Source organism: Aquarana catesbeiana, linkage group LG01, assembly GCF_042186555.1.
Source record: "Aquarana catesbeiana isolate 2022-GZ linkage group LG01, ASM4218655v1, whole genome shotgun sequence".
Lineage (NCBI taxonomy): Eukaryota > Metazoa > Chordata > Amphibia > Anura > Ranidae > Aquarana > Aquarana catesbeiana.
In genome coordinates, this window is record NC_133324.1 from 390540571 (window position 1) to 390612659 (window position 72089).

Consider the following 72089-nt stretch of genomic DNA (forward strand, 5'->3'; position numbering starts at 1 on the left):
TAAATTCCATACCAGGCCCTTCAGGTCTGGTATGGATATTAAGGGGAACCCCGGCCAAAATTAAAAAAAAAAAATGACGTGGGGTTCCCCCTAAATTCCATACCAGACCCTTCAGGTCTGGTATGGATTTTAAGGGGAACCCCGCGCCAAAAAAAAAAAAAAAACGGCGTGGGGTCCCCCCAAAAATCCATACCAGACCCTTATCCGAGCACGCAACCTGGCAGGCCGCAGGAAAAGAGGGGGGGACGAGAGTGCGGCCCCCCCTCCCTCCTGAACCGTACCAGGCCACATGCCCTCAACATTGGGAGGGTGCTTTGGGGTAGCCCCCCAAAACACCTTGTCCCCATGTTGATGAGGACAAGGGCCTCATCCCCACAACCCTGGCCGGTGGTTGTGGGGGTCTGCGGGCGGGGGGCTTATCGGAATCTGGAAGCCCCCTTTAACAAGGTGACCCCCAGATCCCGGCCCCCCCCTGTGTGAAATGGTAAGGGGGTACATAAGTACCCCTACCATTTCACGAAAAAAGTGTCAAAAATGTTAAAAATGACAAGAGACAGTTTTTGACAATTCCTTTATTTAAATGCTTCTTCTTTCTTCTATCTTCCTTCATCTTCTGGTTCTTCTGGCTCTTCTGGTTCTTCTGGTTCTTCCTCCGGCGTTCTCGTCCAGCATCTCCTCTGCGGCGTCTTCTGTCTTCTTCTCCTCGGGCCGCTCCGCACCCATGGCATGGGGGGGAGGCTCCCGCTCTTCTCTTCTTCTTTTCTTCTTTTCTTCTCTTCTTCTCTTCTTCATTTTCTTCTCCGGGCCGCTCCGCAATCCATGCTGGCATGGAGGGAGGCTCCCGCTGTGTGACGGCGCTCCTCGTCTGACAGTTCTTAAATAACGGGGGGCGGGGCCACCCGGTGACCCCGCCCCCCTCTGACGCACGGTGACTTGACGGGACTTCCCTGTGGCATTCCCCGTGACGTCACAGGGAAGTCCCGTCAAGTCACCGTGCGTCAGAGGGGGGCGGGGTCACCGGGTGGCCCCGCCCCCCGTTATTTAAGAACTGTCAGACGAGGAGCGCCGTCACACAGCGGGAGCCTCCCTCCATGCCAGCATGGATTGCGGAGCGGCCCGGAGAAGAAAATGAAGAAGAGAAGAAGAGAAGAAAAGAAGAAGAGAAGAGCGGGAGCCTCCCCCCCATGCCATGGGTGCGGAGCGGCCCGAGGAGAAGAAGATAGAAGACGCCGCGGAGGAGATGCTGGACGAGAACGCCGGAGGAAGAACCAGAAGAGCCAGAAGAGCCAGAAGAGCCAGAAGAACCAGAAGATGAAGGAAGATAGAAGAAGCATTTAAATAAAGGAATTGTCAAAAACTGTCTCTTGTCATTTTTAACATTTTTGACACTTTTTTCGTGAAATGGTAGGGGTACTTATGTACCCCTTTACCATTTCACACAGGGGGGGGCCGGGATCTGGGGGTCACCTTGTTAAAGGGGGCTTCCAGATTCCGATAAGCCCCCCGCCCGCAGACCCCCACAACCACCGGCCAGGGTTGTGGGGATGAGGCCCTTGTCCTCATCAACATGGGGACAAGGTGTTTTGGGGGGCTACCCCAAAGCACCCTCCCAATGTTGAGGGCATGTGGCCTGGTACGGTTCAGGAGGGAGGGGGGGCCGCACTCTAGTCCCCCCCTCTTTTCCTGCGGCCTGCCAGGTTGCCTGCTCAGATAAGGGTCTGGTATGGATCTTTGGGGGGACCCCACGCCGTTTTTTTTTTTTTTTTTTGGCGCGGGGTTCCCCTTAAAATCCATACCAGACCTGAAGGGTCTGGTATGGAATTTAGGGGGAACCCCACGTCATTTTTTTTTTAAATTTTGGCCGGGGTTCCCCTTAATATCCATACCAGACCTGAAGGGCCTGGTATGGAATTTAGGGGGACCCCCACGTCATTTTTTTTTTTTTATTTTGGTTCGGGGTTCCCCTTTGGGGAATTCCCATGCCGTTTTTATCAATGAACTTCTATGTGTATTGTCGGCAATGCAATAGCCGCGGGTAGTTTTAAATGAGTTTTTTCCTTCAAAATGTCATTTTGCTGTCAGACTGTTCTAAACACAGGAAACATGCGCCCCTTTACAGGCACACTATAGACACCCCCCAGGTACGAAATTTAAAGGGATATTACACTTTTATTGATTGACTTTAAGCATTATTAAAATCACTGCTCCTGAAAAAACGGCCGTTTTTAAAACTTTTTTTTGCATTGATCCATGTCCCCTGGGGCAGGACCCAGGTCCCCAAACACTTTTTATGACAATAACTTGCATATTAGCCTTTAAAATTAGCACTTTTGATTTCTCCCATAGACTTTTAAAGGGTGTTCCGCGGCATTCGAATTTGCCGCGAACACCCCAAATTGTTCGCTGTTCGGTGAACTTGCGAACAGCCAATGTTCGAGTCGAACATGAGTTCGACTCGAACTCGAAGCTCATCCCTACATATAACCTATCATCCCAGGACAAAAAACACCAAGCCCGACGCGCTGTCACAAATGTACAGTGGATCTGAAGCATCTTCTCCTCCAGACACCATCTTGTCCTCAGGAAACTTTCTGTTGCTCCAAGGGGATCTACTTTCACAAATCAAGCAAGTCTCCAGGGACATTTCTGCTCCACCTGATACAGCTCTACAGGCCAGAGATGACCTTCTGTGGCTTAAGGATAAAATCTTCGTACCTCAGGAGATGCGAGCAGCGGTTCTTAGTTCCTGTCATGATCACATGCTGACCGGCCATTTCGGCATGCATAAGGCATCTGAACGTCTTCAGCGCACGTTCTGGTGGCCGCAGTTAAGAAAGGATTGCAAGGACTATGTGGAAGTATGTGCCACATGCATTCAAAACAAGGGCAGCAAGTCTAAAGCTTGGGGTTTGTTGAAACCACTACCTGTCCCGGAGAAGCCATGGAGTATGATCTCCATGGATTTTATTGTCGAGCTGCCACCCTCTGAAGGTTACACTACAATCTTTGTAATAGTGGATAGATTACCCAAGATGGCTTATTTCTTACCAAAGAAGGGCACACCTACTGCTGCTGAAACTGCTAGGACATTTATCAAGGAAGTGGTGAGGCTTCATGGCATCCCTGCAAATATCACTTCAGATTGGGGGGTGCAATTTACTTCCAAGTTTTGGAGAGCTCTTTGTGGGTCTCTGAAAATTGACCTCTCCTTCTCCTCTGCCTATCACCCTCAAACAAATGGCCAGACGGAGAGAACAAATCAGACGCTGGAGCAGTATCTGCGCTGCTTTTCTTCTTTCTTCCAAGATGATTGGGCTCCGCTTCTACCCCTTGCCGAAGTTGCCTACAACAATTCTGTTCATTCTGCCACAAAGCAATCACCGTTCTTTGCAAATTATGATTTCCATCCTCTGTTCCTGTCTAATAGTATCCCGGAGTGCCCAGTACCAGCTGTCCAAGAGAACATAAATTTCTTTGAGTCAAATAACAAATTTCTGCAGGAGACTATGGCAAGGACCCAGAACTACAATAAAGAGGTGTTCGACAAGAAGAGAAGGGGGGAGCTTGACCTTAAGCCAAAAGATCAGGTCTGGCTGTCTACGTTGAATTTAAGACTGGCCTGTCCTTCCAAGAAATTGGGCCCTATGTTCGTGGGTTCCTTCCCAGTCCTAAGGAAAATTAATAATGTGGACTATGAACTAAAGTTATGCAGAGTCATTCCGGATCCCCCCGGTCTTTCATGTGGCCCTACTCAAAATCACAGTTACTGATCCTTTTGTCAACCGGAAGGTCGGTCCCCCTGAACCTGTGATCATTGATGGAGAAGCTGAATATGAGGTTGAGTCCATTCTGGATTGTAGGAAAAGACGTAACCAAGTCCAGTTTCTGGTTAAGTGGAAGGAGTACGGGCCCGAGGAGAACTCTTGGGAGCCGGAGTCTAACATTCATGTGAAGAGGATGATTCTTGCCTTTAAGAGGTCTCATCCAAGTAAGATGGCACAGTTGGGCATCCGGAGGCTGCCCCTTGGGGGGGGCAATGTCATGAAAGACGTCCTGTTAGCACAGCTGAGGGTGGAGGATCGGTGCACAGAACTCCTGTTGTTAGAGCCGGTGGACGTGTGCGGGTGCGCGCTAGCGTGAATGGACGCATGCGGGTGCATGCTAGCACGAACGAGTGTGTGCGGGTGCGCGATGGTGCGAGCGGTACTCGGGCGCGCGCGGGTGCGCGCAGACGTGCAGTGTGACAGTGTTTGGCGCCAGTGGACTTATTTAAAGGAGCCTGTCAGCATGCTTTCTTGCTGTCCGGTCTACAGCATTCCCTGTGACCCTAAGCTACCAGTATACCTGTCTACCTGATTCCTGTTACTCGGCCTGTTCCTGACTACTCCTGTTTGCTGCCAGTCTCTGATCCCGGCTTGTTTGACCATTCTCCTGCCTTCTCCTACGGTTGTCCGCTGCCTGTCTGTTGCCGACCCGGTCCGTGCCCTGACTATTCTTCTACCTCTGTTTGGTACCTGCTCTGCCCGCCAGTGTTGACCCGGCCTGTCTGACCTCGCTAGTGTTCCTGTTGAACTACAGAACACCTCCCTGCCGCCTGCTGTTCCTGAATTCCTGCCAGCTTCGGTACTTCTCTGCTCAGCCAGCTGTTCCAGTGTTCCTGTCAGAGCTCCAGTGCATCTTACTACAGTCAGCTGTTCCAGTGTTCCAGTTGAACTACAGAACACCTCCCTGCTGTCTGCTGTTCCTGAGTTCCTGCCAGCTACGGTACTTCTCTGCAGTCAGCTGTTCCAGTGTTCCTGCTTGCCCTCCTTCTGCTGCACCAGAGGTCCGGATCAGCTCTACATCTGCCACTTGCCAAGCACTTGTGGCCCCCTGTGCTCTTGAGTCCCTGTTTACTCTATCAGGGGTTCTCGAGCCAGAGTCATACGAAAGGCTACTCCCTGCATTCTGGGCTCCGCCATCAGGTACGTGACAGGACCCCATGCCATTTTTTACATTTTGACACAGGGTTCCCCTTAAAATCCATACCAGACCTTAGGGGTCTGGTATGGATTTTGAGGGGGACCCCCACGCCATTTTTTAAAAATTTTGGAGCGGGGTTCCCCTTAATATCCATACCAGACCTGAAGGGCCTGGTATGGAATTTAGGGGGATCCCCACACCATTTTTTAAAAAAATTTTGGCGCGGGGTTCCCCTTAATATCCATACCAGAACTGAAGGGCCTGGTATGGAATTTAAGGGACCCCCATGCATTTTTTTTATTTTGGTTCAGGGTTCCTCTGTGGGGAAATCCCATGTGGTTTTTATCAATGAACTTTTATGTGTATTGTCGGACTGACAATTCATTAATAGCCGCGAGTAGTTTTAAATGACTTTTTTCCTTTGAAATGTCATTTTGCTGTCAGACTGTTCTAAACACAGGAAACATGCGCCCCTTTACAGGCATACTATAGACACCCCCCAAGTACGAAATTTAAAGGAATATTACACTTTTATTGTTTCACTTTAAGCATTATTAAAATCACTGCTCCTGAAAAAACAACCATTTTTAAAACTTCTTTTTGTATTGATACATGTCCCTTGGGGCAGGACCCAGGTCCCCAAACACTTTTTATGACAATACCGTGCATATAAGCCTTTAAAATTAGCACTTTTGATTTTTCATGTTAATGTCCCATAGACTTTAACGGTGTTCTGGCGGCTTTCAAATTTGCCCCGAACACCGCATATTGTTCGGTGTTCGCAGGACATCCAAACAACCAAAGTTCAGCCCTAACTTATGCTTGGGCCGAACTGTTCACCCATCCCTAGTGGTAATTAAGTAGTGGTCCTCTTAAAGGGTGTTCCATGGCTTTCGAATTTGCCGCGAACATCCCAAATTGTTCGCTCTTCGGCGAACAGCCAATGTTCAAATCGAACTCCTGTTCGAACCAAACATAAAGCCCATCCCTAGTCACCATTAAGGTATTTGTATATCCTTATCATGTCTCCTCTCAAGCGTCTTTTCTCCAAAAAGAATAAGTCTAATGTTTGTAGTTGTTCCTTATAACTGAGGTCTTCTAGTCCCTTTATTGGCTTTGTTGCCCTTCTCTGGACTCTCTCCAGTTCCAGTACATCCTTCTTGAAGACTGGTGCCCAGAACTGGATGGCATACTCAAGATGTGGCCAGACCAGAGTCTTGTAAAGTGGCAGAATTATTGTTTCATTTCTTGAGTAAATCCCCCTTTTCATGCATGCTAATATTCGGCTTGCTTTGCTTGCAGCAACTTAGCATTGCATGCCATTGCTGAGCCTGTCATCTACTAGGATGCCCAGATCTTTTTCCATCCTGGATTTCCCAGTGGTTCTCCCCTAGTGAGTAACTTTCACTCATATTTTTAGCACCCAAATGCATTACTTTACATTTTTCAACATTAAACCTAATTTGCAATGTAGTTGCCCATCCCATTATTTTATTTAGGTCCTCCTGTAAGGTTTCCACATCTTGCTGTGAAGTTATAGCCCTGCTTAGCTTTGTACTGTCAGCAAACACTGAGATTGAGCTATTTATACCAACCTCTATATCATTTATGAATAAATTAATTAGAATTGGTCCCAGGACAGATCTTTGGGGGACCCCACTTACCACACCAGACCTTTCTGAGTGCTGAATATTTATCACCACACTTTGAACGCATTCCTGTAACCAGTCTTCTATCCAGGTACATACCTTATGGTCCATGCAGACAGACCTCAGCTTGTAAAGTAAAGTTTATGGGGAACTGTATCTAATCCTTTTGCAATATCCAGATATATCACGTCCACAGGCCTTCCTTTATCTAGATGGCCGCTCACTACCTCATAGACTGTTAACAGATTGGTTTGGCAAGAACGATCCTTCATAAATCCATGCTGATTACTACAAATGATACTGTTTTTATCATAATTATTGGATATAGTCCCTTATCATCCCCTCCAATAGTTTACAAAATATTGATGTTAGACTGACTGTCTTGTAGTTCCCAGGTATATATATATCTGCCCTTTTTTAAATATTGGTACCGCGTTGGCTTTTCTCAGCTGGTACCATCTCGGTTGGTAAACTGTCTATAAAAATGAGGAACAATGGTCTAACTATCATCCGACTGAGTGCTTTAAGGACTCTTGTGTGTAAGCCATCTGGCCCTGGTGATTCATTGGTGTTAAGTTTTTCACATCTATTTCTGACACTGTCTTCTTTTGGCCACCAGGGTACACTCTGTGATGCGATATTAACATTACAGTCTTTTTTGCTATATCCCCCCCTTTCCTTTGTAAAAACTGAGGAGAAGAATGCATTTAAAACTGATGCCTTCTCCTTGTCTTTTGTAACCAGCTTCCCCTGATCATCTTGTAAGGGGCCAACATGCTTTGACATCGCTTTCTTACTGTCAATATATTTAAACCATTTCTTGGGATTTTTTTACTCTCCTCCGCTATGTGCCTTTCATGGTCTATTTTAGCATCTAAGACACAGTCCTTGTATCCACAAAATATTCCTAATTACTGTGCTTCAAGTAACAGTTTCACAGACACACATACACATCAGCACAAAGGATCATAAAATGCTTAATTACATTTAATTTTCTGAACACAAAAATATATATCACTTTGTCTGACTAAGCCTACCTTCAATAAGAACTTAATTAAAATAAGCAACTGTTGAGACAATTATTTATATAATGTACAACATAGTGTGTAGAGTACAGGGGTCAGGAGTAAGTAACATACAACATAGCATATAGAGTGCAACAGTCAGGATGAGTAGGGGATGGCAAAAGAGAGAGGAAGAGGGGAGAGAGAGATTCTGAAAAAATGCATCCTGGTAAACTGGTGAAACTATATAATAGTGCATGTTTGCATGTTCTTGACAAGGACTGTTATCTGTGCTTGAACACCTAAACCAGACAAAATCTTCAATAATTTAGGGACAGTGAAATATGCTATTAACTGCTTCCTGTTTACTAGTGTGATCACACTATAATATGTTTGGGCTCCAGATATAATTGGAGAGCAATTTGTATTTTTGAACCCACATTCAGGAGGAGGATATCTATGTATAGTGGAGGTGCACCTTTGTAAAACAACTTGTGTATCTCAGAGTAATAGTGATTTATTTCTGTTCATGAGATACTAATCTCAGGTCTGCAAGGTGTGTCAAGATCATATAAGAGAGTGCAATTAGATATAACTATCTGGAATATCAAAATACTCTTTTCTTTTGTGGAAGCAGCACAAAGAGTTAGTCTTTCTAGGTTTTGGACAATAGTAGCCTCTATTTTTCTTCCATTTCAGGTTTTGGCAAGATTAATTACATTTGTTTGAAAAAATAAGTACACCACATGGAAATTGATAACTTATTTTTACATATTTGGACAGGCGTAAATTAGTCCTTCAGTCAGACATCAAATAAATGGCACATAAAATTGATTTGGTGTATTCATTTTCATAATTAAAATAAATTTCAATCAGGATTTAGTAGGTGGAAAAAGTAAGAACACTTCTAGATTTACCACCACTTCAATTTCATAGAACCAGGTGTCCTATTCCACTGTAAGGAAAATAATATAAGTGTTTTTTTATTTCAAATAACTGCATTTATCCATGGCTAGTCAGCCCATAAGATTTAGCCCAAAAGCAGTTTGATGCTAAAAAAAGTCTCCAAAAACCCTAAAATGTCATTGTAGAAACAGTATGTAGATGACTCTGGCAACAGTTGGTGTCAAAGTGCAATTTAACTTGCATAGGTGATGTGCCAGGAAAAAGCATTTACTGTCCAAAAAGAAAATAAGATCAAATTAAGTTTATCAATATCTCATTAACAGGGATGAGCTGAACACCCCCTGGTTTGGTTCGCACCAGAACCTGCGAACGGACCGAAAGTTCGCGCAAACTTTAGAACCCCATTAAAATCTATGAGACTCGAAGATTTGAAATCAAAAGTGCTAATTTTAAAGGCTAATATGCAAGTTATTGTCCTAAAAAGGGTCTGGGGACCCGGGTCCTGCCCCAGGGGACATGTATCAATGCAAAAAAAAGTTTTAAAAAGGGCCATTTTTTCCGGAGCAGTGATTTTAATGATGCTTAAAGTGAAAAAATAAAAGTGAAATATTCCTTTAAATATCGTACCTGGGGGTGTCTATAGTATGCCTGTAAAGTGGCACATGTTTCCCGTGCTTGGAACAGTCCCTGCACAAAATTACATTTTTAAAGGAATAAAAGTCATTTAAAACTGCTTGCGGATTTAATGTAATGTCGGGTCCCGGCAATATGGATGAAAATCAGTGAGACAAATGGCATGGGTACCCCCCCAGTCCATTACCAGGCTCTTTGGGTCTTGTATGGATATTAAGGGGAACCCTGCACCCAAATTAAAATAAGGAAAGGCGTGGGGCCCCCAGGCCCTATATACTCTGAACAGCAGTATACAGGCGGTGCAAACAAGACAGGGACTGTAGGTTTGTTGTTAAGTAGAATCTGTTTGTAATTTTGAACTGGTACATTTTTAAAGTGTAGCTCCAGCCAAAAAATCTATTTTTAAGCTTTTTGGAAAACATAGGGAAGGGTTATCAACCCTGTAACATTTGTTTTGCTGTCCGTGCACTTCTTCAGAAGATTTCACCTCACTTTCTGTCCCAATGACAAATGTTTTTTGAAAATTTGGGGGTTTTAGTGAAACAAGGATTGGTGATAAAGCATCAGTGAAGAGGAGACATGTTTTTCCCATATTAACTCTTACAGGAGAGAATTTCCCTTCCTATGAGTAGATTTCATCTCACTTCCTGTTGTCTCCTTCCGTTTGCAAGTAGGAGTCGTTTGTAAGTTGGAGGTTTGAAAGTAGGGGCCTGCCCTATATACTCTGCAGAAATTTGGGCCTTAGTTGTTGGTGTTGCCACAACACTGTAAGCCCTCACAGTTAATCTTGGTGTGGGCCCAGGAACGGGCCGTGCTGTGAAATATTAGATCAAGAATTGTAATTACATGCCATTGTTGAACAGTGATAGAAAAACTGGGCCTTTGGTGGTGGTGCTGGTGCCACGACACTGTAAGTCCTCACAGTTACTCTTGGTGGGCGCTGGAACGGGCCCTGCTGTGAAATATTATATCAAGAATTGTAACTACATGCTCTTGTTGAACAGGGGCAGAAAAATTGGGCCTTTGGTGGTGGTGGTGGTGGTGATGTTGGTGTTGTCACAACACTGTAAGCCCTCACAGTTACTCTTGGTGGGCGCAGGAATGGGCCCTGCTGTGAAATATTAGATCAAGAATTGTAATTACATGTCCCTGTTGAACAGGAGCAGAAAAATTGGGCCTTGGCCACTAGTGGTGGTGCCCATAACCAAAAATGTTCTTACAAGCTATCAGCATGAAAATTGAGGAGGAAGAGGATTGTGACTCAGCATAACAGGATAGTCACTCAGCATCAGCATAGGCAGTCTTGAAGGGATCTCACATTTAAAAAAAATCAAACAAACGTTACATCAGCATCGGGTGCTTGGTAGCGTTATGATCCAAGACTGATTCATTTTTATGAAGCTCAGCCGATTGACCGATTCGGTGGACAGGTGCACCCTGTGATCGGTTACAAAGCCTCCAGCAGCACTGAATGTGCATTCCGAAAGAACGCTGGATGCAGGACAGGCCAGTAGCTCAATTGCATACTGTGCAAGCTCTGGCCAGTGATCCATCCTCAAGACCCAGTAACCCAGAGGATTTTCGGTGGGAAAGGTGTCCAATTCAGATCTTGCCCCTAGGTATTCCTGCACCATGTGAATCAGATGTTGGCGATGGTTGCTGGAACCGATCATACCTTGGGGCTGCGGACTAAAAAATTGTCTGAACGCATCAGTCAGATGGCCACCTTCTCCACCGCTCCTTCTGTGACTGACCAAAGCCTCAGCAACACGTTGTCCAGGAGGACCAGGAAATTGTAACCTCCCAGGCTCTGGAAACGCGTTGCACAAACCTTTCTGCAAGGCCTCCCGAAGATGTTTCATCCTCTGCTCCCTCTGCGATGGCAAGATAAGGTCCGCAACCTTACCCTTGTAACGTGGATCAAGGAGGGTTGCCAGCCGGTAATCATCCCTCCCCTTGATACCACGAATACGAGGATCCTTCCGCAGGCTTTGCAGGATCAGGGAGGCCATGTAGCATAGGTTTGCTGAGGCATTCGGTCCAGAGTCCTCTGGGTCACTAAGGACAATGTAACGTGGAGAATCCGTGCTACCCCCAATAAAAATTAATACAAAAAAAATGTGAAATGGTGATTAATAGAAATTGAAATAAAAAAACGTGACCAAAGGTGCTGCAACCCAAAAAAACCTTGAACATGAGGTTTGGACAGAAATAGGATTGGAACTAGGTGCGCTACCCAAAATAATACAATAAGAAAATAAATAGGCTTAGCCTAAGGGTTGAATTATAACTGAATATAAATGGTTGAATATTTGATAGAATATACAGTCCATTAAGGGGCTAAATAGTGTCCTTATATTGGAGGTTTCTTTGGGGACAAATTCTTCAATTGTCTTTTCCTCTTGTTAATACTTTACCATATGTCACGAGCGGCCCTGTCTGAGCAGTGAATACCAGGAGAACATCTCTACCTGCCGTACCAGTGTCTTGAACTGCCTGACATGGAGGGAATCCTGTTTGAATTCCAGATCAGCTGTTCCTGACTGATGAGTCGACTGACTTGAGCCCAAAAGATCTCTGTAATAGGGGTCCAGCATATCTGGTAAGCAGCCCTTTCTTTGCTTGATGTATGAAGATATATGGTGAAGACAGCATCGTTCTAATTGAAGAATTTGTCCCCAAAGAAACCTCCGATATAAGAACACTATTTAGCCCCTTGATGGACTATATATTCTATCAAATATTCATCCATTTATATTCAGTTATAATTCAACCCTTAGGCTAAGCTTATTTATTTTCTTATTGTATTATTTTGGGTCACTAAGGATGACATGATCCGCAGTCACCTCCTCCCAGCCACGTACAAGTCCATGGGTTTCTTCAGACTGTTAATGATCCCTTGAAGACTGCTGCTGATGCTGAGTGCCAGGCTCCACCTCCATGCTGACACAATCCACCTCCTCCTCGTCCTCTTCCTGTGTGATCGGCGGGCACGCAGGAACACTGTCTGGATAAAGGGGGCCTTGAGAGGTAAGGAAGTCCTCCTCTTCCTCCCTCTGTTCTGCCTCAAGTGCCCTGTCCATTATTCCATGCAGCATGTGCTTCAACAGGTGGACAAGAGGGACAGTGTCACTGATGCATGCACTGTCACTGCTCACCATCCTTGTGGCCTCCTCAAATGGTGACAGGACAGTGCATGCATCCCTGATCATAGCCCACTGGCGTGGGGGAAAAAAACAAGGTCCCCTGACCCTGTCCTGCTGCCAAAGTCGCATAGGTACTCATTGATGGCCCTCTGCTGCATGTGCAGTCACTGCAGCATGGCCAGCGTTGAGTTCCACCTGGTGGGCATGTCACAGATTAGGCGGTTATTGGGCAGGTTAAATTCCTTTTGGAGGATAGCCAGCCGAGCACTGGCATTATATGACCTGCAGAAATGCACACAGACGTTCCTGGCCTGCCTCAGGACATCCTGTAAGCCCGGGTACCTGCCCAAGAACCGCTGCACCACCAAGTTAAGGACGTGAGCCAAACAGGGCACATGGGTCAGTTGTCCCTGTCGGAGGGCAGAGAGGAGGTTGGTGCCATTGTCACAAACCACCATACCTGGTTTAAGCTGGCGTGGCGTCAACCACCTCTGAGCCTGCCCCTGTAGAGCTGACAGAATCTCTGCCCTAGTGTGGCTCCTGTCCCCCAAGCACACCAGCTCAAGCATCGCATGGCATCTTTTTGCCTGCATGCTTGCGTAGCCCCTTGAATGCCTACAGAGCACCGCTGGTTCCAAGGACAAATCAGCACAGGAAGAGGCCATGGAGGAAGAAGAAGAGGAGGGGGTGGAGGAGATAGGTGTGGCAGAATAACCACTAGTAGAATTTTGGAAGCGTGGTGGCGGAACATCCTCCAACACTACTGCACCCTGTCCTGCATCCTTCCCAGCTGCCAGAAGAGTCACCCAGTGCACAGTGAAAGATAGGTAACATCCCCATCCATGCCTGCTGGACCATGAGTCAGCGGTAATATGCACCTTACCGCTGACCGCCCTGTCCAGCGAGGCCAATACATTGCCTTCCACATTCCGGTAGAGAGCCGGAATCGCCTTCCGTGAGAAAAAGTGGTATTTGGGAACCTGCCACTGAGGGACCGCACATTCCACAAACTCATGGAAGGGGGCAGAGTCTACCAACTGAAAAGGCAGCAGTTGAAGTGCTAGCAATTTAGCCAAGCTAGCATTCAACCGCTGGGCATGTGGATGGCTAGGAGCGAAATTCTTTTGGCGGTGCAGCAGCTGGGGCAGGGAAATTTGCCTGGTACGTTGGTGACGTTGGTGTACTGATAGCAGATTACCCGCAAGTACTTGTCTGTGACACACCTAATTCTACACCTTCATTCCTCTCAGAGCAGGTTTCAGAGAGGACTGAAGGTATAGTGGGGTTGGAGATCCCAGCTGATGAGGAGCAAGGAGAGGTCCGCTTTGTTCTTTGGTGTGGGTCTTTTAGGTAAGCTTGCCAATGAACTGTATGGCAGGTCGACATATGTCTGGTCAAACATGTGGTGCCCAAGTGGGTGATGTTTTGGCCACGCGAGATACGCTTGAGACATATGTTGCAAATAGCAGTGGTGTGATCTAAAGCACTCGTCTCAAAAAAGACCCACACCAAAGAACTTTTGGGATAATGCACAGGGACAGCAGCGCCCTGCACATGCGGAGCTCTGCGGTGTGATGCAGTCGGTGTGCTGCCCTTAAGCTGGCCCCTGCCTCATTGGAGATGTGCCTCCTCCTCCTCTCTCCTATCAGGCACCCACGTGGAGTCAGTGACCTCATCATCCCCTCCCTCCTTATCACTGGAGCAAAGCTGGCAGTATGCTGCAGCTGGGGGAACATGACTGCCAGATTGCTGTCCTTCTTGGGCACTCCCTCTCTCTGGGCTCACGTTACTGCCTTCCTCTAGCTGGGTACCATCATCGGAGCCTTCAAAACTCTGGGCATCCTCCTGGAGCATGTACCTAACACTGTGGTCAAACAGTTCAGGGGACTCCTCAGGAGGACATGGTGGGGCTAGGGAAGGAGTGACTGATGCCATTGAGCCGAGGGAAGAGGCCGCGTTGGCAGCTGCTTTGCCAGACAAAGTACCCTGACCCTGGGTGAGAGAGGATGAGGAGGATGAGGACGGCTTGGTCATCCTCTCTACCAAGTCTTGCGCATGTTGCGGCTCAACACAGCCGGCTGCTGAAAAAAAGGACAGCCACGTGCTGATAAGGATGCACTGTCTCCACGACCAGCACTGTTGCCTCTAGACACAGAGCCTGCTTGCTCTCTTTTATTGGCTTGTCACTGTCTGCCTCTCCTTGTTGGCCTTCCAAACATACTAATGGCCTGCAGTGAGATGTAGCTGCACAAAACTGGGATATATATATATACTAATACTGCAGTTAGCAGAATCAACTGCCTGCCTGTAGTATTATTAGTATGAGAACACCAGCAATTGTCTTCAGGTAGCTTTAGGTGCACACTGTGTAGAGGACTCAGTACACTAACTGTAAATACTGTAGCTGCCTGCCTGTGGTACTAATAGGATCAGAAGAACACCACAATTTTCTTCAGGTAGCTTTAGGTGCACACTGTGCAGAGGACACAGTACACTAACTGTAAATACTGAAGCTACCTGCCTGTGGTATTAATAGGATCAGAACAACAGCAATTGTCTTCAGGTAGCTTTAGGTGCACACTGTGCAGAGGACACAGTACACTAACTGTAAATACTGCAGCTGCCTGCCTGTGGTACTAATAGGATCAGAAGAACACCACCAATTGTCTTCAGGTAGCTTTAGGTGCACACTGTGCAGAGGACACAGTACACTAATGCCCTGTACACACGATAGGATTTTCCAATGGAAAACGTGTGATAGGACCTTGTTGTGGGAAATTCCAACCATGTGTAGGCTCCATCACACATTTTCCATAGGAATTTCCAACACACAAAGTTTGAGAGCTTGCTATAAAATTTTCCGACAACAAAATCCGTTGTCGGAAATTCCGATCGTGTGTGCACAAATCCGACGCACAAAGTGCCACGCATGCTCGGAATAAATTAAGAGAGGAAAGCTGTTGGCTACTGCCCCGTTTATAGTCCCGACGTATGTGTTTTAAGTCCGTTGGAAAAAATCCATGGATTTTGTTGTCAGAATGTCCGATCAATGTCCGACCGTGTGTACAGGGCATAACTGTAAATACTGCAGCTGCCTGCCTGTGGTATTAATAGGATCAGAACAACAGTAATTGTCTACAGGTAGCTTTAGGTGCACACTGTGCAGAGGACGCAGTACACTAACTGTAAAATGTTGCAGCTGCTTGCCTGTGGTACTAATAGGATCAGAATAACACCACCAATTTTCTTCAGGTAGCTTTAGGTGCACACTGTGCAGAGGATGCACTACACTAACTGTAAATACTGCAGCTGCTTGCCTGTGGTACTAATAGGATCAGAACAACAGCAATTGTTTTTAGGTAGCTTTAGGTGCACACTGTGCAGAGGATGCACTACACTAACTGTAAATACTGCAGCTGCTTGCCTGTGGTACTAATAGGATCAGAACAACAGCAATTGTCTTCAGGTAGCTTTAGGTGCACACTGTGCAGAGGACGCACTACACTAGCTGTAAATACTGCAGCTGCCTGCCTGTGGTACTAATAGGATCAGAAGAACACCACCAATCTTCTTCAGGTAGCTTTAGGTGCACACTGTGCAGAGGACGCACTACACTAACTGTAAATACTGCAGCTGCCAGTCTGTAGTACTAATAGGATCAGAACAACAGCAATTGTCTTCAGGTAGCTTTAGGTGCACACTGTGCAGAGGAAGCACAACACTAACTGTAAATACTTCAGCTGCCTGCCTGTGGTATTAATAGGATCAGAACAACAGCAATTGTCTTCAGGTAGCTTTAGGTACACACTGTGCAGAGGACACACTACACTAACTGTAAATACTGCAGCTGCCTGCCTGTGGTACTAATAGGATCAGAAGAACACCACCAATTTTCTTCAGGTAGCTTTAGGTGCACACTGTGCAGAGGACGCACTACACTAACTGTAGATACTGCAGCTGCCTGCCTGTGGTATTAATAGGATCAGAACAACAGTAATTGTCTTCAGGTAGCTTTAGGTGCACACTGTGCAGAGGATGCACTAAACTAACTGTAAATACTGCAGCTGCCTGCGGTACTAATAGGATCAGACGAACACCACCAATTTTCTTCAGGTAGCTTTAGGTGCACACTGTGCAGAGGACGCACTACACTAACTGTAAATACTGTAGCTGCCTGCCTGTGGTACTAATAGGATCAGAAGAACACCAGCAATTTTCTTCAGGTAGCTGTAAATACTGTAAAAACACCTGCCTGCCTGTCAGTAGGAAGAGAATAACAGGAACGGATCTAGCTAAACTGAATACAGTGAATATATACACTGGCTTTGGCCAATTACGGCTCTCTGTACAGACGGTGCTGTGATTGGCCAAGCATGCGGGTCATAGTGCATGCTTGGCCAATCATCAGCAAGCAATGCACTGCGATGCCACAGGGAATTATGGGCCGTGACGCGCTGCTCGAATTTGGCGCGAACAGTCCATAAGGTTCGCAATTCAACGAACGGTCGAACATGCGATGTTCGAGTCGAACATGGGTTCGACTCGATCTCGAAGCTCATCCCTACTCATTAATATACAGTATATGAACATGGGTCCCTAACATATTTGTTACAATACCAGCATCCCACAATGTAGTTTATGGTACACTATTACATCTGTTGAATTTTTTATTTTAATAAATCATTGAAAAGGGAAATTGTACTTGTTTTTTCAGAAACATCACCTTTTTTTTAATTACAGGTACTTATCTGTGTTTGTAGGCACTTCTGGAATGCATATCTAATACTGTGTTTACCTTTTCAAATATGTTGACAATGTCAATGGTTTAAATGGGGTATATCTTCATTTTTATGTGGCTGTAGGAATACAAGGATTTCTTATCAGATTTAGGCATGGATCTATCCCTGAGGGGAACATGTATTTCTTTCTAAAGGTTAATGTGGGCATTTATCATATTTATGATAATGCATTTTTAAAAGAAATCATGATTTATTATTTTTTTTATATATGCGTGAAAATGTTTCTGCCAATCATTTAAGGAGCAATATTGGTTTGTGGTTTGTTATAGGGTTGCTAAACTCTGTGGAGCTTTTTAAATTTACCATTGTCTGAACTATGTTTTAGACTAATTGTAATTAACCTTTAGGTATCATATAGACCGAGCTTTGAAAAATACACTGTATTACTGTTCCATAGTGTCTGGATTGAACAGAAGACAGATTACTTGAGCACCTTTGTCAGTCTGGGAATCAAGGTCAGGCAAAGAAAAACAGACTACAGTCTTAAATAATAATACACTTGAATCATTGAAGATTAATTGCCCAGACCTACCACTCACATTACCATTTACCTTGGCAGTATTGCTGCTGAAACAGTATCACTGAAATGCCTTTAAAAGCAAGCTCAGTAACAAAAAGTTATGAGAAGTAGCAACAACATTTGGAGGTCAGCTCAATAGAGCATTCACACCAGACTATATCAGGTTTTGCCTTGCAATAAAATTAAATTGTGTTATCTGAGAGACAATAGCCACAAATGTTGTTCAGTGGCTGGACAGTATGTAAGCAGTTTGGTTAGTCTGTAATATAAAATAAAAAGACAAGGCTTAGCTTATCTTGACACTGGACTGCTCACAAACCCTTCATTAGAGGTGTGTTGATAAAACATGACTCCAGACCTAAAGTATAACTAAAGGCTAACCTTTTTCTTTCATTTTAGATAGTGAAGAATACTTGTCATTTTTTTATTGCTGTCAGTGCTCCCATTAGGGCAATTCTTCCTCTTTATTTGTCCTGTTTACCATTAGCATTGAAAGTGAAAGAAAAAGAAACTTCCAAATTTTGGGTTGTCCCCAAAAACTAAAAAAAAAAAAAAAAAAAAAGAGCGGAAATCTTCCAATGTGAACAATAGTTCTGCTGACCTGGGGGTCCCCAAGGGATTCCCATAATTTTCAGGGATTTCCTCCCACTTCCTGTTTTGGCTATGGGACAGGAAGTGAAGGTAAATCTCCCCAATGGGGCAAAAAATAGACCAACATGGGTTATAACCCTCATTTACTCTATCCAAAATGAAAAAAAAATGTTTTGCATATATAGTTCTACTTTAAAAAAGCCAAGATGGTGCAGATTCATAATCCCTTGGCTGAGATTTGGATGCTAGAACATGCTAAAAATGCAGGATATAGACATGGAACAGGGTGCAAAATCCCACTTACTAAATAATATTTAGTTAACATTTGAACTTTTTAAAAAGATCTGTGCAACGTTCCCACAGTGACCAGCCCCTCTTCTGATACAGCCTGGCCTAATCTGGTCCATTCCTTTATTTCTACCTTAGGCTAGCCATACATTATACAATTTTCTTGTACAATTTTTCTTTAGATTTACCAAAACCATATAATATGAGGTCTAATCTAAACACGTTCAATTTGTATGCAGTCAGGCAGGCCCTTGCACTACATAGTTGAAGGTGAATCTAAAATAAACTGAATAAGAAAATTGTATAATATATGGCCAGCCTTAGGTCTCCCCAAATCAGTATCTGAAGGATAGTTCCAATTAGAACAAAGGGTGGTGACGGAGACTTTATGGAAGGAGACAATCCACCCACATCCCTATATTCATATACAATCGAAGGGTTTTTCCTCTTAAATGGGATTTTAAGGGGTGGAAGTCTCAAATAATGTATCAAGAGTATATAAAAAATATTTGTTTTTATTATATCAAAAAATTAGTTAAAAATATGACACATATTGTATGAAAAACAACAGTGGTAACACAATGGATGCCGCAGTTAACAAATGGTAATGATACAGATATACAAAACAGATCAACAGAACTGCACTTAACCCACAAAACGCTGTTTCAGCAAACAGGAGCTAATTGACAGTGCAGGTCCGACGCGTTTCAAGGTTTTTGTATTGATTACGACCTCTTCTTCAGGGGCTGGAGGTGAGATGTATATCTATCTAGAGACCATGTCATAGAAAAGAACAGAGAAACATACAGTGAAACACATTGTATATCAAAAGTGTTACTCTATAAACAACTATTTACATCGTAGAAAAAACGTGGTGTAATAGCAAAAAAGCATTCTAACCATAGAAAACACTATCACATGGCATCTGATTGAGGAAGGGGAAGGGAGGAGCCTGTTAGCCACCGGGTCCAGACCCGAGTATCAGCGCCGCCACCACGAGACCAGGACCGTCAGCAGAGCGTGACCGGACACAAAGGGCGTCATGTCCGTCAGCTGAATAATAAATGATCTAATAGACTAGGGACCAAAAAGAGTGTGTATTATGACCTATTTTCCCAGAAGGGTACCCATTTACTATGTTGCATAAAATACCTTTAAATAGGTTTAGAGGGGGGGCTCTGGTGAGTATTTTTTTGTATACATACCTATTGGGCGCATGAAGACTGAAAATATCTCTATTCAGACCTCAAAAAGTGGTTATCCCTCAACCGACACCATATCGGGTATATAGGATAAATGCAAGATGTTATAGACTAAAAATAAGAAAGAGAAAGAGAGAGTAGCATAGTAAAAAAAGGGGGTATTGCTCAAATGGGTCCTTTCATCTTGTGAGTACACACCTGCCGGGGTCAGGTAAACATACCTAGTAGTGCAAAGTAGATGGTTAATCCCTGTGCTGGCTCAGGAGGAGATGTTGTCTATGATGGCTGTTAGCTGGCAGAGACCACAGCACAGGAGGATAAGGTAGTGGAGCGCCTATGTTCAGTGGCTGCAATGGCAGAAAGAACCTGGATTAGATGATTAATAAGGGCTCTTGGATGTATTCCAGAGCACAAAGTGTAGTGATGTCCTGGACTGCAAACGCAGTCCTGGTGCTCAGTGTGTATATACACACTACAGCTCCAAAAGACATTATGGGCACACCTAGAGGTAGGAAGAAAGGCTATAGTTTTTACCTTAGGAAATCCTGGCAGCTGCACACTCGGTCCGGTGTCTCCACCAGTGTGTGAGCTGACAGCCTGGCTTATGATTTAAATAGTGCTGCTGATAAGGAGCACGTGATGAACAGCTGACTCCACTGGGAGCAGCGTCATCCCTGACAGGAGGAGTCGCCCTCCGAGTCCCCGGCGTGCAGGCCAGCCCCCCCGCCCCACACACGAGTCCAATCCAGGAGCGGAGAGTGTCACATCCTGGAGAGAGGAAAGGACTCGTGCTGGGAGGGGACTGGCGTCCGCGTCAGGCACCCGCGGCGCGCTGATCGTCATGGCAACGGGATACACACATCCTGGCCATAGGCGATCATGAAGGGGGAGGCCAAAGCATTGCCAAACTGAAGGTGGCAGCCTTGGCCCCCGTGCGCCGAGTGTCAGACCCGACCGCCGCCGGACATGATCCCACCGGGCTGCACCGATCCCAGGCCTAGGACCCCCATGGTGCAAACAACCTCATCCCTGCAGCGCAACCAAAGTGCACAGTATTAACCCATGGATAGCCGTGTAGAAAGGACAGGAGGGAAGGGCAGAGGGGGAAGGGACAGGCAGGGATGGACGGCTGAAGACAGGGCTGTAAGAGATAAGGGGGAGAGGGAAAAAGGATGAATGGAAGTGGAAACAGTGCTTGACATATCAGTGACAACAGTATATATATGAATGCACTTGTGACATGTACAAAAAAAGAGATATTAAATCACTAATATTGTCACCACACCTATCCCACTGATGGTACTAAATAAATAGCCAAAACCGCCCCAATACTGTTAGTTCTACAAAAATAGAGGGGTGTTCATACCGGGGGGTTCCCACTCGGACCCCCCTGAGGTAAAGCCCTCTAGGAAGGGTCTGTAGGATGTGGTTTTATTGAGGCCCGGTGCCCTGGTGGCCTGGAGACGAAAAATCCACTTTTGTTCTTTTTGCAGCAGAATTTTGTTCCAGTCCCCCCCACGCAGCCCTGGGTGGACACGGTCCAGGATCAGAAAGGACAGCTTGGGAAATATACCAGAGTGAAATGTGGAGACGTGTCTGCCCAAGGGTAGACTGGGGTTACACGTTTTCATAGAGATTATATGGCGGTAAGCTCTCCGCCAGAATTCCTGGTTCGTCTTACCGACGTAGTAGCATGCACAGTCAAACATGAGGAGATATACCACACCAAATGTTTTGCAGTTAGCAAAGTGTTTTGGTGTGTATTTGCAACCATCAGGTAGTTTGATGTTTGGTTTGATATTCATAAACTGGCAGTACGGGCAACCGCCACAACGAAAGGTTCCGAAGCATTTACAAGGGTGCGCTTACCTGCCCCACCCCCCACATATTCGCTGGACACCAAGTTATCCTTAATTGACCTGGCGTGTTTGAAAGTAAAAGACGGTTTGTCTTGTATATATGGACCAATAGTAGGATCTAATTTTAGGACGTGCCAGTAACGTTCAATGATGTTTTTGACGGTTTTGTGTTGATTTGAAAACTTAGTGATTATGCGAATAGGATTAGTTTTTTTCTTATTAGATTCCGTACTAAAAATGAGTTCATGTCTGCTTTTCAGACATGCGCGTTTGAATGCCCTCTTCAGGCATTTTTTGGAGTACCCGCGTGTCAGGAGTCTCCATCAGCAGATTGGCCTCACGTCAAAAGGTCTCATCACTGGTGCAGTTATGCCTGACACGCAGGTACTGACTGTAAGGAATCGATTGGATCAGGGGTTGGGGGTGGAAGCTGGTGGCGTGCAAGATGGAGTTACCAGAGGTTGGTTTACGGAAAAGTGAACTGAGGTGTGAATCCTTTTGTTGTTTATGGATTGTTACGTCCAGAAAAGTAATGTCCCATTCGTGGAACGTCATAGTAAAAGTAAGGTTGAGGGAATTGTTATTGAGTACCTGCAGGAATCTCTGAAGGTCATCAGAGGTGCCGTCCCATACAATCAGCACGTCGTCAATGTAACAACGCCACATGACTACATTGTCCATGTATGGGCGTGTGGACTCGGATTGATACAACATAGTCTCCCATTCCCCCAGGTACAGGTTGGCATACAATGGGGCACAAGAAGTCCCCATCGCAACCCCCTGTACCTGGAGGAAGAAACTGCCATTAAATGCAAAGTGGTTGTGATTTAGGACGAAGTCAAGGGCATCAATCAAAAAATATTTTTTCTTTACATCGAGATGGCTATCACGTGATAGCACATGCCGGATGCATGCCAGCCCCTTGTCATTGGATATCGAACTATAAAGAGCTTCCACATCCAACGCTACCAATAGCGACTTGGGTGGGACTTGGATCTTATCTATAATTTGTAGAAGATGCAAAGTATCCTTGGTATAGCTGGGTATATTTGATACATATGGTCGTAGATGGCCATCTATAAACTGGCTCAGATTCTCAGTCAGAGAGCCGTTACCAGAGATAATTGGTCGTCCCGATGGTTTACATAAGTCTTTATGAAGTTTAGGGAGAGCGTAGAATGTTGGGATGCGGGGCTGGTTGATCCTAACAAAGTCTGAACATGACTTTGTTAGGATCAACCAGCCCCGCATCCAAACATTCTACACTCTCCCTAAACTTCATAAAGACTTATGTAAACCATCGGGACGACCAATTATCTCTGGTAACGGCTCTCTGACTGAGAATCTGAGCCAGTTTATAGATGGCCATCTACGACCATATGTATTAAATATACCCAGCTATACCAAGGATACTTTGCATCTTCTACAAATTATAGATAAGATCCAAGTCCCACCCAAGTCGCTATTGGTAGCGTTGGATGTGGAAGCTCAACACGAACAAAATTCTGCTGCAAAAAGAACAAAAGTGGATTTTTCCTCTCCAGGCCACCAGGGCACCAGGCCTCAATGAAACCATGTCCTACAGACCCTTCCTAGAGGGCTTTACCTCAGGGGGGTCCGAGTGGGAACCCCCCGGTATGAACACCCCTCTATTTTTGTAGAACTAACAGTATTGGGACGGTTTTGGCTATTTATTTAGTAGGATAGGTGGGATAGGTGTGGTGACAATATTAGTGATTTAATATCTCTTTTTTTGTACATGTCACAAGTGCATTCATATATATATACTGTTGTCACTGATATGTCAAGCACTGTTTCCACTTCCATTCATCCTTTTTCCCTCTCCCCCTTATCTCTTACAGCCCTGTCTTCAGCCGTCCATCCCTGCCTGTCCCTTCCCCCTCTGCCCTTCCCTCCTGTCCTTTCTACATGGCTATCCATGAGTTAATACTGTGCACTTTGGTTGCGCTGCAGGGATGAGGTTGTTTGCACCATGGGGGTCCTAGGCCTGGGATCGGTGCGGCCCGGTGGGATCATGTCTGGCGGTGGTCGGGTCTGACACTCGGCGCACGGGGGCCAAGGCTGCCACCTTCAGTTTGGCAATGCTTTGGCCTCCCCCTTCATGATCGCCTATGGCCGGGATTTGTGTATCCCGTTGCCATGACGATCAGCGCGCCGCGGGTGCCTGACGTGGACACCAGTCCCCTCCTAGCATGAGTCCTTTCCCCTCTCCAGTATGTGACGCTCTCCGCTCCTGGATTGGACTCGTGTGTGGGGCGGGGGGGCTGGCCTGCGCGCCGGGGACTCGGAGGGCGACTCCTCCTGTCAGGGATGATGCTGCTCCCAGTGGAGTCAGCTGTTCATCATGTGCTCCTTATCAGCAGCACTATTTAAATCACAAGCCAGGCTGTCAGCTCACACACTGGTGGAGACACCAGACCGAGTGTGCAGCTGCCAGGATTTCCTAAGGTAAAAACTATAGCCTTTCTTCCTACCTCTAGGTGTGCCCATAATGTCTTTTGGAGCTGTAGTGTGTATATACACACTGAGCACCAGGACTGCATTTGCAGTCCAGGACATCACTACACTTTGTGCTCTGGAATACATCCAAGAGCCCTTATTAATTATCTAATCCATGTTCTTTCTGCCATTGCAGCCACTGAACATAGGCGCTCCACTACCTTACCCTCCTGTGCTGTGGTCTCTGCCAGCTAACAGCCGTCATAGACAACATCTCCTCCTGAGCCAGCACAGGGATTAACCATCTACTTTGCACTACTAGGTATGTTTACCTGACCCCGGCAGGTGTGTACTCACAAGATGAAAGGACCCATTTGAGCAATACCCCCTTTTTTTACTATGCTGCTCTCTCTTTCTCTTTCTTATTTTTAGTCTGTAACATCTTGCATTTATCCTATATACCCGATATGGTGTCGGTTGAGGGATATCCACTTTTTGAGGTCTGAATAGAGATATTTTCAGTCTTTATGCTCCCAATAGGTATGTATACAAAAAAATACTCACCAGAGCCCCCCTCTAAACCTATTTAAAGGTATTTTATGCAACATAGTAAATGGGTACCCTTCTGGGACAATAGGTCATAATACACACTCTTTTTGGTCCCTAGTCTATTAGATCATTTATTATTCAGCTGACGGACGTGACACCCTTTGTGTCCGGTCACGCTCTGCTGACGGCCCTGGTCTCGTGGTGGCGGCGCTGATACTCGGGTCTGGACCCCGGTGGCTAACAGGCTCTTCCCTTCCCCTTCCTCAATCGGATGCCATGTGATACTGTTCTCTATGGTTAGAATGCTTTTTTGCTACTACACCACGTTTTTTCTACAATGTAAATAGTTGTTTATAAAGTAACACTTTTGATATACAATGTGTTTCACTGTATGTCTCTCTGTTCTTTTCTATGACATGGTCTCTAGATAGATATACATCTCACCTCCAGCCCCTGAAGAAGAGGTCGTAATCAATACAAAAACCTCAAAACGCGTTGGTCCTGCACTGTCAATTAGCTCCTGTTTGCTGAAACAGCGTTTTGTGGGTTAAGTGCAGTTCTGTTGATCTGTTTTGTATATCTGTATCATTACCATTTGTTAACTGCGGCATCCATTGTGTTACCACTGTTGTTTTTCACACAATATGTGTCATATTTTTAACCAATTTTTTGATATAATAAAAACAAATATTTTTTATATACTCTTGATACATTATTTGAGACTTCCACCCCTTAAAATCCCATTTAAAAGGAAAAACCCTTCGATAGTTCCAATTAGAGGCCCCTCTAACTGCTGAAGAACTCACATAGGCAATTGCAGAATCAAAGACATGGAAACCTTCAAGCCCAGATGGCCTAAGAATTCAATATTTCAAGTTTTCATGAGATCACTTAAAGGGTGCCTCCACTTTTGTTGAGAAAAACAAATTCTCCTCTGGTCGATTAATGTACATTGCAGGGGTTATAACAAAATTTGTTGAAGATTCCTACCTTTTGTTTTTCAGAAGAAATGGCTGTTTTTTTGTCTGCGTTATTGTGCAAAGTGAATGTGAATGTGAGTAAATTTTTTCCTCATTGATCAGCTGCTGCACTTCCAGGGTTTTAATGAGGAAAAGTGGCAGGCTCTGAATTACTTTAGATGTGATTAACCCTTTGTGAGTATCTCACCAAAAATTAAAATTTTGTTGCAGAGAATGCGAGGATGCCCAAAATCATATTTGTATCTTAGTGCAGACTTTTGGAAAAAAATAGTGAGCCAATTATACATACAGGAAATTACATTTCTGGGGACATTTTGTACACAAAACACCTCCAAGTTGCCATATTGCACTGAATCTTACAGAAAATTAGAAAAGAAAGGTCATTTTTAATAATGTTATATTACCATATGAGTCATATTGCAATTGTATATGCTATATTACATTTGTATTTGCAATATTTTTTTTCTCTCAAAAGTGGAGTTGCCCTTTAACACCAGTTTTTTTTTGAACATTTAAATCTATGAAACTGGACAGTTCAAATGTTTGGACTTTCAAGGTGCACATATTCTTATGAAAGGAGGTAAGGGCCCTAATGTATTTTCAAATTATAAGCCAACCACATTATTGAATGTGGACCTAAAACTATACCCCAAAATCTTAGCCTAACCTCTATCTCCCTGTCTCCAGAGGCAGATACACCAAGACCAGGTGAGTTTTGTTCCATCAAAGGGATCTAGATACAACACTAGAGCTCTTGATGTTGGCGTGGCCGAGGAAAAAAGCCTCAAACAAATCAACTGGACTTTTATGCACGAGATACTCCATTATGTGGGCTTGAACAAACTTAAGCTGTCTCAGGTTATGGCCCTGTGTTCTTTACAATCTACTTGTATCAAGCCATGAATTGCTTTTTCTCGAACCCCTTCCCTATTAATAATGGAACCTGAGAAGACTGCCATTAATTTTCATTCTCACACTTGAGTCCTTTCTGTACACAGTTAGGGTAAATACTGACAGTAAAGGAGTCCACATATGTCAAACACATCATAAGGTTACTACATACGTGGATGACCTACTCTTTTTAATCACTAGACCTGTCATGCCTTTGGCCAATCATATGAAGGCATTTCAGATGTATGGAGCCTTATCAAAATTTAAAGTCAACCTCCAGAAATCTGAGGCACTTAATGTTACACAACCATCAAATGAAATCATGTTATGGTCACTGCTACCAAGATGTTCTTAAGAAATATTCTCTAATACTACTGAGAAAATGTTATGGTATGAGGTTATGAAGGCTTATCAAAGAGAACTATCAATGTCATGCCCTTTTAATAAGTTTCTTTCTCTATGTCATGAAATATATACATAACCACACGCGTGTGTATGAGTTTTGGGGTGCACATCCTAATCCAATAGGCTGCGCACACCTATGGTCAGCAACAACTTCACCTGCCGTTTAACTGCTATCCTCCCCTCTGGCAGTTTTTTTTTTATATGTTTTATTCATGTTTTTTTTTTTTTTATTGTGGGGAAGGTATATTTTATTTTCAATTAATTTTGCTAGGGCTTTTTTTGTGGGTCAGCAGAATGAACATGTGGTTACCACATGCACAGCTGATCTTTGTTTGCAGCATATTACTGCATACCCACGTTTTTGCTTTGTGTGCAAAATCACCATCATCTTTAATCCACCAAAGCCCCATATTCTTCTTAACCTAGTTCCATAGCTGGGCCACACCTTTGTAAGGAAGGGCACATCTGACTTTTCTTTCTCTGGGAGGCAAAAGCAATAGGAGGCAGAAGAGGAAAAGGAGGAGGTTTGGGGTGCTGGCAAAGGGAAAAGGAGGAAATTGGTTAGGCTTCCGAGGGCATGTTTCACCCCTCCCAAATCTTGGGAGTTTTATGTGGGTGGGATAAAACCACTAAGCACTGTTATTCTCAGTGACACAGAAGACTTGGGTTCCTTTGCTGCAGGCAATTTGTGGTGAATAGGCTCATTTAAACTGAAAAATACCTGTGCAATGACATTAGGATTCAGGCCATGAAAGATAGTGGAAGTGTAAGTTATTTACGTAGCTTTGTGTCTGGTAGTGTGGAATGAAGGGTGCCAGCACAGGTTAGTATAGATAAGATAGATATGTAATATAAAGGAATAAGTACTTGTAGATAGATATGCACCTTTAAGTCATTAGGTATCTGGGATATACCATTAGATAGTGACCATTACTGAGTGGCAACCCTTTTGGATCCCCTGATGCAAGGGGAAAATAGCAAATCTCATGCTACTATCCCAGGAGGAGAAAAAAAACAGTCTCTTGGTTGCATTTCCAGGTAGTGGCAGCACCCCCTCTCATTTAATTTCATACTCAACTTGTCTCCAATCCTCGGATTCCAGAAAAAAAGTTGCAGTAGTAGTGATGTTTGCCTCAGGTGGTGATGTCTGCAGTCAAAGGCAGCACCTTAAATATATGATTGCAGAATACTCAAGGTCCAAGGCTAATGGACTATATGGACTATTGGGTGTCTAGTCTGGACCACTGGGCATAGTTTGCACAGTATGTGCAGGATCTTCCGGGTTGCCTTGCATCCAGTTTGCTGTCTGAGTGGGTTCTAAGTGCAGCAGGCAGTTCACTTCCATTGCCACCATTACCAGCTTTTGCCCCCTCTGCTATCTTGCAACCATTATCAGCTCCTGGCACCTCTATTGGCCTGCCACTATTGCCAGCTTCTGCCACTTCTGCTGACCTGCCTCCATTACCAGCTTCTGCAGCCTCTCCTGGTCTATCACTGACAGCATTACCATCTCCTGCCAACTCTGCTGGCCTGCCACCATTACCATCTCTTGCAACTCTCCTGGCCTGTCATCTTTACATCTTTTTCCACCATTACTAGATCCTGGTTCCTCTGTTGGACTGCCACTATTACCAGCTCCTTCCACCTTTTCTGACCAGCCACCATTATCGGTTTCTGCCACCTCTGCTTGACTGCCATCATTACCAGTATCTTCAATGTACATATTTTCCAGCACACCAAGGATCTTCAAGTGACATCTCAAGGTTCTATTTAAAGTGATCACATCACAGCAGAGTGCAACATTTCAAGGCTATGTAGGACCTCTTCATCAGACATGTGATTGTCATTACACGCCTTTTCCATCTCTACTGGCCTGCCAACATTAGTAGCTCTTGACTCCTCTGATGAACCGCTAACATTACCAGCTTCTTTCACCTTTTCTGGCCTGCCACAATTACCAGATTTTTTCACCTCTGCTGGTCTGCCACCATTACTAGCTCCTGCTACCTCTGCTGGCCTGCTACCATTACCATCTACTACCATCATTACCAACTACTGGCACCTTTGCTGCTAACCAGATCAAAGGTAAAATACAAGGACCTATCCATTTGGTACACGTAAATCAGTAAGAAATTCCAAATGGCAGGGCTTACCATCAGCAATAATCCACTGACTCACTGTAATTGATTTGTGCAATCCAATGTAACCAAAAAACATCAGTATAAACAACAATCAGGCAGAATGTAACCCAAAATAGAAGGTTACTTAAAGAATCAAGTATTATTATCAAAATTGCCTATATTACCAAAACCAAAACACAGTACAAATTTAAGAAGAAGACATGCCTCTACCTTTCCAGTTTCCACAGTTAAGATGACAACAATGTCACTAATGCCGGGAGAAGCTGCACACATCAGACTCATAATCCATTCATATCCCCAGCTATAGAATTTGTGGTAAAGTGTGGAGACAATGACAGAAAAACATCCGGATTGGGTCAGAATAGGACAGAGCAATTAGGGCAGGATTCTTCACATCAGTATGCAGGACAGCTGTTAGTTCGGGGCTCATTGAGCCAGTATGCAACTTTGGGCTACTGTCACTGCAGCTCTTCCTAAGACTCCTACAGGTATTGACTAACTTCAACAGCTGATCCCTAACTGTCAAATGAAACACAAACTCTCTGACGGTTGATGTATTGCCTCTCCCAGTAAATAATGCATACATAAAGTTTGGATGGTTTGGATGATATGATATGTCTGAGGTGAAAATCCCCATAAGTAGTGGCTAAAGTTCAGCTTGGTAGCCAACATGTTTATGGATAGAGTCTCCACAATCATATCAGTAGCCATAGGTCAGTGGAAACAGCTAGGAAAAGCACATCGCCAGCAAAATATACCAGACTTCTAAGCAGTTAATGAGCAAGTCAGCATATGTAAGCATCCGCTGTGACAGTATGTATAAACAGCATCTATGCCCTAATAAACCTCCTGGTGAGTCTATCATATGCTCAATGTTGCTCAATAGTCCATGGTAATCTGGACAACATGGTCCCTTCATGCAGTGGATCCCACCAATGCTTACACAGGCACTACTGGCGCTGTCAAACTATCTGTCACTGACTACTCCAGTGTTGTGCCGCACTTTCCTGCAATAGAGCCTAGATGTTCCTGGTGGGAGTGCGCATGCTTGCAGCTACTGCCATGCTTGATGACATCACATTTCCCCTTTTTGCCTGCCAATTACTTTGTGCTCCCTCAGGACTGGGGTGGGGGGGTTGTAACAGCAAGAGAGACCTCATTGAAATGAGTCTTACTAGTACAATGTCCCTAAGTTTCATCCATTTTTAGGTAAGTGTGAAACATTTTTAAAGAAGAAGTGTGATGTAGAAAAAAAACAAACATACATACTCACCTATATAGTTCTCTGCAGGCTCTAAGATCAAAACACAGTGTGCTGAGAGGCTGAGCCAGCTGCCAGTCAGGCATCTGGGTTGACCTCGACCCTAAAGTCAGGATCCCTGCAGAGTCTGAACCGTCTCTGTGATGTCAGCCAACAGCAGGCTTTAGCCCACTGTCGGATGAATCTGGGTCATATTAGTGCAGAAATAAGTGCACTCCTATGATCCAAAAGAGAAGTGTGGCCAAGTATAGAGCTATTTTAGGATGTTCCCAGAGCTGGGCCAGTAGGTCAGTTAGATACCTTGGGGGTTGATGGATTAGGATTAGTGTCACTGCCTTTTCTGTCTCCATGCAGAGATTCTGTGATTGTGCCTACAGCATTCTTTTTTTCTTATTAGGTAAGATGCAATATAATATAATTAGGGAGTCTTATTTCCCTCTTAACTTCAGGCATTCAAAGTGTCGATTGTCATAATCATGGCAGCTTGTGTGGTCAGAGAAAATGCAGGAAGGCCAACTGGTTTCCCATAAAAAAAGATCCAAGGGTACAGACTGGAAAGGCCTTGAGTTAATATAGGATCTAAGGGACAGTGTTCATTTTAACAATCTTACAGCACTTGAACCAATAAAATGTTACTGGGAACCAGTTGTCTAGGTCTAGACAAATCCTTTTCAATAACAGTGGGAAGTTTAAGTAAAAAGACAGATGAGATTCCCTGGTAAGTATACCTCTAGATACTTAATTGCATCGGTGGCCCATTTAAAGGAGAACTTTTTTTATAAATGCCTACAGGAAAGATAAAAACACTTAACTTGAAGAGAGCAAATTTTGCAAGGATGAGGGCTGCACTCCAGGACTTGGACTGGGAGGGAATATTGGCATCAATGGCAACAGAACAGAAATGGGAATTCTTCAAAGTGACAGTTTGTGAACTCACTGCAAAGTAAATTCCCATGGGCAATAAGTTGAAAAGGCTAAAAATAAAACCTATATGGCTCACGACCAAAGTTAAAAAAAAGCTATAAACAATAAGAAAAGAGCTTTTAAAAAATATAAAAATGAAGGAACACTAGTGTTGTTTAAATATTACAAAGAATATAACAGAATATGTAAAAAGGAAATCAAGGACGCAAAAACTCAAAATGAACGACAGATTGCAAAAGATAGTAGGACAAACTCCAAAAAATTCTTCAAATATATTAATAGCAAAAAGGTCAGGTCTGAGCATGTAGGCCCTTTACAAAATAATCTAGTGTGGGTGACTGGGGACAAAGAGAAGGCAAATGTATTAAATACTTTCTTCAGCTCTGTGTATACAAAGGAGCACGGGGGAGCTCATGTCCATAATGGGGGTGGTAGTGACACAACCCCAAATGATCCACAATGGCTCAAAAGGGATATGGTCCAGAAATAATTAGACAGAATAAAGGTGGATAAAGCACCTGGACCAGATGGCATCCACCCACGGATCCTAAAAGAATTGAGCTCTGTAATTTCAAAGCCATTGTATCTAATTTTTAGGGACTCATTAATGACTGGAATGGCACCACTGGCTTGGTGTAGGGCCAATGTGGTGCCTATATTTAAAAAGGGAACAAAGTCTTTACCAAGTAACTATAGACCTGTTAGTGTAACTTCTATAGTCGGGAAGATACTGGAGAGTTTAATAATAGACCACATAGATGAGTTCTTGCTGGAAAAAAATATTTTAAGCAACAGCATGGATTAATGAAAGACAGTTGTCAAACAAACCTGATTTCTTTTTATGAGGAGGTACGTAAAACCTTGGACAGAGGGGTGGCGGTGGACATGGTATACTTGGATTTTGCAAAAGCTTTTGACACAGTTCCCCACACACGGCTCATGTGTAAGGTAAAATCTACAGGCTTGGAAATATCAGTTTGTAAATGGATAGAAAACTGGCTAAAAGACTGAATTCAGAGAGTAGTGGTTAATGATTCTTACTCTGAATGGTCTAAGGTTATCAGTGGTGTACCCCAAGGTTCAGTGCTTGGACCCTTACTTTTTAATATCTTTATAAATGATATAGGGTCTGGGATTAAAAGTAACATTTCTGTCTTTGCAGATGACACTAAGCTATGCAGTGGAATAACGTCCTTACAGGATGTCTCCAATTTACAAGCCAACCTCAATGCACTGTCTAAAAGGGGGCGACTATGTGGCAAATGAGGTTTAATGTTGATAAATGTAAAGTTATACACTTGGGGGCTAAGAATATGCATGCATCATACATACTAGGGGGAGTACAACTGGGGGAATCAATAGTGGAGAAGGATCTGGGGGTTTTGGTAGATCATAAGCTCAATAATAGCATGCGATGCCAAGCTGCAGTTTCCAAAGCGAGCAAAGTCCTTTCTTGCATTAAGAGAGGTATGGACTCCAGAGATAGAGATATAATTTTGCCCCTGTTCAAATCATTAGTAAGACCTCATCTGGAAAATGCAGTTCAGTTTTGGGCACCAGTTCTCAAAAAGGATATCAGGGAACTGGAGAAAGTGCAAAGAAGGGCAACCAAACTGATAAAAGGCATGGAGAAGCTCAGCTATGAGGAAAGATTAGAGCAACTGAATTTATTTAATCTTGAGAAGAGGAGATTAAGGGGGATAGGATCACCATGTATAAATATATAAGGGGCCCTAATAGTGAACTTGGTGTTGAGTTATTCACTTCACGGTCAACACTGAGGACAAGGGGGCACTCTTTACGTCTAGAGGAAAACAGGTTTCATCTCCAAATATGGAAAGGTTTCTTCACAGTAAGAGCTGTGAAAATGTGGAATAGACTCCCTCCAGCGGTGGTTCTGGCCAGCTCAGTAGATTGATTTAAGAAAGGCCTGGATTCTTTCCTAAATGTACATAATATAACTGGGTACTAACATTTAAAGGTAAAGTTGATCCAGGGAAAATTCTGATTGTCTCTCTGGGATCAGGAAGGAATTTTTTCTCCTGCTGTAGCAAATTGGATCCTGCTTTTCTGGATTTTTTCGCCTTCCTCTGGATCAAATTTGGGTATAGGATTGGGTATATGGGATTGTATGATATTTTTTATTTTATTTATTTATTTATTTATTTATTTATTTATTATGGTCGAACTAGATGGACTTGTGTCTTTTTTCAACCTGACTAAATATGTAACTATATATAAGTGGAATCTATGATCTATAAAGTGCCCCAGATTCTGTTTCAAAATTATAATTTTTTATTGTAATTTGTGTTATGTGTTGCTTCACAATTAACACAAAGTTATCTAGCATGTCTGTTTATGTGTGTTCTTTTTTTCTTGGCTTCAGTTACCATAACAAATCAATGTCAGGAAGAGTTCATGGATGGCTGATTAGAAAGAAGAGACCCAAAATAGAAAAATATATTCAGTGAATGTTTTTGTACAGCTACTGTCTAAAAATCTTTAAAGAGAAGTATGGGTTCACAAAATAAAACATACATACTCACCAAGATGGCTGCATCTTCGATACGATGCTGCTGCTGCTCCCTGCAGGCTTTACACCAAGAACTGAGTGATCAAAGATCACCGATTTCTCAGTTCTCAGTCTTCTGTGAGCAGAGAGCTGGTGACTATCAATCACCGGCTTCCTGCTCTGCCCTGCAGGGCTCATTCGAAAGCCGTGCTGTACAGGAGGTTGGAGTGGCTGGCTTAGGATATCAGCGTTCCACTGAGAGGCTGAGCCAGCTGCAAGTGAGGCACCTGGGTGGATCCCAACATTATTGTCAGATTCCCTGCCATGCCAGGACCAGCTCTGTAATGTCAGCCAGCAGCAGGCTAAACTGTCAGCGGAGTCTGGGACACAGGAGTGCAGAACTAAATGCACTCCTGTGATCCCCATTGGAGAAGTATGGCCACAAAAGCTTGGACTAAACTAGTGCTCAATATATATTTTACTGCTAAAGGTTCACATTACTTTCCTGTGTAGACTAATATAACAGCATGGGTGTGTAATAAGCATGAAATAAAAGAAAGCCTATATAAACCATAATAATTAACTTTTTTTATTTGATCTTTTTTGGTCTGTTAAATACACAATTTAAAGTGTTTAGTTATATCTGTTAGATAAGTGCAAAAAAGTATGTTGATCCTGCCAGAACTCCACAGAGCAGATGTGCTCGCTCAAACACAGGATTTCTCAGCACACTTACCAGCCAGCCTGCAAAACAACCAAAATGGCCCTGTATAAAGCCTCGTACACATGATCGGATTTTCCGCAGACCTCGGACTTTTGTCCGAAGGTGTGTGCCTGGATTTTGTCTTGCATACAAATGGCAAGGAATTGTCGGCCAACAAACACAAATGTAGTGATGTACTACGTGGTTTTTTTATCTCTTTAGTGCCACCCTTTGGGCTCCTTCTGCTAATTTCGTGTTAGTAGAAGTTTGGTGAGTGTTGATTCACGCTTTTCATTTCACGCTTTTCAGTTTGTTTCTGAACCAGCCATGTTGCAGAATCGGAGGAGATAACGTGTTATTTATTATTGGCCTTGGAGTTATTGCTTTGACCCAAGTCCAGTCCAGGAACAGGAGGAGGAGGAGTTCTTGGGCCAAAAATTGGTTGCTTTATTAATCGTGACCAATTATGTCATATGCCTTTGCTGCGGGAGCGCCAGGAAAATAATCCAGATGTTTTTCAGAATTATCTCAGGATGACGGACCCCTGCTTTCATTAACTCTTGGCATTGTTGACCCCTATATTAAGAAGCAGGACACATGCATGAGGCTTTTATTTTATTTTTTAGTTGAATAATAATGATTTGATTTGTTATATTTTCTATATTTTTGGATGCATAGAATGCACTTTTTGGTTAAGTTCTATTGGCAGATAGCATGTCTAATTTTATTTGTTTTCTTTTTTTAATAAACAATAAAACAATTGTGGAAAATAATACTTGGCTTTGTGTTTTACTTCAAATTACATTGTCAAATTTACAATGTAAAATTGACAAGGGATACCAACATAGTTGTATCTTTGATCTTAAAAACTACGGGATAATGGTGTTGTGGTAACTTGCCCAAAAAAAAAAAAAAAAAAAAAAAGCATAATATTAGTCTTGATATCACTAGAAAAAAAAGCCTTTGAAAATGTGTTTGCAATAACTCCATTAGTATCACCAGCAAAGCAGCTTCATTATTATCCCATTAAAGAAGGAATTAAAGAACAAGAGAATGTGTGCTGCATTTCGGGGTTTCATAATTTGCCGCGTCACAAATGTTAATTCTCCATTATGAACGCTAGTTTACAAGACTGACCGCTTCTGGCTCGTCCTTGCTTGCGAGCATGCGTGTTTGTACTTTGGACTTTTGTCCGACGGACTTGTGTACACACGCTCGGAAAATCTGACAACAGACAACAGAAAATTTTAAAATCTGCCATCCAACATTTGTCTGTGGAAAATCCGACAACAATTGTCCGATGGAGTGTACAGATGGTCGGATTTTCCACCAACAGCCTGTCATCACACATTTCCCATCAGAAAGTCCGATCATGTGTATGAGGCTTTACAGCTTACGGTAAAAACAGAGGAATTTCTTTACACACATTTGCAAATATATGTGTAAACTGCAGTGCCCACACCACGGGACCTCTGTGTATAATGCGGTCGTTACTCTAAATTTCCAGAGCCTCCCTGGTAGAAGCACATAAAGGAATTGATGGATTAAGGGCAGGTATGTTTGGAGGAAGCCTACCCCTCTTAAAAGGCACAGGGACGCATGTGACACCCAGCAAGAGCATAATGCAAGTGAAGGCATCCAGTGCATTATTGAACCCAATTCATCCAACTGTACAAAAAAGTGGCAATCACCCCAACCTTCAACTGGCCTTTGCAGCAAGGTGTACATGGAAGGGCAAAGGCCAGTTATAGGGTGGGGTGATTGCATTTTTTTTGTACAGTTGGATGAATTGGGTACAGGGACACACTGGATGCCTTCGCTTCCATTGTGCTCTTGCTGGGCATCACGTGCATCCCAAAAGTGGAACTTCCGCTTTAAGCACTACTCGCCCCCTTACATGCCACTTTTGGCATGTCATTTTTTTGGGGGGGGAGTGGGTGACTAGTTTTGAGTGGGACTTCCTGTCCCACTTCCTACTTCCGAGTACGGGCCACCTAGGCAACTCCTCCTCTCCCCGTAGGCAGCCCCTCCCTCTCGCCAATATTCTGGGACACATCACAGGTCCCAGAAGATTGCCTATCCACTCGGAAAATGCAGCCGCAAGCTGTCACGGCTGGGTACCCACAGTTTTAATGGAGGCGCTGTGTAGAGGTCATCACTGGACCATGGGACAGGTGAGTATCTGTTTATTAAAAGTTAGGAGCTACACTTTTTGTAGCTGCTGACTTTTAATAAACGAAAAAAAACCTGGAACTCAACTTTAAGGAGGGGTAGGCTCCCTCCAGGCATACCTGCCCTTATTCTATCCATTCTATATATATGTGCTCCTACTAGGGATGCTCTGGAAATTTAGCGTTAGGACCATAGTATATATAGAGAGATCCCTTGGCATGGGCACTGCAGCTTATTTATATATATTTGCAAATGTATGCAGACACAACCCTCTATTTTTAAAGGATACTCATCCTTTGGGTCACAGGAGTGCAGTTGGTTTTGCCTTCCTGTGATCCATTTTCAGCTGACAGCGGGCCAAAACCACTGTTGGCTGACATCACAGAGCTGGTTCAGGCTCCAGAAAGATCTTAACCATATGGTCATGATCCATCCAAAAGCCTGGATCAGCACCTAGCTTAGTCTCTCAGCAATTCGCCTAGAGCCTGAGCCCCCTCCGCAGCTCAGCGCTGCAGTTTTCAAAGCCATACTTCTCTTTTAATGTAAACTAATAGAAAGCTTTTATTTGGTTGCTCTGCAGGCTGGCTGGTAAGTGTACCCGGAAATCCTATGTTTGTCTGTGATGTGCACCTTGCTGCAAAGGCCAGTTATAGGTTGGGGTGGTTGCCACTTTTTTGTACAGATGTGCCCTCTGCCTGTGCTGCAGTGTTATCATTTAGCAGTGTTTTTAGTGCTGCCAAGTTTTATCTGTGAACTACAGAACTCCTCTCCTTGTGTTATGAAACAGAGGACATTGGGGGGTTATTTACAAAAGGCAAATCCACTTTGCACTATAAGTGCACTGCAAGTGCACTTGTAAGTGCACTGAAAGTGCAATTGGAAGTGCAGTCGCTGTATATCTGAGGGGAAGATCTGAAATGAGGGAAGCTCTTCTGATTTTATCATCCAATCATGTGCAAGCTAAAATTCTGTTTTTTATTTTCCTTGCATGTCCCCCTCAGATCTACAGTGACTACAATTAAAAGTGCACTTTCAGTGCACTTTCAAATGCACTTGCAGTGCACTTGTAGTGCAAAGTGGATTTGCTTTTTGTAAATAACTCCCCTTGTGTTCTGTAGTCCTAATATATTTCATTCCCCAGGATAACTACTGTTCCTCCATATTTACAGCACAGTGAGAGTTGTTACCCCAGGACAGGAAGTGTGTTATTGCCTAAATCCCCAGGTAAAAATCAAGGAAAAAGGCCTGAAAAAAAGAAAAACAATGCAGGCTTTACATCTAAAGACTGATACGCCTCAATATATTACATTTTGTGCTTGGGCTCAGATAAGCTTTAACCCTCATAGGGTATGTACACACGAATAATAAAATACAGGGCTTTGCTTTGTGGTTTCATGTGCTAATTTGTTTATTGGCCACATTAGTTTGTTATTTATCTAAACTGCAGGTAACTGTCCTATGTGCATGGATAACACTGATCTGATTGTTTTCTTCTTAGCTAATAATACAGAAGGGTGGAAAATCCAGCCTCAGAATGACAAAGCAGGTAACCAGTCACCCTGCCATTTGTTTCATTTTTGCATGATATAACAATCCAGGGTGGTGGTGCCTGGCCATGCATGTGAATGTGTGTGGCTAACTCTTTCTAAAATCATATATCTCTTCCAAGCAATAGTCAGGTCATGTGTCACAGTCACAAATATATAGCCAGTTACAGATTTTTGGACACATCCTCACAATTTCATAGGAATCCTTGATTGCCTTGAACAGAGTATTCAGGGATCATGGAAGTAGCATATGGCAAAATCTTTACATATCTCAAGTAGAATGTTAAGGCAGACTAACTGAATGCTAACACATGTGATTGGCACTTCTGTAGATTGTGTTTTTTTTCCCTGTATGTATAATTGCAGTACCAGACCAGTCCCAAAGGACAGCATCTTTATTGACATGTTCGAACTGTAAAATTTTATTGCTTGTAAAAATATTGCAATCATAGCCCATATTAGTAGTAAAACAAAAATCTGCAAACATTGCAAGGCTTAGCAAACATAACATTAATCCTTAATTAGAATATGATATTATGACTTCAAAGACAATTGTTTTTATCTCAAAATTATTCATACTTTTTGTACAATCAAAAGACATCACATCCTAGGAACCCTTTACGTATACAGGAAATGTATTCTCCATGTGCATGGAAACATACACATAGAACACACATAAATATTTCTTGTGCAGCCACAGCTATTAAAAATCTAATTAATCAATTTTGCTATTGACCTGCTTTCAATCTGTTAAAAAATGTTAAAAACATATGTTCTTTTTGAAAATAATCATTAACCTTTCACATAGTGTATAACTAGCTTTATCACTTTAGAATAAAAAAAAATCCACGTTGAATGCTGAAAAAAAGACCCAATGGGAAACACTCAAATGGTAAACTATACTGAAGGACACGAAAAGGCCCATAAAACATCAGTAGGGTTATAAAGGTCTATGGATTTTAATTGCTGTGTGCCATTGGGCCTTTACAAAGCAATCAAGCAGGCAATCTCTAAAGACACAAGTGCCGTAATACATTTAACAATAGAGTTCTCACCCCATCAGCAGACTAGGGTTTATGAAGGTCCCAATAGCAATTAATGACCTTGCACGCTGGAAGAAAAAGAGAAAATTACTTAAATTGCTTGCTCCCCCCACCCCCCTCAACTATAAGTTAGCAGATAAAAATCAGCTTTTTTGGAAGAGGAATAGTTTACAAATAGACAAATCACCTGCTTGTTTGCTTTTTATATAATTTAACTGGACATTTAGCTGACATCTGTAATTAGCTTATTTCTCATTTTAATGAATAAACAAATATGTACAGATTTCTGCTGTAAGTTACTATAGAAGTACTTTAATTAGGCTGTGAGTAATTGATACAACTCTTCTTTCATACATGTTTTAATGAATGAATGAATGAAAAAGAAAGAAAGAAAGAAAGAAAGAAAGAAAGAAAGAAAGAAAGAAAGAAAGAAAGAAAGAAAGAAAGAAAGAAAGAAAGAAAGAAAGAAAGAAAGAAAGAAAGAAAGAAAGAAAGAAAGAAAGAAAGAAAGAAAGAAAGAAAGAAAGAAAAAGAGTTGATTTACTAAGGGAGTAAAGCATGTTTCCTTTGCAAAGCTTAGTTTAAAACTCAGATTAGTGAATAAGGAGAAGTTGGTGAAAATTTACTTTACTTTACATATGGAGACTAACATGTAAAAACGGATGATCATTCATCCAATAATCTCATCATGTGTACTTGTACCAGGCATTACAATGCTAATCCAAAGAGAAGAGGAGACTAGAAAATATTTTTTCCTGCCTGCAGCAGAATGATATCATCTCAGTCTACACCACTTTACTGGAGCTCAAAGACTGCCTTTTAGTCCCCGTTTAAACCTGCGTGGCAAGAAGATTGCCACATTATTTTGATTGGGGCCTTTTCACACCTGTGAGATTTGCTTCCATGCTTCTTTTATGTGCTTTTTTTTAGTGTGACATTGCATGTTTTTGGCCCTATAGATTTCAATAAGAATGCATAAAAAAGCATGAAAAGTGCAGCACAAAAATAAAAAAAATGCATAATGATGCAAACGCACAAGTGTGACCTTAGGGTTAATGGTACAGATTTAGTATTTTTAAACATTATAACACTGCGGTATACTGCGACATGTTAAAAATGTATTAATTCGCAATTGCAAAAATACTAAAAGGTCCACTTTAAGTGGACCTAGACTTAAATCATTTCTTACGCTATATGCATTTTTTTAATATTTAAAGTTCTGTAATAAAAAAAAAGTATTTTTATTGCACTTTCATTTATTTAAAATGTTAGTATACAGGAAAACTAGAAGTTAAAAGGCATCTGCAAGTTCAACCGATTATTTTGTGAATGTTAATGCTCCTTAAAACCAGTAACTGTAAGTATGGTGGAGATCTTTGCCTAGGCCATTTAAGCTAAAACATTTCTCTCTTTTCAGAAAGTCAGATGGTATGCACTTACAGATATGTATTACCTTTCAAAGCATTAATGTACAGTACTTTCACCTTTCTTCTCAAAAGGTTGTCATCATTCAGGCCCAACTTTTTATTTTGTGAGCTAAAATGCTGCTGCAGGGATGATACATTTTTGTAAATCCAGGTGCCTGTACCATTTTTGTTCTTAGCTGTGCACATATATCTCACACACACCCCTACTGTTGCCTCTTACTTCTTGAGCTTCCAGGAGATTGCAGTGTTATAACAATTCAAGAGAATGACCATTGGGGAGAGGAGAATAGGGACATTCTTCCTCCTGTCTGCAGCACTTTGTCTTGATATGTCCCCTTTGGGCCTAGGCATGATCAGGTTACTGGAGCTAGAGGATGGCATTTCACTGATACAAGGTGCAGATTTTGAAAATGTATGTTTTTACTGAACGCTATGGCTTGTCAGGAAGGTGTTCATGCAGACAATACTGATGAGTCCACTTTAGAAGCAAGTACAAGTTGATTTTTCAACTGGAAGAAAAGAGCGGTTGCACACCACAGGAACGTTCCACCAATTTTTTACAAAAAATAGCAATAAACAGCCAACAAAGACAGAGTGCCTGAATCCAGGAAGTGCCACATGCATTTCACACTGACTTCAAACCTCGAAGAAGCACTGAGGTCAGTGTGAAACACATGCATCACCTACTGGGTTCAGACACTCTGTCTTTGTTGGATGTTTATTGCTATTTTTTGGAATAAAATCATTGGAATGTTCCTGTGGTGTGCAGCCATTCTTTTCTTCCTATTGATCATCAGTGGCTGGGCCGTGGCTTGCACCCAGCCCTTTCATACTGTAGTGACTGCTCACCTAGAGCGGCGTCTTCCTTGTTTTAATCTTCTGATTTTTCAACTGATTGAGCTCACTTATGAACATTTAAAAAAAGGTATCCATTCTTCTCACCTGGGATCACAGGCACCTTCCCAAATATGACTAGACAACATAATATGCTAAATTACATTAATATCTAGCAGGATTATAAAAGATGAGTGTCCCATTTAGAAAGAAAGTGGTGCGTGTATGTGACTCGGTCTTTGTTAGTAACCCCCACATGAGTATTTTCGTTTAACTGTGTAGTGCACCCAAACTGCAGTCCTAATGGTTGCCTTCAGAGGCAGCATAAATGGCTCCTTTGGTGCTTATAAACAAATAAAAATAATAATGGAATATAATGGAATATCCTGTTGATGTAGACTGTATGCATATATTTCTCACCAATCCTGCTCCTTCAGTCTTAATAGATATTGGATAAGGTGTGCATAGGCTTAATTTCTCCTAGATTTGGACTTCATACTTTTAAAACATTCATTACCATAAACAATTTTGATTGGATTTAAAGAAAAACATGCCAAAATCAACATTATGAAGAACAAACCTGTGTTCAGGATACCCATAATAGTTGATCAGAATTCAAACCTTTTACCTTTCCAAAATGGCCACTGTACCTTGCTGGCCAGAGCACTTTGTCCCTGTACTAGTTCTGGTCCTAGATACAGATCATCCAAATCTACAGTCATAGGCCAGGAAAGATTTTCCAATGGTAGCTTATTGCTTTTTTTCAGAGCATGTTCTATCTCTTTGCACAAAAAAATGTTCATCTAATGCCCCGTACACACGGTCGGATTTTCCGACGGAAAATGTGTGATAGGACCTTGTTGTCAGAAATTCCGACCGTGTGTAGGCTCCATCACAGATTTTCCATCGGATTTTCCGACACACAAAGTTTGAGAGCAGGCTATAAAATTTTCCGACAACAAAATCCGTTGTCGGAAATTCCGATCGTGTGTACACAAATCCGACGGACAAAGTGCCACGCATGCTCAGAATAAATAAAGAGATGAAAGCTATTGGCCACTGCCCCATTTAGAGTCCCGACGTACGTGTTTTACGTCACCGCGTTCAGAATGATCGGATTTTCCGACAACTTTGTGTGACCGTGTGTATGCAAGACAAGTTTGAGCCAACATCCGTCGGAAAAAATCCTAGGATTTTGTTGTCGAAATGTCCAAACAAAGTCCGACCGTGTGTACGGGGCATAACACATTTCCTAGAACAGCGCCCACTTTTTCAAGGATTTGTGTGCGGTTATAGAGAAAGAACATTATCTCTATAATACAAACCTTATCTCCTAGACCTAGAATAATAATATTCTCACATACATGTCGAACCTTTTAACCATCATAAAATTATACACATGTTTGGATGCTGCTTCCCTGTATTGGGGCATGTCCATTCGGTCGAGATAGTATGTGGCTAAATGGGAGAAAAAAAAAAGATGAAGTTAGTCCCCCAGAGCAAAAAAGGGTCCAGATGTTGTCAGCAAGTATCAAAAATGGATGCATATAAGTCCCCAAAAAGCCTACCTGCCACCGAGATTTGTCCTTAGTAATTTTCCCTCAGAGAAGTGAGGAAACAACCCTGTTTCTGGCCTACCCCAGGACAGAGTGGAGGGCAGGATGTCACAGAAAATTACATGGATGTGACCCATATTAAAGTGCATGTAAATACCCCACCCTACCGGTATGACAACTGTACGTCTGCCACTTGGTTCCCAGAGACAGCAAGTAAAGCTGTGCATCTGAGGACCAACTAACAGTACACAGCAGGGTGGGGGATTAGGATGAGCCATGATCCCTACCATGAAGGAAGAGCAGAGGGGAAAAAGCACAGATCACCCAAATCACACAAATATATTTGCCACATAGTAATTTAAAGACTGAAAGTTTGCCATCAACAGAGAAACCTTACAATTTATCATCATATTATAGAAATGATTTAGCAAATTATTCATAATCATGAAAAACAATCTAAAAATAAAACAAAGCAAATAATCAAAACTCCACAATGAAGAGCAAGCCCTTCACAAATATTAGAAAAGCATTTTTTTTATTTAAATCTGATGGTACTGTAGTTCAAAGTTTATAAAACCACTTACTTTTTGATTGCAATAGATGCTCCACAAGATCTCCACCTCTCATTAGTGAGGAGAAATCTAAGGCTGTAAATCTAGTCATCCATGATGTGTAAAATGACGCCCAATAGTTGAACATAAATTGCCATCTCTAATGTCTCTTATTCATAAATCTATGTTCTGAACTTATGTTTTATTTTACCTACATAAAAATAAATGTATTGACATCACATCAAATAAACCACTTCAATCATGGAGCAGTTAACAAAACATTTGGGGACAACAAGTACACCATTTGATAATCTTCACTCCCTATTTGTAGCTATAGACCTACATTGATTGTATGAACCACATTTAAAAGTACCTATAATAGAAGGAATGTAGCCATGTCTCAGAGTGTGAAAATGACTGTGAGCTCAATTCACAAAAGCATCTCGCATGTGGTATTTAGGTGTCTGGACACATTTTTCCTAAATATCGCATTAGATCCTGAAACTGTCAATTCACTATACCGTTTTGCAGTATTCACCACAAAACACTGAAAACACTCTGTAAATACTACATGAACAGGCATTAAACTCAATTCACAATTGTAAATAATTTAAAAAATGCATGTGGTAATTAGGTAAGTTATTGTCATAAAAAGTGTTTGAGGACCTGGGTCCTGCCCCAGGCGACATGTATCAATGCAAAAAAAAGTTTTAAAAATGGCCGTTTGTTTGGGAGCAGTGATTAATGCTTAAAGTGAAACAATAAAAGTGAAATATTCCTTTAAATTTCGTACCTGGGGGGTGTCTATAATATGCCTGTAAAGTGACACATTTTTCCTGTGTTTAGAACAGTCCCTGCACAAAATGACATTTTAAAACTACTAACGGCTATAATGAATTGTCGGGTCCCGGCAATACAGATAAAAGTAATTGAAAAAAATGGCATGGGATCCCCCCAGTCCATTACCAGGCCCTTTGGGTCTGGTATGAATATTAAGGGGAACCCCGAACCAAAATTTAAAAAAAAATGCACGGGGTCCCCCCAAATTCCATACCAGGCCCTTCAGGTCTGGTATGGATATTAAGGGAAACCCTGCGCCATATTTTTTTTTTAAATGGCGTAGGGGTCCCCTCAAAATCCATACCAGACCCTTCTGATGCACGGGGACTTCCCAATGGCTTCTCCATGGCGTCAGAGGGGGCAGGGCCACCCATTTACGTACCCAGGTGGAGGCATATCGGTGGTTTTTTTTTATTTTTCGGTCCGTCAGCGGAGCCATAGAAGAAGATGAATGGACTTCGTGGGACATTTTTATTTTTTAATTTTTTAATAAAGGACTTGTCCCAAGTTGTGTCTTGTTTTTTTTTTTTTAATTTTGACACTTTTTTGTGAAATGGTATGGGTACAATGTACCCGTTACTATTTCAAACAGGGTGGGGCCAGGATCTGGGGGACCCCCACAACCACTGGGCAAGTGTTGTGGGGATGAGGCCCTTGTCCCCATCAACATAAAAAGAATGGCGGGGGTCCCCCCAAAAATCCATACCAGACCCCTATCTAAGCATGCAACCTGGCAGGCCACAGGAAAAGAGTGGGGATGAGAGAGTGCCCCCCTCTGAGAGAGTGCCCCCCTCCCCTCCTGAACCATATCAGGCCACATGCCATCAACATGGGGACAAGGTGCTTTGGGGGGCTACCCCAAAGCATCCTCCCCATGTTGAGGGCATGTGACCTGGTATGGTTCAGGAAGGGAGGGGCGCTCTCTCATCCCCCCTCTTTTCCTGTGGCCTGCCAGGTCGCATGCTCGGATAGGGGTCTGGTATGGATTTTTGGGGGGACCCCCACCATTCTTTTTATTTTGGCACAGGGTTCCCCTTAAAATCCATACCAGACCTGAAGGGTCTGGTATGGATTTTGAGGGGGACCCCTATGCCATTTTTTTTAAAAAATTGGCGCAGGGTTCCCCTTAATATCCATACCAAACCTGAAGAGCCTGGTATGAAATTTGGGGGGACCCCCACACAATTTTTTTTTTAATTTTGGTTGGGAGCTCCCCTTCATATTCATACCAGACCCAAAGGGCCTGGTAATGGACTGGGGGATTCCCATGCCGTTTTTTTCAATGACTTTCATCTGTATTGCCGGGATCCGACAATTCATTATAGTCATTAAATTACTTTTTTTCCTTTACAAATGTCATTTTGTGCAGGGACTGTTCTAAACATGGGACAAATGCGCCACTTTACAGGCATACTATAGACACCCCCCAGGTACGAAATTTAAAGGAATATTTCACTTTTATTGTTTCACTTTAAGCATTATTAAAATCACTGCTCCCAAAAAAAGTCAGTTTTTGAAACTTTTTTGCATTGATACCCGGGTCCCCAAACAGTTTTTATGACAATAACTTGCATATAAGCCTTTAAAATGAACACGTCTGATTTTTCATGTTAATGTCCCATAGACTTTAACGGTGTTCCTGCGGCTTTCAAATTTGCCCCTAACACCGCATATTGTTCAGTGTTCGCAGAACATCCAAACAACCAAAGTTCAGCCCTAACTTATGCTCGGGCCGAACTGTTCACCCATCTCTAGTGGTAATTAAGTAGTGGTCCAGGCATGCGGCAATGATGGAAGTGATGATTTTGGTCATCACACCTAAATGGGCGGGGCATGGAAATGTTTAAAAAGAGGTGCCAAATCACAATCTAAAGAGCATTTGACTAGTCTAACCTTATTTGACAGCGATATGTTGCATTGCTCTCCCCTACATCCCTAATGGAGCTTTTTGGGGCAAATTTATTGGAGTTTCAGGCCATGCATCCATGCGTTGTCATGCGTCCACGTTCCTTTAAGCAGCACACCTTGCTGGATGATTTCCCTGAAGCAGAAGTGCTCTCTAAATTGTGTGTATCTAAGGACCTCATTATGCTTCTCTTTGGGGAATTGAGACCATTTCTGCACCCATGACTAAATTGCTGGCTGTCCTGCACTTTCTTGGCAAGGCCTCCTATTAGATGGTAATGGGAGAGATTTTAAATCTACAACATCTTTGCAACTGCATTGCTTGCATGTGGCGGCCATAGCTGTAAATCAAGGACACTGTTATGCCGCATACACACGATCGCACATTCCGACAACAAAATCCATGTTTTTTTCCGACGGATGTTGGCTCAAACTTGTCTTGCATACACACGGTCACATAAATCTTGTCGGAAATTCCGATTGCCAAGAACGCGGTGACGTACAACACGTACGATGAGCCGAGAAAAATGAAGTTCAATAGCCAGTGCGGCTCTTCTGCTTGATTCCGAGCAAGCGTGGAACATTTTGCGTTAGAATTGTGTACACATGATCGGAATTTACGACAATGGATTTTGTTCAGATCTCAAATTTTGTTTGTCGGAAATTCCAATGGAAAATGTCCGATGTAGCCTACACACGGTAGGAATTTCTGACAACAAGCTCCCATCGAACATTTGCCGTCGGAAAATCCGATTGTGTGTACGCGGCATTAGTGTTTTTTTTTTATTCTTGCCTGTTTTTAATTTTTTTAAATAAATTCTACTTTATATGCCTTTAATTTGGCTTTGTTTTCCATGAGCACTTGTTCCACACAGTCCTGTCATCTGCCTGAGTGCTGGTGCATGACAACTTTGCTACATCAAGAAAACTTCCTTAAAGGGACTGCTCTTGAGGGGTGAACCGCAGAGACCTGGTTATAGTCACCTTGCCTATTTGCTTTTCACATGATAAGTAGACATCTGGTCGGGTGAGAGCATTGGACTGGTGGTGGTGTACGCTGTGGATGTTTTGTATACATATACACACACACCCTCTTTTATATTATTTTTATATTAGATCACATTTATTTTACAACTTTTTCATAAGTACTACACTATATATATCTTTTTGATTTTTGCGGAGCACTTATCCCATTTTCAGTCCTGCCATCTGCTTGCTGTTTTCATCATTGGAATACTCTGGTTGCTGTCATCTTAAAGAGGGTCATCTCCTTTCAGGGATTGCTCATAAGGATTCATTGGTCTTGGATGATGCTGTTGTGCCCAGTTTGCTGCCTATAATCTGTGCAGCATTTGTTTTGGTGAGTGCATTTGGATTGGTGGAGGGACATGTTTGTGAATCTCTGTTGAAGAGTCCAAATGCGATTAGACAGGATGATTGAGGATTGTTGTCATTATTTGAACTGTTATCACTAAAGATTATCTATGGATTATTTTTGTATAGTTTAACACTTATACACATTGGTTTATTTAACCACTTCAGCTCTGCAAGGTTTTACCCCCTTAATGACCAGGCCATTTTTTGTGATACGGCACTGCGTTACCTTAACTGACAATTACGTGGGCGTGCAATGCTGTACCCAAACAAAATTGATGTCCTTTTTTTCCACACAAATAGAGCTTTCTTTTGGTGGTATTTGATCACCTCTGCTGTTTTTATTTTTTGCGCTATAAACAAAAATTTAAAACAACAATTTTGAAAAAAAAAAACAATATTTTTTACTTTCTGCTATAATACATATCCAAAATAAATGTTTAAAAAAAAAAACAAATTTCTTCATCACTTTAGGCCAATATATATTCTTCTACATATTTTTGGTAAAAAAAATTCCAATAAGCGTATATTGATTGGTTTGCACGAAAGTTGTATCGTCTACAAACTATGGGGTAGATTTATGGACTTTTAATTTTTTTATTGTTTTTACTGGTAATGGCAGTGATCAGCGATTTTTAGTGGGACTGCAACATTGCAACGGACAAATTTGGCCCTAAGTGAGACTTTTTGGGGACCAGTGACACCAATACAGTGATCAGTGCTAAAAAAATGCACTGACACTGTATAAATGACACTGTCAGGCAAGGGGTTAGCATCAGGGGCAATCAAAGGGTTAAGTGTGTTCCCTGCAAGTGTTTTCTATCTGTGTGGGGGATGAACTGACAGGAAGAACACAGAGATCACTGTTCCTGATTACTAGGAACAGAATATCTCTGTATACTTCCCTGTCAGAATGGGGATCTGCCTTGTTTACATAGGCAGATCCCCGTTCTGCCTCTCTGTGGAGTGATCAGGGGTGGTCAGCGGACATCGGGTCCACCGGACCCACGGATTGGCTCCACCTCCATACAGGTAAGTTGTTTCATGCAATAGAGCTGCCCTGTCGCAGTATATATGCTGTGGGCAGTCTTGAAGTGGTTAATGTGTACATTTGTATTTTTCCAGCACTTTTTTATTTAGGGGTAACCCAGGTCATCTTTCTCACGTTTGCTTGCTAAAGCCTTGCAGGGTCTCAGGCAAATTGTCCTCCAAATATACAGTATCTACATGCCTAACACCCGTCATGAGTGGGATTAGATTAAGTACGATTTCTATGCAGTTGCTGGGATTCCCATTGTTATGGATGTCATAGACTGTACCCATGTGCCTTTTTTTGCCCCTTCTGATTACATCAACCATAATAGGAAGTGGTACCAGTCACTAAAAATACAGGTTGTCTGTGACACAAATATGTTCATCAGAAATGTGGTCACCAGCTTCCCAGGATCTGTCCATAATGTACACATATTAAGGCAATCGCAGCTCTAACACCATTTTGACACTAACATAATAACTGGAGGCTGGATTCTTCATAAGAAACTTTTTATTATCAAAGCTGTGTCAATGCATGCTACATGCATCATACATGGAAGTATATGTTCATATGTTACACTCCTTTGTTTACTCCTCACACCATTCACACAAAATATACACAACAGATTTTTAGCCATGGTTGTTAAAGAAATGGCTAAACCAGATCCTCATAGAGAAGGTGAAAAGTGATATGATCCAATAAAAGTAATTTATTCCTCCAAAATGGGACAAACAGTACAGGGACTTGACGTACAGTTAACGCGTTTTACACAAAAAGGGATTAAGTCCCTGTGCTGTTTGTCCCATCTTGAAGGAATAAAGGTCTTTTATTGGATTGTATCAGTAGTGTGCAGCTACTTTTTCACTTTCTCTCTGGTCTTACACAGTGGCAAGCCGGTGTCGACACTTGTCTGTGATCCTTTTGAGTACTTACACCTGAGTTGTATATTGTTTTCTATAAAACCAGATCCTCATCCTGGTGTAACCATTTTTAACTAAGCCACTTTACCTATGGCCTAAGACCTTCACATTACAATCAAGGTCAACAAAGAAAATCAAAATGTAGAGAAGAAATTTTTCCTGTTATTACCCACTAAACATGATATACTATTGTAGTTCTAAAAATGGAATTTTCAAACTGTATTGTAGGTGCTTAACATCTGCAGAATCTTGCTACAATGCACCAATTACTAGGACAAGACATGTCATTGAGAAGACCTTTGGAGTTCTTAAAAGCAGGTTCCATTGTATCTCACTTTTTTGGTGCTTTTCTGTGCTATAGCCCTGAAAAAGTTGGCGACATGTTTTTGGCCTGCAGCGTCCTTCACAACTTAGCCCATCATGTAGGATTGCTCTTGGATATTGAGGTTACAGACACTGAAGAGGACCCTATTCCACTAATCTCTGAATCATATCACAATAATAGGGCGTACACACGGTCGGACTTTGTTCGGACATTCCGACAACAAAATCCTAGGATTTTTTCCGACGGATGTTGGCTCAAACTTGTTTTGTCTACACACGGTCCCACAAAGTTGTCGGAATTTCCGATCGCCAACCACGCGGTCACGTACACCACATACGACGAGACTAGAAAAGGCCGGTTCAGAACCAAGCGGGCACCCTTTGGGCTCCTTTTGCTAATCTCGTGTTAGTAAAAGTTTGGTGAGAGACGATTCGTGCTTTTTCAGACTCGTGGGTTTCAGATCGTTTTCTGCCGTTCAGTTTGTGCTTGTGGGTTTGTATCTGCTCTTCAGTGCGGGCAAGCAAGTTCCGTGTGACTTTAGGTAGTCATTGTATTCTTGTTCGTTCGTTACTGTTTTTCAGGTCGCTCTTCACAGGCCTTGTTCTTCAGTGCGTTCTGTTACTTCGTTCTGAGCAGCCGACCGTTTTCTAGCCATGTTTCGTATGCGTACTCCTCGTAGAGTTCGTGCTGTGCGGGGGCTTGGTGTTGGGGTCCTGACCTTGACACAAGTCCAGTCCATGAACAGGGTGGGGAGGAGTTCATGGACCAAGAATTGGTTGCTTCAGCGTGACCAGTTCTCTCATATGCCTTTGCTCCGTGAGATCCGTGAGAATAATCCTGATGATTTCAGGAACTTTCTCAGGATGACGGACCCCATATTTCACCGTTTGTTGGCTTCGCTGACCCCCTATATTAGCAAGCAGGATACCTGCATGAGGCAAGCCATCACTCCGGAGCAGAGGCTGGTCGCTACCTTGCGGTATTTGGCCACAGGGAGAAGTCTGCAGGACTTGAAGTTCTTGACAGGCATCTCCCCCCAGGCTCTGGGTATCATCATCCCAGAGACCTGTTCTGCCATCATCCAGGTCCTGCAGAAGGAGTATATGAAGGTAAGATTTTTATCCTTTTATATCACATTTTATTGTATTGAATGTTTGTTAATATATTGTATTTCTTTCCTCATTCCCTAATTACCATGATTGGAATATGCTGTGAATGTCCCCTTTGTCCTCATGCATGCTGGATTTTTATGTAATTATTATTTTAGGTCCTTCATACATATTTGCCCCTCACCAATTCCCCAGCATGGTGTCTCCTGGCCTATATTCACCTCATGTAGTCACTTAACAATGTATTTTATAGCATGGTGTCTCCTGGCCTATATTCACCTCATGTAGTCACTTAACAATGTATTTTATCTGCTCCATAGTAGTGCTTTACCCCAAACACCCCCTAAAATGTTTGGAAATGTTATTTTTGATTTAAATTCAGGTAGAGTGCCAGAGGCTTTTTTTTGTGGTGTCCCCAAATAATTTTTAGTAACCCTCCCTCCCCCCAACTGCTAAGTCAGCTGATCCCAATTCTCTATCTATCCTCAATCATCTATCTGCTGACTTTGCCAAACCCATACACACTATACCCACCTCTTTACTGGTCAGATTTATGGATGAATTCCCCAAAGCATGTAGTGCAAGGGCCTGCCTGTATACTTTCAAATGGTACTGTTTAAAGTTTTTGTATTCTATTATTATCTTGACAGGTAATAGCAGAATGTCCAAATGTCCTCAAATGTGTACAGTGTGTATTTATATCTTTGTATTATGACACTTCTTACCTGTCCAGTGGGCTGCCAATAGTGTAACTAAGGAGGGTCTGTTCAAAGTAATACCCTGTATTTAGGCATTCATCTCTCAATGAAGTGAAGAGGGTTACCTGTCCAAGATTTCCACACACCCCCTATAATGTTAGAAATGGCCCATGAGAGGGGGGGAGGGGGAATATGATAGGTGTACCTTATACTTTGGCGTTGTTAAAATCCCCTTAATAAATGCTATCTGGAGGTTGCCCCATAATGTTTGTGTATAATCTGCTTGCCATGTTTCAGAGTAAAAATAGTAATGTTTATTGTTTTTTCCTCAACAGTTTCCTTCCACGCCACAGGAATGGCAGACTGTGGCCTCCCACTTTGCCCAGCGGTGGGACTTTGCTAACTGAGGGGCAATTGATGGGAAACACGTCCACATCGTCCCACCACCCAACTCGGGGTCGTACTATTATAATTACAAGGGGTTTAATAGTATAGTGATGTTGGCGGTGGTGTCGGCTAATTACGACTTCTTGTATGTGGACGTGGGGAAGAATGGCCGGATGTCCGATGGTGGAGTCATCGCCCAGACTGAGTTCTACAGGCGTCTCCAGAATGGCAGCTTGGACTTGCCAGCTCCAGAGGACAATGTGGAAGGACTCCCATTTGTGTTCGTTGCTGATGAAGCGTTTGCACTGGGGGACCACATGATGCGGCCATTCCCAATGAGGACCCTCACCCCGGAACAGAGGGTTTTTAATTACCGGCTGGCCAGAGCCCGAAGAGTGGTGGAGAACACATTTGGAATCCTGGCCAGCCGGTTCCGACTATTTCTGACACCCATCCATATGGCGGAGTATAAACTGAACAATATTATACTGGCGTGCTGTGTTCTCCATAACTTTTTAAGGAAACATTCGGCCAACTATGCTGGCTCAGTTGGGCCTGAGGTCGGAATCCTACATCAAACCACACTGACGGCGCTTGAAAGTGGCCGTCCTGGCTTGCCCTCCCTGAGTGCCCGTGATGTCCGGTTACGCTACCTGGAGTTCTTTGCGGGTAGGGGGGCTATCAATATGCCAGACAATATGTGAAGCCTTTTTATAATAAAAAAAAATAAAAATTCTTTGTGGACATTTACTGCTTGTGTTTGTTTTAGCTGACCCTGACAGAAATGTTTTGAGTGCAGAAAATGGTGTGATTGTGTAACCTTATATAAAACACTGTTGGCTGTTATTTCCTAAATGCAAAAACACATTTCACTACAAGTGCACTTGCAACTGCACTGAAACTGCACTTGTAGTGCAAAGAGGATTTGCCCTTAGGAAATAACCCCCATTTTTGCATAAAACAGCAATTACATCACCCCAAAAGTGTTGTAGTGTTGAGACAATAATCCACACATTCTTGAGTAAGCCACTTTTTTATACCTGCACAATCACATGTGCATATATCAAAGGTTTTTAAAACAAACCAACATGTTTGTTGTATAACAATTTTTGCAGTAGCATTATCAAAAATCGAAATGTCCATTTCAGATAAAACAGGCCTGTGTAAAACCAACAAGAAAGCCAAAAAACTTGAACTTACAAAGTTCACATTAGGTAAAACCTGAACGCTACATCAGACATCAGTATTTAGGAACTATGTTTGATATAGCGTTCAGATGGGGGGAAATCACCCCTGGAAAAGCCAAATTTGGAAGATGCACACAAATTTACGAATGTCAACATGTGCTATCTGCCATCAGGGGGGATCAAGGGACGTGTTTTGGGGGAGCAAGCCCTTCCTCAACGCTACTTTATAATTGAGGAAGGGGTTGCACCCCCAAAACGCGTCCATTGATCTCCCGTGATGGCAGATAGCACATGTTGGCACACTGTGTGCATCCTCCAAATTTGGCTTTTCAAAACATTGAAAAAAGATTTAAAAGATTGGACCACAATCCCAAAAATATATTTTGTGGGGTTTTAAATTCGCCCCAAAACATCAATGATGTTATTATTTTTTTTAATAACATCATTGATTTTTTGCTGTATGTTGTGCAATTCGAGATTACACCCCATGATCTCCCCGATCAGGATCTGGGCACTTTCTGATGTAAAACGTTCTGGATCCCTCACATCACGATCACCTAAAAAGAGATAAAGAAAACAAAAACAGGTATCAAAAATCTGCCACCATCCATCTCTTACCCGAGCCTGTGGTCGCAGACACTCACCTGTTGTGGTGCCAATCTCCACCACATCTTCTTCTTCCTCCTGCTCTTCTTCGTTTGGGGGTATTTCACCTTCTTCCATAGGTGGGGGGTCTGTGGTCTCCTCGGATGAGGGGTGTCCTCCGAGTCTTTTCTCCCCTATGTAAAACAAAAATGGTATAATTAGCACACAAATATTTGATGGCAGAACTAGAAATAGGAAACATTGCTTGGAAGTGGGGTACAATTGTCTATTTTAGCCGAGTTCCAAGATGTATTTTTTTTATTGCCCTTTGTCAAGCTGCAATACTTTACCTGTTTTGTAGAAACTTCACAGATGGAGACCCCCCTATAGTATACACTGGAGTACCTGTGTGGCCCCCCTAATAAAAATGGTGTTCTGGGGTCCCACACTAGTGCTCCAGTGTCCAGATGTGAAAACAGCTGCTCAGTGTCCTCTCCTTACACACAATGTAGTTTGCATTTCATTCTAGTAACAAACCCATCTACACAAACAAATATTTGGCATCCAAGTAGGCCCCAAAAAAATGTGGGAAAATGCATATGGCCTAAACAATGGTGTTTTAGAGGCCGAAAGAAAAATGTTTGATACGAACAAATACTGGGCCCATGAACATTAAAGTTGCCCTTTTAACCAGTTGCCGACCGCCGCACGACGATGTACGTCGACAGAGCGGCACGGGCAGGCAAAAGGGCTTACCCCCCGGTGCCAGCGGCGGTCGGATCGAGGTCAGGGTCGATCAAAGGTGAGGGGGAGGCCACTCATTCATGGCCCCCCCCTCGCGATCGCTCCTGGCCAATGACAAGCTTCCTCGGCTTCTGTGAATGTAAACAGAAGCGGAGGAAGTGATGTCATCTCTCCTCGAGCCGGTCTTTTCGTCCGGCGCCGAGGAGAGAAGACATCCAAGTAAGTGCACCAACACTACACATACAGTAGAACACGCAGGCACACTTGTCACCCCCCTGTCACCCCCCAGTCACCCCCTGATCACCCCCCTGTACCCCCTGTCACTTTGACACCAATAGCAGGTTTTTTTTTTTTCTGATTTATTGCATTGGTGTCAGTTTGTGACAGTTACAAGTGTTAGGGCAGTTAGGTTAGCCCCCTTTAGGTCTAGGGTACCCCCCTTTAGGTCCAGGTTACCCCCCTAACCCCCCTAATAAAGTTTTAACCCCGTGATCACCCCCCGTCGCCAGTGTCACTAAGCGATCGTTTTTCTGATCGCTGTATTAGTGACACAGGTGACGCTAGTTAGGGAGGTAAGTATATAGGTTTGCTGTCAGTGTTTTATAGCGACAGGGACCCCCATATACTACCTACTAAAGGTTTTAACCCCTTGATTGCCCCCTAGTTAACCCTTTCACCAGCGATCACCATATAATTGTTACAGGTGACGCTGGTTAGTTGGTTTGTTTTTTGTAGTTTATTGTAGTTTATTACAGTTTTAGGGCACCTGCCGTTTATTACCCTATAAAGGTTTAACCCCCTAATTGCCCGGCGGTGATAGAAGTTACGTTTTTAGGATCAGATAAGGTCTGCGTCGCCCCAGGCAGCGTCAGGTTAGCGCCAGTACCGCTAACACCCACGCACGCAGCATACACCTCCCTTAGTGCTATAGTATCTGAACGGATCGATATCTGATCCGATCAGATCTATACTCCCCAGCAGTTTAGGGTCCCCCAAAAAAACGCAGTGTTAGCGGGATCAGCCCAGATACCTGCTAGCACCTGCGTTTTGCTCCTCGGCCCAGCCCAGCCCAGCCCACCCAAGTGCAGTATCGATCGATAACTGTCACAAAACACTAAGCACACATAACTGTAGTGTTCGCAGAGTCAGGCCTGATCCCTGCGATCGCTAACAGTTTTTTGGTAGCGCTTTGAATCAGTCGCTGACAGTCAGGAGCTTTTTTGCCTGTGAGTCTCACTAGTGTACCCCTAAATTTAGAGCCCAAAATGGCAAATAGAAGGTACACTAGTGAAGAGGCCTACACGTTTCTCAGCATGACAGATAGTGAAGAGGAAGTCACTCATCTGTCAAGTTCAAGCTCAGAATACGAACCTGTAGAGGACAGCGGCTCCATGACAGATAGCTCTGACGACAGAGTTGTGGTCCCTGCTAGGGTCAGGCGTACCAGACCCCGATCTTCTTCTTCTGTCCTTGAAGTGCAAGAACCGCAGGGCTCTCGTATGGAGCAGAGAGGTACTAGTGCCGCTACTCCTTCTGGTGAACTGGCAAGCACCAGCGGCCTAGTACACCCTGGTCGTACATCCAGCACTGCAGTATCACGTGGTGACGTGGCGAGTCCCATAAGTGCAGTTCAAGCTGGCGAGGTGGCAAGCACAACTAGTGTCCGGCTGCCACCAATAAGACAAAGACAGGCCCGTCGTGCCCATAGTGCCCTTCCTGCTGCATTCGCCAATCCGAATTGGGTACCCACCACTTCTGCAGCACCCGTACTTCCCCCTTTCACTGGCCAACCCGGAATTCAGGTGGAAACAGTTGACTTTATGCCACTGGATTTTTATTCACTGTTTTTCACCGAAGATCTCTATAGATCTATTGTGGACCAAAGCAATTTATACGTTGGTCGACACATCGCCGCTAATCCCCAGTCCTCCCTTGCCAGAGATTGGAGACCAATTACGGTCTCCGAATTTAAGATATTTCTGGGCCTTTCCCTCAACATGGGCATAACCAAAAAGAGTGAGTTGCGGTCATATTGGTCCACTGACCCAATTCACCATATGCCCGTGTTCTCTGCTTCAATGGCCAGGGCACGATACGAGCAGATTTTGCGGTTCATGCACTTCAACGACAATGAACTCTGTCGTCCTCGTGGAGACCCTGCATACGATCGGCTCTACAAAATTCGGCCCCTCGTAAACCACTTCATCCAACGTTTTGCAGACTTGTTTACCCCCCATCAAGTTGTCTGCGTTGATGAGTCCCTGATTAAGTTTTCTGGCCGCTTGTCCTTCAAACAGTACCTTCCCAGCAAGCGTGCCAGATACGGGGTCAAGATGTATAAGCTCTGTGACAGGGCCACAGGCTATACATGTAGATTTATGGTTTACGAGGGCAAAGATAGTCACGTAGAGCCGATAAACTGCCCTGACTACATAGGAAGCGCTGGCAAGATAGTGTGGGACTTGGCGTCACCCTTATTCAGGAAAGGGGTACCACTTGTACGTGGACAATTATTATACGAGCGTGCCACTTTTTAGTCACTTGTTTGATCAGCAGATTGGAGCATGTGGCACCGTGCGACCTAATCGCCGGGGCTTTCCCCAGCGGCTTGTAGAGTCCCGTCTTAGGCTGGGGGAGAGAGCCTGCTTGAAGTATAATAATTTGCTCGCTATGAAGTGGAGGGATAAGAAGAATGTTTTCGTTCTCACCTCCCTTCATGCAGACACGACGACCCAAATTACTACGGCGACTGGTGTTGTGGAGAAACCCCTCTGTGTCCACGAATACAACCTTAATATGGGAGGGGTGGAACTCAACGACCAGTTGTTGGCGCCGTACCTAATTGCCCGTAAGGCCAGACGCTGGTACAAAAAAGTGTCTGTTTATTTATTTCAATTGGCTTTGCTGAACGCTCATGTGCTATACAGAGCTTCAGGACGGACTGGATCCTTCCTTAAATTCCAGGAAGAGATCGTCAGAGCCCTTCTGTTTCCAGACGGTGCTCCACCTCACCTTCCCAATCCAAATGCAGTAGGCCGGCTGCATGAGAGGCATTTTCCTTATGTCCTCCAGAGTACCCCTACCCAAAGAGCCCCCCAAAGAAAATGTCGTGTCTGCAGAAAGCGCGGATTTAGGCGTGACACCCGGTATTATTGTCCCTCCTGTCCTGGCAATCCTGGTCTTTGCATTGGTGAATGTTTTGAACGCTACCATACACTAGTTGAGTATTAGCGTAGGGTACAGCACTGCACAGACTAGGACACACTTCCACAGGGTCTCCCAAGATGCCATCGCATTTTGAGAGACCCAAACCTGGAACCGTTACAGTTTTAAAAGTTACAGTTATAAAAAAAGAAAAAAGTAAAAAAAAAAAATACACAAAAAAAATATAAAATAAAAAAAACAAAAATAGTTGTCGTTTTATTGTTCTCTCTCTCTCTATTTTCTCTCTATTGTTCTGCTCTTTTTTACTGTATTCTATTCTGCAATGTTTTATTGTTTTATCATGTTTGCTTTTCAGGTATGTAATTTTTTTATAGTTTACTGTGTTTTAAACATTTTTTTGTTTTCAGGTACGCCATTCAGCTGCAGCGCGGATTTATTTATCTTGACAGCAACAGCGTTTGCTCCCACGATACATAAAGCCGTGACTCCAGCGCTGTCGGAGGTGATTTCACCACCACAGTTACATACTTCAGCATATATGCCGAAGCGTGGGGGCAGAAGTGGGTGGAGGAGCGATTTGCTCCTGCCTTTTGCGGGAGGATGCCCCCATGCTTCGGCATATATATATTTTAGGTAGGCACAGGTTGCGTTAAATGTTTTATTTTTTACTATGGTTTTTTTTTGTATTTGCTTTGCAGGTATGGTAAGTATTACTGTTATACTGTAATGTTACTTTGTTTTTTGTTAACCATCATTTGCTTAGCAGGTACGCCATTCAGTTGCAGCGCGGATTTATTTATCTTGACAGCAACAGCGTTTGCTCCCACGATACATAAAGCCGTGACTCCAGCGCTGTCGGAGGTGATTTCACCACCACAGTTACATACTTCAGCATATATGCCGAAGCGTGGGGGCAGAAGTGGGTGGAGGAGCGATTTGCTCTTGCCTTTTGCGGGAGGATGCCCCCATGCTTCGGCATATATATATTTTAGGTAGGCACAGGTTGCGTTAAATGTTTTATTTTTTACTATGGTTTTTTTTTGTATTTGCTTTGCAGGTATGGTAAGTATTACTGTTATACTGTAATGTTACTTTGTTTTTTGTTAACCATCATTTGCTTAGCAGGTACGCCATTCAGTTGCAGCGCGGATTTATTTATCTTGACAGCAACAGCGTTTGCTCCCACGATACATAAAACCGTGACTCCAGCGCTGTCGGAGGTGATTTCACCACCACAGTTACATACTTCAGCATATATGCCGAAGCGTGGGGGCAGTGGGTGGAGGAGCAATTTGCTCCTGCCTTTTGCGGGAGGATGCCCCCATGCTTCGGCATATATAAATGGTGCATGTATGCCCATCATTAGAAGTGGGTGGATGAAGGGAGGTATTCTAATGGTGGGCATACCCACCGATCAATATCTTTTTTTCGTTCAGCCCACAGGCTGCATGAAAAAAAAGTTTACAATATATGCCCAACAAGGACCAGCAATGTACTGGTATGTTGCTGGACTTTGAGTGGTTATACCAGAATGATGCCTGCAGGTTTAGGTATCATCTTGATATCATTCTTTTCAGCCAGCGGTCGGCTTTCATGTAAAAGCAATCCTAGCAGCTAATTAGCCTCTAGACTGCTTTTACAAGCAGTGGGAGGAAATGCCCCCCCCACCGTCTTCCATGTTTTTCTCTGGCTCTCCTGTCCCAACAGGGAACCTGAGAATGCAGCCAGTGATTCGGCCAGCTGACCATAGAGCTGATCAGAGACCAGAATGGCTCCAAACATCTCTATGGCCTAAGAATCCGGAAGCTACGAGCATTTCAAGACTTAGATTTTGCCGGATGTAAACAGCGCCATTGGGAAATTGGGAAAGCATTTTATCACACCGATCTTGGTGTGGTCAGATGCTTTGAGGGCAGAGGAGAGATCTAGGGTCTAATAGACCCCAATTTTTTCAAAAAAGAGTACCTGTCACTACCTATTGCTATCATAGGGGATATTTACATTCCCTGAGATAACAATAAAAATGATTTAAAAAAAAAATAAAAATGAAAGGAACAGTTTAAAAATAAGATAAAAAATCAAAAAATTAATTAAAAAAAAAAAAATAGCACCCCTGTACCCCCCTGCTCTCGCGCAAAGGCAAACGCAAGCGTTGGTCTGGCGTCAAATGTAAACAGCAATTGCACCATGCATGTGAGGTATCACCGCGAAGGTCAGATCGAGGGCAGTAATTTTAGCAGTAGACCTCCTCTGTAAATCTAAAGTGGTAACCTGTAAAGGCTTTTAAAGGCTTTTAAAAAATGTATTTAGTTTGTCGCCACTGCACGTTTGTGCGCAATTTTAAAACATGTCATGTTTGGTATCCATGTACTCGGCCTAAGATCATCTTTTTTATTTCATCAAACATTTGGGCAATATAGTGTGTTTTAGTACATTAAAATTTTAAAAAGTGTGTTTTTTCCCCAAAAAATGCGTTTGAAAAATCGCTGCGCAAATACTGTGTGAAAAAAAAAAATGAAACACCCACCATTTTAATCTGTAGGGCATTTGCTTTAAAAAAATATATAATGTTTGGGGGTTCAAAGTAATTTTCTTGCAAAAAAAAAATAATTTTTTCATGTAAACAAAAAGTGTCAGAAAGGGCTTTGTCTTCCAGTGGTTAGAAGAGTGGGTGATGTGTGACATAAGCTTCTAAATGTTGTGCATAAAATGCCAGGACAGTTCAAAACCCCCCCAAATGACCCCATTTTGGAAAGTAGACACCCCAAGCTATTTGCTGAGAGGCATGTCGAGTCCATGGAATATTTTATATTGTGACACAAGTTGCGGGAAAAAGACAATTTTTTTTTTTTTTTTTTTGCACAAAGTTGTCACTAAATGATATATTGCTCAAACATGCCATGGGAATATGTGAAATTACACCCCAAAATACATTCTGTTGCCTCTCCTGAGTACGGGGATACCACATGTGTGAGACTTTTTGGGAGCCTAATAGGGGACCCCGAAAACCAAGCACCGCCTTCAGGCTTTCTAAGGGCGTAAATTTTTGATTTCACTCTTCACTGCCTATCACAGTTTCGGAGGCCATGTAATGCCCAGATGGCACAAACCCCCTCCAAATGACCCCATTTTGGAAAATAGACACCCAAAGCTATTTGCTGAGAGGTATAGTGAGTATTTTGCAGACCTCACTTTTTGTCACAAACTTTTGAAAATTGAAAAAAGAAAAAAAAAATATGTTTTTCTTGTCTTTCTTCATTTTCAAAAACAAATGAGAGCTGCAAAATACTCACCATGCCTCTCAGCAAATAGCTTGGGGTGTCTACTTTCCAAAATGGGGTCATTTTGGGGCGGTTTTGTGCTATCTTGGCATTTTATGGCCTTCAAAACTGTGATGGGTAGTAAGGAGTGAAATCAAAAATTAACGCTCTTAGAAATCCTGAAGGCGGTGATTGGATTTTGGGGCCCCGTATGAAGCTAGGCTCCCAAAAAGTACCACTCATGTGGTATCCCCGTACTCAGGAGAAGCAGCAGAATGTATTTTGGGGTGTAATTCCACATATGCCCATAGCATGTTTGAGCAATATATCATTTAGTGACAACTTTGTGCAAAAAAAAAAAAAAAAAAAAAAAAAAAAATTGTCACTTTCCCGCAACTTGTGTCAAAATATAAAATATTCCATGTACTCATCATGCCTCTCAGCAAATAGCTTGGGGTGTCTTCTTTCCAAAATGGGGTCATTTGGGGGGGTTTTGTGCCATCTGGGCATTTTATGGCCTTCAAAAATGTGATAGGTAGTGAGGAGTGAAATCACAACTTTACGCCCTTAGAAATCCTGAAGGCGGTGCTGGGTTTTCGGGGCCCCGTACGCGGCTAGGCTCCCAAAAAGTCCCACACATGTGGTATCCCCATACTCAGGAGAATCAGCAGAATGTATTTTGGGGTGAAATTCCACATAAGCCCATGGCCTGTGTGAGCAATATATCATTTAGTGACAACTTTGTGCAAAAAAAAAAAAAAAATTGTCACTTTCCCGCAACTTGTGTCAAAAAATAAAATATTCCATGGACTCAACATGCCTCTCAGAAAATAGCTTGGGGTGTCTACTTTCCAAAATGGGGTCATTTGGGGGAGGTTTGTGCCATCTTGGCATTTTATGGCCTTCAAAACTGTGATAGGTAGTGAGGAGTAAAATCAAAAATTTATGCCCTTAGAAATCCTGAAGGCGGTGCTTGGTTTTTGGGGCCCCGTACGCGGCTAGGCTCCCAAAAAGTCCCACACATGTGGTATCCCCGTACTCAGGAGAAGCAGCAGAATGTATTTTGGGGTGTAATTCCACATATGCCCATGGCATGTTTGAGCAATATATCATTTAGTGACAACTTTGTGCAAAAAAAAAATAAAAAAATTGTCACTTTCCCGCAACTTGTGTCCAAATATAAAATATTCCATGGACTCAACATGCCTCTCAGCAAATAGCTTGGGGTGTCTACTTTCCAAAATGGGGTCATTTGGGGGGGGTTTGTGCCATCTTGGCATTTTATGGCCTTCAAAACTGTGATAGGTAGTGGGGAGTAAAATCAAAAATGTATGCCCTTTGAAATCCTGAAGGCGGTGCTTGGTTTTCGGGGCCCCGTACGCGGCTAGGCTCCCAAAAAGTCCCACACATGTGGTATCCCCGTACTCAGGAGAAGCAGCAGAATGTAGTTTGGGGTGTAATTCCACATATGCCCATGGCATGTTTGAGCAATATATCATTTAGTGACAACTTTGTGCAAAAAAAAAAAAAAAATTGTCACTTTCCCGCAACTTGTGTCCAAATATAAAATATTCCATGGACTCAACATGCCTCTCAGCAAATAGCTTGGGGTGTCTACTTTCCAAAATGGGGTCATTTGGGGGGGGTTGTGCCATCCTGGCATTTTATGGCCTTCAAAACTGTGATAGGTAGTGAGGAGTAAAATCAAAAATGTATGCCCTTTGAAATCCTGAAGGCGGTGCTTGGTTTTCGGGGCTCCCAAAAAGTCCCACACATTTGGTATCCCTGTACTCAGGAGAAGCAGCTGAATGTATTTTGGGGTGCAATTCCACATATGCCCATGGCCTGTGTGAGCAATATATCATTTAGTGACAACTTTTTGTAATTTTTTTTTTTTTTTTGTCATTTTTCAATCACTTGGGACAAAAAAAAAAAATATTCAATGGGTTCAACATGCCTCTCAGCAATTTCCTTGGCGTGTCTACTTTCCAAAATGGGGTCATTTGTGGGGGTTTTGTACTGCCCTGCCATTTTAGCACCTCAAGAAACGACATAGGCAGTCATAAATTAAAGGCTGTGTAAATTCCAGAAAATGTACCCTAGTTTGTAGGCGCTATAACTTTTGCGCAAACCAATAAATATACGCTTATTGACATTTTTTTTACCAAAGACATGTGGTCGAATACATTTTGGTCTAAATGTATGACTAAAATTGATTTTAATGGATTTTTTTTATAACAAAAAGTAGAAAATATCATTTTTTTTCAAAATTTTCGGTCTTTTTCCGTTTATAGCGCAAAAAATAAAAGCGGCAGAGGTGATCAAATACCATCAAAATAAAGCTCTATTTGTGGGAAGAAAAGGACGCAAATTTCGTTTGGGTACAGCATTGCATGACCGCGCAATTAGCAGTTAAAGCGACGCAGTGCCAAATTGTAAAAAGTGCTCTGGTCAGGAAGGGGGTAAATCCTTCCGGGGCTGAAGTGGTTAAACGTTACAATTAATAAAAGCATATGGAGCAGAATGAACGGAATAAAGACAGAAAGAATAGGAACACAGCACAACTACTTACTTTTTTGCAGCACTCTCCGGATCTTTCGGTACTGCTCTGGCTCTCTCAATTTCAGGTCCGACCACCGCTTCCTGAGCTGATCTTTCGATCTTCGGACCCCGAAATTCCTCAGAAGACTCCTGACTACTTTCGCCATGATCTTGGCCTTTCGTATATTGGGGTTGGGGTAAGGCCCATACTTCCCGTCATAGTCGGAATTCCTCATGATGTCAACCATCTCCAACATCTCCCCAAAGGACATATTTGTGGCCTTAAAACGTCTCCTTCTGGATCGGGACGTGTCCGGACCTGGGCTTTCCTCCTCCTCCTCCTCGTTCCTGCAATTAGCACGCACCTACTGTGACTCCGCCATGTGCTCTTCCCCCACTGCGCCGAACGAAATGGGGCGGGGAATAGAATAGAAAGAACGTCAGGGGCGGGTGGAGTTACACGCATGCACAGTGTGTATAAAGCGTAACACGCGTGCATATTACGTACGATCTGTGAGCAGAGGAAGGAGCATTGGACGCGCCGATCGTAAGAACGAAGGTAAGAGACAAACTTGTGCCTATACTGCTTCTAGATTGAGGCCTATATTGTAACAAGATTAGGAGAGTTTTGTCTGACATTAGGCTTTGTCTTGTGTTGTGTCTTGCAGTGAACATGGATATGCTACTCAAAGATAATGACTTCATGTCAGTATTCGTAGAGATGCTAAGGGAGCTGCCCTGTCTGTGGGAGATTAAACACCCCCATTTCAAGAACCAAGCAAAGAGGAAGGCAGCACTGGAGCAATTGTGTGAAATTGTGAAGCAGGTGATCCCCACGGCAGACATCACCTATTTAAAGATATTAATTGGTTGCCTGAGGAGCACATATCTAAGGGAGCGCAAGAAGGTCCTGGATTCACAGAGATCCGGAGCGGCAGATGACATCTATGTCCCCAGGATGTTGTACTACGACAGGCTACATTTTCTGGCAGGCCAGACTGAACCCAGGCCATCCCTCTCCAGTCTTCCTTCCACGCTTCCTTCCCCCTCCTTCTGACGCCCAACCTGGACCTTCCAGGCCACATGTGGAGGAGCCCAGATTGAGCCAGGTATAGCATTCCTCTAAATATTTCAGGTTGTCCAATCAATGATGTTAACTAGATGTTAGTTGGGAGTACTAATTTATGATTGGGATTGATGAAGCAACAACTAAAACCATGTCCCTTTTTCATACACAGGGAAGTCTCAGCCAGGAGGTGGCCAGGCCGAGCCGGCTGGCTGATCTGCAGGTCCCTCCACCCCCCCTGAAAAGAGAAAGTGGCAGTAGGAGGAGTGCCCTAGAGGAGGCTACCGGAGGACTCTTTTGGAGGGCTACAGAGATCCTGGGAGCACCACACACCATGGAGGAGGACATTGCTGCCGTCATTGCATATAAAATGCAGAGGATGGAGGAGGGCCAACAAGTCATGTGTGAGGTGCTCATATTGGAGGCTCTTGAAAAAGGTATGAGGGGCCAAATGACAGCTCAGACACACCTTTGCGATGATCCTCCTCCTCCTCCTGCAGGTCCTCCTCCTCCTCCCTCTCCTCCAGGTCCCCCCAGTCCTCCTCCAGGTCCTCCCAATCCTCCTCCTCCTCCAGGTCCTACTCCTCCTCCTGCCACATCTCCAACTGCACAGCCACAGCCTGGAAGGAAGCGTGGAAGGAAGACCAGACAGTGATTGGCCTGGGTTCAGTCTGGTTGGCCAAAAAATGCAGCCTCTTGTGGCACCACAGCCTGGGGACACAGATGTCATTTGCTGCTATCCGGATCTCTGCGAATTCTGGACCAGACTGCACTCCCTTAGATATGGACTCCTCAGGCCACCAATTTTGATGTTGAAGAATTGATGTCTGCCGTAGGGGTCCCAGGCTTCGCTAATTTCTCCTGTTGATCCAGTGTTGCCTTCCTCTTTGTTTGGTTCTGATCCCTTAATAAAGGATTTTTTGTTTTGAATTATACTCTCCTATGTGTTTTACTTCAAAAAGGACAGTTTGTTTGTGAGGATTCAGGTACATTTCAAATATACAATGTGAAATGAACAAGGGACACCAACAACAAACAATCTCCTTGAGATTAAATAATAAAAGATATCAATGGTGTTGGGGTAACTTGACACACAAAACACACACAAAAATATTCTGGAGTAAAAATAAAAATAACATTGAACAAAGATCAGCCTTGGAAAAAATCCAAACATTAAAGAAAAAAAAAGGCTTAAAATCCAAAAAAAAAAAAAAATGTTAAAACTGTCAGATGTGACAACTAATAACAATATATTCAGGGAATCCCAATAAAAAAACACAAATAAAACTTTGTGAGAAATGTGTGTGAATATGAGCAGCAAAACTACTTAATTCTTGTCACATTATAAAGAAGAGAGTGCGCTGTATTAAACCATTTTTAACATTGCAGCGTGACGAAAGTGCTATATCCATTGCGAACGCTAAGTTTACCAGAATGAGCTGTCCCGTCTCGGAATTTCTTCTGAGCATGCGTGGCACTTTGTGCGTCGGAACAGGCCACACACGGTCGGAATTGACGCGATCGGATTTTGTTGTCGGAAAATTTTATCTCCTGCTGTCCAACTTTGTGTGTCGGAAAATCCGATGGAAAATGTCCGATGGAGCCCACACACGGTCGGAATTTCTGACAACACACTCCGATCGGACATTTTCCATCGGAAAATCCAACCGTGTGTACGGGGCATTAGGATGGCCATCAAGTCGGACAGTGCTTCATACAAAGCTATTTTCCAAAATATGCATCAACTCCAATGCCCCGTACACACAATCAGACTTTCCGACAACAAAACCGTGCATTTTTGTTCAAAGGTTGTTAGCTCCAACTTGTCTTGCATACACACGGTCACACAAATGTTGGCCAACAATTACGAACGTGGGAATGTGATGACGTACAAGATGTACGACAAGCTGAGAAAGAGGAAGCTCAATAGCCAGTGCGGCTCCTTCTGCTTGATTCCGAGCATGCATGAACTTTTGTGCAACGGACTTGTGTACACACGATCGGAAATTCCGATAACAAAGTTTTGTTGGCGGAAAATTTGAGAATATGCTAGCCAACAGTTGTTGGTGGAAAGTCTGACAACAAATGTTTGATGGAGCATACACACGGTCGGAATTTCAGCCAACAAGCTCACATCCAACATTTCCTGTCGGAAAATCCGACCGTGTGTACGCAGCATTACTCTTATGCCCTGTACACAGGGTCGGATTTTCCGACAACAAATGTTCAATGGGAGCTTGTCGTCGGAAATTCCGACAGTGTGTAGGCTCCATCGGACATTTTCCATCGGAATTTCCGACAAACAAAATATGAGATCTGGATCTCAAATTTTCCGACAACAAAATCCGTTCTGGTAAATTCTAATAATTTGTACACAATTCCGATGCACAAAGTTCCACACATGCTCTGAATCAATTACGAGATGGAAGCGCTCGTTCTGGTAAAACTAGCGTTCGTAATGGAGATAGCACATTCGTCACGCTGCTAATTTTTAAATCTTTTAATGCAGCGCATTCTCTTCTTCTTTAGAATGCTAGAATAATGAAATTGATTTGCTGCTCATATTGACACAGAGTTCTGACAACCTGATTTCTTTATTATTTCTTATGATCTCATGAATAATTGTGTTTTTTTTTTCTTCAGATCTCCATAATAATGTTTCTCCTATTTTTTTTTTTTTTTTTATAGGTGATTGTCATAATTTTTTTCTTTCGTTTTGTGTCAAGTTACCACAACACCATTATTATCTTATTATATTATTATCTTAGTGTTTTTTAACCTCAAGGAGGTTGGTGTTGGTGTCCCTTGTTAATTTGACACTGTATTTTTGAAATGTACCTGCCTACTCACAATCAAACTGTCTTTTTTGAAGTTAAACACATAGGCAAGTATTTGTGAAAAATAAATAGCCATTTATTATGGGTCATAACAAAATAAAGAGGAAGGCAGCACTGGAGAAACTGGTGAAATTTGCGAAGCCTTTGTACCCCAGGACACACATCAATTATTTTACAATCAAAATTGGTGGCCTGAGGAGTCCTTATAATAGTGAGCACAATCTGGTCCAGGACTACAAGAGATCAGGAGCAGCAGCAGATGACATATCTGTCCCCAGGCTGTGGTCTTACAACAGCCTGCCTCTTTTGTCAGACCACACCAAACCCAGGCCATCACTCTCTTGTCTTCCTTACACGCTTGCTTCCAGGCTGTGGCTCTGGTGTTATAGTTTGTACCAGGAGGTGGAGGAGGAGGAGGAGGACCATAGTTGAACTCACAAATGTGGCTTTGGCTCCACCCCTTATTTAGGACTTGTAACATAACTTCCTCACGTAAGAGGCGTTGGCCCTCCTCTATTTCCTGCATTTTGCAGGCTGCGTGTAGGCATAGTCCTCTTGATTATTAGGGGGGGTTCTGAGGGCCGCAGTGCTGCCTCCTCCAGGTTAATCCTTTTCCTGGGACTTTTTTGTGGAAAGCGGAGGGGAGGGATCTGGGATTTGGGCAGGCTACTGGGCCCGGCCACCTCCTGGCTGTCACTTACCCCCGCCACCTCCTGGCTGCCACTTTCCATGGCCTGCTCCTGGCTGAGACTTTCCTGTGTATGAAAAAGGGACATAGGTTTAGTTTTTGGTTCATCAATCACACACAATTTTCAGCTCATGACTTTTGTAAATTGAATGTTAATAAATAGAAAAGACTATCATTCTGACCCCAGCATTTTTCATTCTTGTCCCAATAATTTGTGGCTACTATTGTCTATTGATTTGTAAAACACTTTGTAAAATTAGAAATTACTGATCAATAATAACACCTAGTTAACATCATTAATTATTTGACTAGAAATAGGTTTAACAATGCTATAACTGGCTCAAGCTGGGCTCCTCCACTTCTTTCTGGATGGAAGGCCCAGGTTGGACGTTGGAAGACTCAGCTGAGGTGGAAGGAAGCCTTGAAGGAAGATTGGAGAGTGCTGGCCTGGGTTCAGTCTGGCCTGCCAGAAAATGCAGTCTGTCATAGTACCATAGCCTGGGTACATAAATGTCATCTGCTGCAGCTCCTGATCTCTGGGAATCCTGGACCTTCTTGCACTCCCTATTATAAGTGCTCCTCATGCCTACAATTAGGGCCTTCAAATAGGGGATGTCTGCCATGGGGATCACCGGCTTCACAAATTCCAGCAATTGATCCAGCGCTGCCTTCTTCTTTTGTTTATTGTTATAAAAGGGGTGGTTTACCTACCACAGACAGGGCAGCTCCCTGTGCATATCAATGAATATGGGGATAAAGTCCTCATCATTGAATAGATCCATTTTCTCTGCAAGACACAACACAAGACAAACCCTAATGTCAGGCTAAACTCACCTAATCTTGTCCCAATATAGGCCTCAATCTAGAAGCAGTATAGGCCACTGATGCACCAAGTTAAAATTGTACCTTCGTTAGAATGATCGGCGCTTCCGCTACTCCTTCCTCCGCTCACAGATCGTATGTACGACATACGCGTGTTACGCTTTATATACACTGCGCATGCATGAAACTCCACCAGCCCCAGACGTTCTTTCTAGTATATTCCCCACCCCTTGTCTTTTTCGGTGCAGTGGGAGAGCACATGGCAGAGAGACAACAGGTGCATAAAGACAGCAGCAGCAACGACAAAAGCCCAGAGCCATGAACGTCCTGATCACGGAGGATATTTAAGGCCTCAAATATGGCCTTTATAGAGATGGTGGAGACGGTGGACATCTTCAAGAGGGCCGACTATGACGGGAAGCATGGACCGTACCCAAACCCAAATGTGAGAAAGGCTAAGATCATGACTAAAGTTGTGAAAAGTCTGCCGAAGAATTTTGGGATACGGCGATCCAAGGATCAACTGATCAGTGAACGATCAGTACAGAAGGATCAAGAGAGTGCTGCAAAAAAGTAAGTATTTTGTCGAGTGTTCTTATTCTTCTTCTTACGTTCGTGCTGCTCCATGTGCTTTTCTTTACTGTTGTACAGTTTAAAATGGCAAGTTTTAGGTTTCAGGGCACAGTAATCGTTCGTAGTAAACATCATTCGTTCGCCTACTAATATGATGTTTTTTGCAGATGCAGGTTAACTACATTTGGTCATGCCTATTTGTCTTAAAAGAAGTTTAGTACATTGCTGTCTAGATGGGTTTGTAACTAGAATGAAATGCAAAATTGATTCAGTGTAAGGAGAGGACACTCAGCAGCTGTTTATACATCTGGACGCAGGAGCACTAGTGTAGGACACCAGAACAAACTTTTTAGGGTTTCCCACACATGTGCTCCAGTGGATACTGGGGGTCTCTACATGTGTGATACTTTAACAAAAAAGGTAAGTATTCTAGCTTTGTAAAGGGAAAAAAAATCATATTTTCAGCTTTGAACTCTGACAAAACAGACAATTGTACAACACTTCCAAGCAATGTTTCATATTTCTATTTCTTGCCTCAAATATCTGTGTGCTAAGTATACCTTTATTTTATTCACATAAGGCAGAAAAGACTCGGGACATCTGAGGTCACCAGGGACCCCCAAAGAAGGGGAAATCTAAAAACAACAACCAGAGGATGTGAAGCAAGGAGAGGTTTATGAAGTGGGCAAAATAGTGACCACAACTGGTGAGTGTCTGAGACCACAGCTTCAGGTAATGAATGGATGCCTGCATATTTTTAATACATGGTGTTTTTTTTGGGTAATGTGGATGTTGTTGAAGAAGAAACACATTTCACAAGTGCAAGTGCACAAGTCCTCATCCGGGAGATCATGGTGTGCAATCGGGATTTACAGAAGATCAAGGAAGACATCAATGATGTTGAACAAAGACTCAAAAACATCATTGATCTTTTAGGCAGAATCGAAAACACACCAACATTTATCAAATTTTTTCTATTTTGCTAACTTTTCTCCAAAATTTTGAAAGCCAAATTTTGAAGATGCACACAATGTGTCAACATGTGCTATCTGCCATCACGGGATATCAATGTATGCATTTTGGGGGTGCAACCCCTTTCTCGCAACTAAAGTAGATGAGAGGAAGGGGTTGCACCCCCCGAAACACATCCATTGATCCCCCATGATGGGAGCTAGCACATGTTGATATTAGGCATGGGATCAGGAGGGAAATCTCCATTTTGACTATCAATTTGTGTGCATCTTCAAAATTTGGCTTTCACAGGGGTGACATCACCCCATCTGACGAAGGCAATATCAACACAGTTTGGACATACTAATGTCTGATATTGCCTTCACTTTGTCAAAGTTGAACTTTGTAAGTTCCTGAGTTGTGTATTGTTTTATGGTTTTAAAAATGCCTGTTTTAACACAAAAAAGGCTATTTATATTATTACTAAAATATGTTGGTTTGTTCAAAAACCCCTTTCTAACGCACATGTGAATGTGCACAGAGTAAAAAGTTTTCTACTCAACAATGTGTGGCTTCTTCTTTCAAGGCTCAATATCATTTTTTGGACTAAGTTGGTGTTTACACTGAAATGGGGGTTATTTACTAAAGGCAAATCCACTTTGCCACAATCATGCCATTTTCTTGACTCACCAAAATTAATTTATGGTGATGAAAATTATGTATATTTTTATCAGTAATGCATTACATACATTAACCACTTCAGCCCCGGACCATTTGGCTGCCTAAAGACCAGAGGACTTTTTCCAATTTGGCACTGTCGTTTTAACTGCTAATTGCGTGGTCATGCAAAGCTGTACCCAAACAAAATTTGCGTCCTTTTCTTCCCACAAATAGAGCTTTCTTTTGATGGTATTTGATCACCTCTGTGGTTTTTATTTTTTGCGCTATAAATGGAAAAAGACCGAAAATTTTGAAAAAAAATGATATTTTTTACTTTTTGTTATAAAAAAAATACAATAAACTTAATTTTAGTCATTTTAGTCAAATACTCACTATACCTCTCAGCAAATAGCTTGGGGTGTCTACTTTCCAAAATGGGGTCATTTGGGGGGTTTGTGCCACCTGGGCATTCCATGGCCTCCGAAACTGTGATAGGCAGTGAAGAATGAAATCAAAAATTTACGCCCTTAGAAAGCCTGAAGGCAGTGCTTGGTTTTCGGGGTCCCGTACGCGGCTAGGCTCCCAAAAAGTCCCACACATGTGATATCCCCATACTCAGGAGAAGCAAGAGAATGTATTTTGGGGTGTGATTTCACATATTCCCATGGCATGTTTGAGCAATATATCATTTAGTGACAACTTTGTGCAAAAAAAAAAAAAATTTGTCTCTTTCCCGCAACTTGTGTCACAATATAAAATATTCCATGGACTCGACATGACTCTCAGCAAATAGCTTGGGGTGTCTACTTTCCAAAATGGGGTCATTTGGGGGGTTTTGAACTGTCCTGGCATTTTATGCACAACATTTAGAAGCTTATGTCACACATCACCCATTCTTCTAACC